Raw genomic sequence first — 72,089 nt, 5'->3', positions numbered from 1 at the left:
GGAAGTGGCCAGAGAAAACGGGCCATCTCCACAGAGGTTTAACTCTACCCCTCCCCCAACACGGGATGAGGCGCAGAGAGACTATAGCCAAAGCGGGGGACATACTCAGGTGAATAATTACGCCCAAAGAGAATACCCACAGAATAATGGGTACCCCCGCAAAGGTAGATACAATAGACGGCGAAGGTATTCTCAGGATAACCAGACACCCCAAGTAAATAATGCTCCCCAAAATAATAATGCAGAACAAATTGAACCCCAGGGGCAACCACGCCAGGATAGAAATAGCAGCTCTAATTCTGAGGGGAACCAATAGTCCAAGAATCATTATTATGGGGCATCAAGAGATAGGCCCAGGATTAGGGGTAACTTGTACAATCAAGTAGATCAGCTTAGTACCCAGCTAATTCGGTTGAGCGAACAAGTCGCTAATATGAGTCAAAAACTTACTGCTCCGCAACCAAACAATACTTTTTTAGGGGTAAAGCCAGTGGTCAGCAGTGGACCACAGGCACAGTCATAAACACTGCGGTATCACCTAAGAGAGAGGGGAGAGATATACAAAATGTAATAATAAATATCAATGATACTAATCATGTTCTCTCTCCACAGACAGGAAACGGACGATTTAGCCGTGATGACAAGCAACCTCATCCGGGAAAAATTAACAAATCTCTTCCTTTGCAGCACTCTCTTAACCTTATTTCCACAGATGCAGTACACAAGAATCCAGCCGACCCTGTCATGGAGGAGGTCGGTAGGTATGAAACTTCTTCTGCATCGGAAAACATGGCGAATTCAGGTAACACGTGGCGAAGCCCACAGATGTATGATAATGCCAACTTTATGTGTGAAATGGTAGAAAATGCAGGAAGGTATTATGTATTAGTTGAGCTGCAAGATTCAGTCTCCAACCCTATCATGGGATTAATTGACACTGGGTCTCAGGCAACTATCTTATCCCACAGGTACTACACACAGCTAAATGAGCTAACACCCCACAAACCTAAAATAAAAGAATTTGATGGTTCCCTAATAGGAGTTGGGTGTGAGTCTCTAAATGTTTACGGTACTGCCTGGCTAAAATTTAAACTGGGGAACAGGGTCATAAGACACCCTGTCATTATAGTGGATCTGCCAACTGATCGTTTAATTATTGGTAGTGATCTCCTGAAGCGATTAAGCACCATAATTGATTGCATAAATAATGTAATTTGGTCACAAGTTAAAAGGCCTATCAATTATGAGATATCTGGTATATCCCGCCCCCGACATAGCTGTCACGTGGTGATAGAGAAACCAGATGCTGTGGAGATTCATTTCAGGAATATTTCTGTACCTGAAATCACTATTCTACAAATAGATGATCAGACTCCTTTAAGTGGCTCTGATGGTAATACTTTTAAAATATCACCTGGAAAGATAGCGAATATTTCCCTAGAGGGCGATGTATTAACCATATCACTCCACAAGGGGGATCATAAAATCCCTAAGGGGGGAGGCCACGCTCAATACCTCACAGGAATTGAGAGAGTTAAAGAGGATCTTTTTATCCCTATACAAGTACATGACCTTGGTAAAACCAAGTATGCTAAATTAAACTTAAAACAGGAAGCTAGCTATATAAGCGAAGGTTTATTAGCGCAGATAGCTGAACCTAAAGTGATTAAATATCTTTCTCCCCAAGACCACAGTGTCAACGGCCTGGATGACAGGTTTGAAAGCTATAACACCACAGCTAAATGCTTATTATCTGTATCTATAGGTAATAAATCAGTGAAGCACCTGTTTTTAGTTTTAAATACTCCCCATAATCAAATATACATTGGCAATGATATCTTACATAGATATCCCATACAAATAGATTTGATTAACTCTTGCCTCTGGAGCAGGTTAAAGGGGGACCCTGAAGTATTTCAGGATGAAAATGCAGCCCTGAAATTAAACCAGCAATTGCCATATGCTGTGAATATGCAGGTGTCTAGCGATGTTATAATTCATGCTGGGGCTGACAAATTTCTTTTACCCTTACAGGTAAAGAGAGGTCAGAAATTAAAAACTTCTGAAACACTGATTTGCCTCTCCCATAGAATAAAAAATCTGGGTGTCACAGTGACCTACACTCCTATGGTGAATATTGGAACTGTTCCAATACATATTGTTGTGCATAACATTACCCCACAGGATATAACATTATCCAAGGGAACTACCATAGGATATGCACTGGAATCAAGTTATTACACTTTTGGATTCTAGAATAATGTAATTGGGCTGATCCCTGAAGGATACTTAACTGAAGAACAATTAATAAAACAATCCTTTGCATCTATGCCAGAGGGTCTATTTAATATTCAGTCTATTTATCCCTTCAGCTCAGAGGAAGAAATCTGTAAAATTGAAGAAGCCTCTCTAGTATTTGATCAGCCGATCAAACAACAAGATTACCCCAATACCCAGAGTCATGGGGTCAATATAAACTATAATCAAGGGGATCTCACCTCTAGATTGGAAGAAGCCTATGAGATAGGACAGCCTGAAATCTTCCCAGGATTTCAGCAAAGAGTCGAAGAGCAAATATCCTTAGCTAATGGCTGTTCCAGCGATGATGAACGCCAACTGCTGCGAGAACTCCTGATGGAGTACAAGGATATTTTTGCTAAGGATTCTTATGACTGTGGTACTACAGACTTGCACATTGCAAGAATACAAACAGATCCCGATGCACCACCTGTCTTTGTTAAACAATACAGACTTCCTTTAGCCTCATATGATTCTCTTGCAGAAATCATAAGGAACTTGGAAGAAAGGGGTATCATACGACAGGTGCACAGCTCTTATAATAATCCTATTTTAGGTGTTCTTAAGCCCAATGGACAATGGCATTTGTGTGCTGATTTAAGACAGCTAAACAAACGAGTGTACATGTCTGGCTGGCCTGTGCCATATATTGACCAATGCCTAGCACAAATGCAGGGATCCAAAATATTCACTGCCATTGATTGTGCACAGGGATATTGGACCATAAAGGTACATGAGGAGGACCAGTATAAGCTGGCATTCTCCTTCCAAAAGGTCCAATATGCATTTCAGAGACTTCCTTTTGGATACATAAATTCTGGACATGAATTTGCTGTATTCATGCATAAGGCTATGCCTGATGCACTGGAAAGGGGGACCTTATCTTATGTTGATGATGTTTTAATCAAAAGCACAGACTTTGAAAAACACATCGCAGAGCTTAAACACGTCCTCAGCCAACTTAAAAGGACAGGTGTCAAATTATCCCTACAGAAAGCTCAATGGTGCCACACTCGTGTAAACTTCTTGGGACATGAAGTTACTTCTGAAGGGCTAAATCCTCAGAAAAAGGTGGAAGCTATAGTAAATTCTAAAAACCCAACTAACTTAAAGGAATTGAGATCATTCCTGGGTATGACAAATTATTCTCACAAATTTATTGATAATTATGCAGAGTTAGCTAAACCACTACTACTTCTTCTAAAGAAGGATGTGAAATGGCACTGGAGTGAGTCTCAAGAGACAGCCATCAAAGAGCTGAAGAGAAAACTCACACAAGCACCTTGTTTAGCATACCCTGAAGGTGGTAAACCTTTCTACTTAGAGACAGGTTACACGGATGTAAGCATGAGTGCTGTTTTATACCAAAAGCAGGATAATTTAAACAAAGCCATTGCTTATGCGAGCAAAAATCTATCCCCAGTAGAAATAAAGTTTAGAGATTGCGAAAAAGCCCTCTTATCTACCGTATGGGCTCTACAAAATTTCCGCAGCTATATACAGGGCGAGAAAATTATTGTAGAAACGGCCCACCAGCCTTTGCTATATTTGAAAAGTGAGAGAATAAGAGATGGGAATTTGTCAAATAGCCGCATAACAGCGTGGACTCTTTCCTTACAAGGCTGGCCATTAGACATTCGCTACAAGCAGAATAAAAAGAATCCAGTTGCACAGGGGCTTGCTGAGCTCCATGACTGTACTGCTAGAGATCCTGGGGAAGAATTATCAGAAGATGATTTTCTGGAGGAACAATTGCTTTCCCCATATAAAATGTACAATGAGGACCATTGTCAAACATTACCTTGGGTATATGTTGAAGGTTGTTCTTACCATGCCACTATTGATAATGAGCACAGATTAGTCGCTGGCATTGGTATAACTTGGGCAAATGGCTCACCAAATATATCTGTAGGTTTCAACATTGGACCAAGATCCAGTCAAGTTGCAGAACTAACTGCTGTTTTCAAAACCATTGAAATGGCTATTGAACGTGGTATTCATGAATTTGTGATCATAACTGACTCAAATTATGTGCGTGACAGTTTTGTTGAATACCTGCCAACTTGGAAAAGAAATGGCACGCAGAAAAGCAATAACAAACCAGTCAAGCATGGCAAGTTGTTCTGCGAGATTGATAATCTGGTGGTATCCAATTATTTAACCATACACTGGAAAAAGGCCAAGGGTCATTCAAGGGTTCTAGGCCCAGATAAGGAAGGCAATGATCTTGCGGATTCATTAGCCAAACAAGGAGTCATAACTGGAGAACTCCTTAATATTGACCACTTAATGGGTGCAATTCAGGTAGAAGCCATTACCAGGAACCAGGCAAAACAGTGAACCTAACGTGGTACAATGGAGTCAGGATTCTCCTAGTGAGGACCTGATCGCTAGTCAAAAAGAAGACCCCATTGTAGGCACCTTCTATAAACACATAGAAGATCCTGAAAACAACCCCATCTCAAAAGATGATTGTATTGGCAAAGAAGATCTTAGAATCTTAATAAAATCTAGATCACAATTCAAGTTACAGGATGATTTGTTAATTAGAACCTCCAAAACTGGCATTCAGCAATGGGTAGTACCCACCAAGTTCAGAGGTCTAATGCTTCAACATGCCCATGATGCTCCCACATCTGGTCATCGTGGTGCCAAACTCACGTATGAAATATTGCATGATTACGCTTTTTGGCCACACATGTTGAAACATGTTCAAACCTACTGTCAAGGGTGTTTAATCTGCCCACAGTTCCAACCCACTGCACCAACGCATAGGGCGTCATTGCAGAAAAGGGGGATGGTAATGCCATGGTCAGATATACAAATTGATTTTATTGGTCCAGTAACTAGGTCATCAAGAGGTAACAAATAGTGATGTCCCGAACTGTTCGCCCGCGAACGGTTCACGGCGAACATAGCTTGTTCGCGTTCGCGGCTGTGGGCGAACACATGCGATGTTCGATCCGTCCCCTATGTGTCATCATTGAGGAAACTTTGACCCTGTATGTCACAGCCTTCTGACACATTAGAGCCAATCAGCATCAGACACTCCCACACAGACCCTCCCCTCTTGTTGGCAGCAGCCATTTTAGACTCATAACGACCTTGCTTTCTTAGTGAGAGGACATTTTGTGTTGCTGCTGCTGACATTATAGGGAAATAGATAGCTAGGCTAGTGTATTTAGTGTCCACTACAGTCCAGAAGGACTCATCTCATCTCTGCTGCAAGGACAGCACCCCAAAAAGCCCTTTTTAGGGCTATAATTCGAGCCGTTTTTTTTTTTTTTTTTTTTTTTTCGTATTTTTATTAGCATTTGCCTGGCTTTCAGCCTGTGTTTAAGGCTCACAGCATATGCTGTGATTACTGCCACCACTGATATCTGCCTAACAACATTAGTTTAAATTTAACCAACAAAAATTATTTTGCTAGTGTAATTTATTTTCATTTTCTATCAGGCCTGTGTCACACAGCATATACTCTGGTTCATTGCTCTGTGCCAGCCACCAGTGTTAATAACATTATTTTAAATGTAAAAAAAAACTTTTAAATCATTTTGCTAGTGTAATCTAAATTACATTTTCTAATATACTTCAGTTTTTTTCAGTCTTTTGGTTAATTGCTCTGTGCCAGGCAGCCACCACTCATATCTGCTTCACCTTATTTTAAATTAAAAAAAAAAAAACGATTAAATTTTTTTGTTAGTGTAATCTAATATAATTTTCTATCAGGCCTGTGTGTTTTGCTGACTTACAGAGCATACTGTGTTTACTTGCTGCCCTCCCTAGTCTATGAGCCACGACTCATATGTGTTTAACCTTTTTTTAATTCCCCCCCCCAAAAAAAATTTAAATCATTTTTCTAGTGTAATCTAATAGTATTTTCTATCAGGCGTGTGTGTATCTGACTTACAGAGCCTACTGTTTTTAATAGCTGCCCTTCCAAGGCTATCAGCCACGACTCATATGTGCTTAACCTTTTTCTTTAAATTCCCTAAAAAAAACTTTAAATCATTATGCTAGTGTAATCTAATTTTATTTTCTATCAGGCCTGTGTCTAACTGTCTATCTGACTTACACAGCATATTGTTGTTAATTGCTGCCCTACGTAGCAGCCAGCCAGTGCGACCACTCATATGTGCAGTGCACTTCTTAACATTATTTTAATATTAAAATATAAAATTTTAAAATATTTTGCTAGTGTAATCTAACTTAATTTTCTATCAGGCCTGTGTTTTTCTCAGCATACAAAGAATTAAATGTAGTAGACCGAGCGCTAGTAATAGGATGCCTTAAGCTCACTGGCAGGAGCCCCCTAGTGGGCTTGGGAAAAAGACTAACTAAAATGAGTGAGTGAGCGCTTACAGCTTAAAATGCTAAGGCCTAAATTTGGAGTTCGGCGGTAGCCGTCAAAACCAGCGTTAGAGGCTCCTAACGCTGGTTTTAGGCTACCGCCGGTATTTGGAGTCAGTGATTAAAGGGTCTAACGCTCACTTTTCAGCCGCGACTTTTCCATACCGCAGATCCCCCTACGCCATTTGCGTATCCTATCTTTTCAATGGGATCTTTCTAACGCTGGTATTTAGTCGTTTCTGAAGTGAGCGTTAGAGCTCTAACGACAAAATTCCAGCCGCCTGAAAATAGCAGGAGTTAAGAGCTTTCTGGCTAACGCCGGTTCATAAAGCTCTTAACTACTGTACCCTAAAGTACACTAACACCCATAAACTACCTATGTACCCCTAAACCGAGCTCCCCCCACATCGCCGCCACTCGATTTAAATTTTTAACCCCTAATCTGCCGCCCGCCACCTACGTTATACTTATGTACCCCTAATCTGCTGCCCCTAACCCCGCCGACCCCTGTATTACATTTATTAACCCCTAACCTGCCCCCCACAACGTCGCCGCCAGCTACTTAAAATAATTAACCCCTAATCTTCCGACCGCAAAGCGCCGCCACCTACGTTATCCTTATGTACCCCTAATCTGCTACCCCTAACACCGCCGACCCCTATATTATATTTATTAACCCCTAATCTGCCCCCCTCAACGTCGCCGACACCTGCCTACACTTATTAACCCCTAATCTGCCGAGCGGACCTGAGCGCTACTATAATAAAGTTATTAACCCCTAACCCGCCTCACTAACCCTATCATAAATAGTATTAACCCCTAATCTGCCCTCCCTAACATCGCCGACACCTAACTTCAATTATTAACCCCTAATCTGACGACCGGAGCTCACCGCTATTCTAATAAATTGATTAACCCCTAAAGCTAAGTCTAACCCTAACACTAACACCCCCCTAACTTAAATATAATTTACATCTAACGAAATAAATTAACTCTTATTAAATAAATGATTCCTATTTAAAGCTAAATACTTACCTGTAAAATAAATCCTAATATAGCTACAATATAAATTATAATTATATTATAGCTATTTTAGGATTAATATTTATTTTACAGGCAACTTGGTATTTATTTTAACTAGGTACAATAGCTATTAAATAGTTAAGAACTATTTAATAGTTACCTAGTTAAAATAATAACAAATTTACCTGTAAAATAAATCCTAACCTAAGATATAATTAAACCTAACACTACCCTATCAATAAATTAATTAAATAAACTACCTACAATTACCTACAATTAACCTAACACTACACTATCAATAAATTAATTAAACACAATTGCTACAAATAAATACAATTAAATAAACTAGCTAAAGTACAAAAAATAAAAAAGAACTAAGTTACAAAAAATAATAAAATATTTACAAACATAAGAAAAATATTACAACAATTTTAAACTAATTACACCTACTCTAAGCCCCCTAATAATATAACAAAGCCCCCCAAAATAAAAAATTCCCTACCCTATTCTAAATTAAAAAAGTTACAAGCGCTTTTACCTTACCAGCCCTGAACAGGGCCCTTTGCGGGGCATGCCCCAAGGATTTCAGCTCTTTTGCCTGTAAAAAAAAACATACCATACCCCCCCCCAACATTACAACCCACCACCCACATACCCCTAATCTAACCCAAACCCCCCTTAAATAAACCTAACACTAAGCCCCTGAAGATCTTCCTACCTTGTCTTCACCATACCAGGTTCACCGATCCGTCCTGGCTCCAACATCTTCATCCAACCCAAGCGGGGGTTGGCGATCCATCATCCGGTGCTGAAGAGGTCCAGAAGAGGCTCCAAAGTCTTCCTCCTATCCGGCAAGAAGAGGACATCCGGACCGGCAAACATCTTCTCCAAGCGGCATCTTCAATCTTCTTCCATCCGGTGCGGAGCGGGTCCATCTTGAAGCAGGCGACGCGGATCCATCCTCTTCTTCCGCTGTCTCCCGACGAATGACGGTTCCTTTAAGGGACGTCATCCAAGATGGCGTCCCTCGAATTCCGATTGGCTGATAGGATTCTATCAGCCAATCGGAATTAAGGTAGGAATTTTCTGATTGGCTGATGGAATCAGCCAATCAGAATCAAGTTCAATCCGATTGGCTGATCCAATCAGCCAATCAGATTGAGCTCGCATTCTATTGGCTGATCGGAACAGCCAATAGAATGCGAGCTCAATCTGATTGACTAACTATTTAATAGCTATTGTACCTAGTTAAAATAAATACCAAGTTGCCTGTAAAATAAATATTAATCCTAAAATAGCTATAATATAATTATAATTTATATTGTAGCTATATTAGGATTTATTTTACAGGTAAGTATTTAGCTTTAAATAGGAATAAGTTATTTAATAAGAGTTAATTTATTTCGTTAGATTAAAATTATATTTAATTTAGGGGGGGTGTTAGTGTTAGGGTTAGACTTAGCTTTTGGGGTTAATACATTTATTATAGTAGCGGTGAGGTCCGCTCGGCAGATTAGGGGTTAATAATTGAAGGTAGGTGTCGGCGATGTTAGGGAGGGCAGATTAGGGGTTAATACTATTTATGATAGGGTTAGTGAGGCGGGTTAGGGGTTTATAACTTTATTATAGTAGCGGTGCGGTCCGCTCGGCAGATTAGGGGTTAATAAGTGTAGGCAGGTGTCGGCGACGTTGAGGGGGGCAGATTAGGGGTTAATAAATATAATATAGGGGTCGGCGATGTTAGGGCAGCAGATTAGGGGTACATAGGGATAACGTAGGTTGCGGCGGTTTACGGAGCGGCAGATTAGGGGTTAAAAAAAATATGCAGGTGTCAGCGATAGCGGGGGCGGCAGATTAGGGGTTAATAAGTGTAAGGTTAGGGGTGTTTAGACTCGGGGTACATGTTAGGGTGTTAGGTGCAGACTTAGGAAGTGTTTCCCCATAGGAAACAATGGGGCTGCGTTAGGAGCTGAACGCTGCTTTTTTGCAGGTGTTAGGTTTTTTTTCAGCTTAAACAGCCCCATTGTTTCCTATGGGAGAATCGTGCACGAGCACGTTTTTGAGGCCGGCCGCGTCCGTAAGCAACTCTGGTATCGAGAGTTGCATTTGCGGTAAAAATGCTCTACGCTCCTTTTTTGGAGCCTAATGCAGCATTTGTTTAAACTCTCGATACCAGAGTTAAATTTATGGTGCGGCCAGAAAAAAGCCCGCGGAGCGTTAACAGCCCTTTTACCGCCGAACTCCAAATCTAGGCCTAAGTCATCTGTGGGGTGAGATGAGTAAAAAGCAGTTTAATACAAGCAATAAAACAATTTAGATAGTACAATGATTCAGTTAAAACAATTTTAAAAATAATTTTAAAATTGTTTTAACTGAATCATTGTACTATCTAAATTGTTTTATTGCTTGTATTAAACTGCTTTTTACTCATCTCACCCCACAGATGACTTAGCCTTTTAAGCTGTAAGCGCTCACTCACTCATTTTAGTTAGTCTTTTTCCCAGCGCTCACTCACTCATTTTAGTTTTTCTCAGCATACTGTGTTAAATTGCTGCCCTACCTACCAGCCACGACTCATATCTGCCAGCCTGTGTGCCAGGCCCAACTAGCCAATTAGTGCCACCAATCATAGTTGTTGTAACAGTATTGAAAACATTGTGAATCATCATTTTTTTGACTGTGAATCTGCAGTCTAGTAGTGCCATTGAATATCAGTTCCCTCCTGCCTGCCAGCCTGTGTGCCAGGCCCAACTAGCCAATTAGTGCCACCAATCATAGTTGTTGTAACAGTATTGTTAATCTTGAAAATTAAAAATTGTTCGCTTGTGATTCATCAGTTTGCTCGTGCCATTGAATTGCACTTTCCTCCTGCCTGCCAGCCTGTGTGCCAGGCCCAACTAGCCAATTAGTGCCACCAATCATATTTCTTGTAACAGTATATAAAACATTTTAAATCATAATTTTTTTGACTGCAAATCTTCAGTCTCCTAGTGCCATTGAATTGCAGTTTCCTCCTGCCTGGCAGCCTGTGTGCCAGTCCCAACTAGCCAATTAGTGCCACCAATTATAGTTGTTTAAACACTATTTTAAAAATTGTAAATCATCACTTTTTTGACTGTGAATCTGTAGTCTAGTAGTGCCATTGAATTGCAGTTCCCTCCTGCCTGCCAGCCTGTGTGCCAGGCCGACTTGCCAACTAATTACACCAATCATATATGTTGTCACAGTATTGTTTTTATTTAAAATAAAAAATTGTTATATTGTTATTCTGAATCCTCATTTTTCTTGTGCCATTGAATTGCACTTTCCTCCTGCCTGCCAGCCTGTGTGCCAGGCCCAACTAGCCAAGTAGTGCTAGCAATCATATTTCTTTTAACAGTCTTTTCAAAAATTGTAAATCATCACTGTTTTGACTGTGAATCTGCAGTCTCCTAGTGCCCTTAAATTGCATTTTCCTCCTGCCTGGCAGCCTGTGTGCCAGTCCCAACTAGCCAATTAGTGCCACCAATTATAGTTGTTTAAACACTATTTTAAAAATTGTAAATCATCACTTTTTTGACTGTGAATCTGCAGTCTAGTAGTGCCATTGAATATCAGTTCCCTCCTGCCTGCCAGCCTGTGTGCCAGGCCCAACTAGCCAATTAGTGCCACCAATCATAGTTGTTGTAACAGTATTGTTAATCTTGAAAATTAAAAATTGTTCGCTTGTGATTCATCAGTTTGCTCGTGCCATTGAATTGCACTTTCCTCCTGCCTGCCAGCCTGTGTGCCAGGCCCAACTAGCCAATTAGTGCCACCAATCATATTTCTTGTAACAGTATATAAAACATTTTAAATCATAATTTTTTTGACTGCAAATCTTCAGTCTCCTAGTGCCATTGAATTGCAGTTTCCTCCTGCCTGGCAGCCTGTGTGCCAGTCCCAACTAGCCAATTAGTGCCACCAATTATAGTTGTTTAAACACTATTTTAAAAATTGTAAATCATCACTTTTTTGACTGTGAATCTGTAGTCTAGTAGTGCCATTGAATTGCAGTTCCCTCCTGCCTGCCAGCCTGTGTGCCAGGCCGACTTGCCAACTAATTACACCAATCATATATGTTGTCACAGTATTGTTTTTATTTAAAATAAAAAATTGTTATATTGTTATTCTGAATCCTCATTTTTCTTGTGCCATTGAATTGCACTTTCCTCCTGCCTGCCAGCCTGTGTGCCAGGCCCAACTAGCCAAGTAGTGCTAGCAATCATATTTCTTTTAACAGTCTTTTCAAAAATTGTAAATCATCACTGTTTTGACTGTGAATCTGCAGTCTCCTAGTGCCCTTAAATTGCATTTTCCTCCTGCCTGCCAGCCTGTGTGCCAGGTCGATTTGCCAACTAGTTACACCAATCATATTTGTTGTCACAGTATTGTTAATAATTTAAATTAAAAAATTTTTGATTGTTATTCTGAATCATCAGTTTGCTCGTGCCATTGAATTGCACTTTCCTCCTGCCTGCCAGCCAGTGTGCCAGGCCGACTTGCCAACTATTTACACCAATCATAATTGTTGTCACAGTATTGTTAATTATTAAAATTAAAAAAAAATTGATCGTTGTTCTGAATCCTCAGTTTTCTCGTGCCATTGAATTGCACTTTCCTCCTGCCTGCCAGCCTGTGTGCCATGCCCAACTAGCCAATTAGTGCCAGCAATCATATTTCTTTTAACAGTATTGCAAAAATTGTCAATCATCACTGTTTTGACTGTCAATCTGCAGTGTACTAGTGTCCTTGAATTGCTTTTTCCTCCTGCCTGCCAGCCTTTGTGCCAGGCCGACTTGCCAACTAGTTACACCAATCATATTTGTTGTCACAGTATTGTTATTCATTAAAATTAAAAAATTCTTGATTGTTATTCTGAATCCTCAGTTTGCTCGTGCCATTGAATTGCACTTTCCTCCTGCTTGCCAGCCTGTGTGCCAGGCCGACTTGCCAACTCTTTACACCAATCATATTTGTTGTCACAGTATTGTTAATAATTAAAATTAAAAAAATTTTGATTGTTGTTGTGAATCCTCAGTTTGATTGTGCCATTGAATTGCACTTTCCTCCTGCCTGCCAGCCTGTGTGCCAGGCCGACTTGCCAACTATTTACACCAATCATATTTGTTGTCACAGTATTGTTAATAATTAAAATTATAAATTTTTTGATTGTTAATCTGAATCCTCAGTTTGCTCGTGCCATTGAATTGCACTTTCCTCCTGCCTGCCAGCCTGTGTGCCAGGCCGACTTGGCAACTATTTACACCAATCATATTTGTTGTCACAGTATTGTTATTAATCAAAATTAAAACATTTTTGATTGTTATTCTGAATCCTCAGTTTGCTCGTGCCATTGAATTGCACTTTCCTCCTGCCTGCCAGCCTGTGTGCCAGGCCGACTTGCCAACTATTTAGACCAATCATATTTGTTGTCACAGTATTGTTATTAATCAAAATAAAAAAAATTTTGATTGTTGTTGTGAATCCTCAGTTTGCTTGTGCCATTGAATTGCACTTTCCTCCTGCCTGCCAGCCTGTGTGCCAGTCCCAACTAGCCAATTAGTGCCAGCAATCATATTTCTTTTAACAGTATTGCAAAAAGTGTCAATCATCACTGTTTTGACTGTCAATCTGCAGTCTACTAGTGTCCTTGAATTGCATTTTCCTCCTGCCTGCCAGCCTTTGTGCCAGGCCGACTTGCCAACTAGTTACACCAATCATATTTGTTGTCACAGTATTGTTATTAATCAAAATTAAAAAAATTTGGATTGTTGTTGTGAATCCTCAGTTTGCTCGTGCCATTGAATTGCACTTTCCTCCTGCCTGCCAGCCTCTGTGCCAGTCCGATTTGACAACTATTTACACCAATCATATTTGTTGTCACAGTATTGTTAATAATTAAAATTAAAAAAAATGTTATTGTTGTTCTGAATCCTCAGTTTGCTCGTGCCATTGAATTGCACTTTCCTCCTGCCTGCCAGCCTGTGTGCCAGGCCGACTTGCCAACTATTTACACCAATCATATTTGTTGACACAGTATTGTTATTAATCAAAAGTAAAAAAAATTTGATTGTTATTCTGAATCCTCAGTTTGCTCGTGCCATTGAATTGCACTTTCCTCCTGCCTGCCAGTCTGTGTGCCAGGCCGACTTGACAACTATTTACACCAATCATATTTGTTGTCACAGTATTGTTATTAATCAAAATTAAAAAAATTTGGATTGTTGTTGTGAATCCTCAGTTTGCTCGTGCCATTGAATTGCACTTTCCTCCTGCCTGCCAGCCTGTGTGCCAGGCCGACTTGCCAACTATTTACACCAATCATATTTGTTGACACAGTATTGTTATTAATCAAAAGTAAAAAAATTGTGATTGTTGTTGTGAATCCTCAGTTTGCTCGTGCCATTGAATTGCACTTTCCTCCTGCCTGCCAGCCTGTGTGCCAGGCCGACTTGACAACTATTTACACCAATCATATTTGTTGTCACAGTATTGTTATTAATCAAAATTAAAAAAATTTGGATTGTTGTTGTGAATCCTCAGTTTGCTCGTGCCATTAAATTGCACTTTCCTCCTGCCTGCCAGCCTGTGTGCCAGTCCGACTTGACAACTATTTACACCAGTCATATTTGTTGTCACAGTATTGTTAATAATTAAAATTAAACATTTTTTGATTGTTGTTCTGAATCCTCAGTTTGCTCGTGCCATTGAATTGCACTTTCCTCCTGCCTGCCAGCCTGTGTGCTAGGCCCAACTAGCCAATTAGTGCCAGCAATCATATTTCATTTAACAGTATTGCAAAAATTGTCAATCATCACTGTTTTGACTGTCAATCTGCAGTCTACTAGTGTCCTTGAATTGCATTTTCCTCCTGCCTGCCAGCCTTTGTGCCAGGCCGACTTGCCAACTAGTTACACCAATTATATTTTTTGTCACAGTATTGTTATTAATCAAAATTAAAAAAATTTGGATTGTTGTTGTGAATCCTCAGTTTGCTCGTGCCATTGAATTGCACTTTCCTCCTGCCTGCCAGCCTGTGTGCCAGTCCGACTTGACAACTATTTACACCAGTCATATTTGTTGTCACAGTATTGTTAATAATTAAAATTAAAAAAATTTTGATTGTTGTTGTGAATCCTCAGTTTGCTCGTGCCATTGAATTGCACTTTCCTCCTGCCTGCCAGCCTGTGTGCCAGGCCGACTTGCCAACTATTTACACCAATCATATTTGTTGACACAGTATTGTTATTAATCAAAAGTAAAAAAAATTTGATTGTTATTCTGAATCCTCAGTTTGCTCGTGCCATTGAATTGCACTTTCCTCCTGCCTGCCAGTCTGTGTGCCAGGCCGACTTGACAACTATTTACACCAATCATATTTGTTGTCACAGTATTGTTATTAATCAAAATTAAAAAAATTTGGATTGTTGTTGTGAATCCTCAGTTTGCTCGTGCCATTGAATTGCACTTTCCTCCTGCCTGCCAGCCTGTGTGCCAGGCCGACTTGCCAACTATTTACACCAATCATATTTGTTGACACAGTATTGTTATTAATCAAAATTAAAAAAATTGTGATTGTTGTTGTGAATCCTCAGTTTGCTCGTGCCATTGAATTGCACTTTCCTCCTGCCTGCCAGCCTGTGTGCCAGGCCGACTTGACAACTATTTACACCAATCATATTTGTTGTCACAGTATTGTTATTAATCAAAATTAAAAAAATTTGGATTGTTGTTGTGAATCCTCAGTTTGCTCGTGCCATTAAATTGCACTTTCCTCCTGCCTGCCAGCCTGTGTGCCAGTCCGACTTGACAACTATTTACACCAGTCATATTTGTTGTCACAGTATTGTTAATAATTAAAATTAAACATTTTTTGATTGTTGTTCTGAATCCTCAGTTTGCTCGTGCCATTGAATTGCACTTTCCTCCTGCCTGCCAGCCTGTGTGCCAGGCCCAACTAGCCAATTAGTGCCAGCAATCATATTTCATTTAACAGTATTGCAAAAATTGTCAATCATCACTGTTTTGACTGTCAATCTGCAGTCTACTAGTGTCCTTGAATTGCATTTTCCTCCTGCCTGCCAGCCTTTGTGCCAGGCCGACTTGCCAACTAGTTACACCAATTATATTTTTTGTCACAGTATTGTTATTAATCAAAATTAAAAAAATTTGGATTGTTGTTGTGAATCCTCAGTTTGCTCGTGCCATTGAATTGCACTTTCCTCCTGCCTGCCAGCCTGTGTGCCAGTCCGACTTGACAACTATTTACACCAGTCATATTTGTTGTCACAGTATTGTTAATAATTAAAATTAAAACATTTTTGATTGTTGTTGTGAATCCTCAGTTTGCTCGTGCCATTGAATTGCACTTTCCTCCTGCCTGCCAGCCTGTGTGCCAGGCCGACTTGCCAACTATTTACACCAATCATATTTGTTGACACAGTATTGTTATTAATCAAAAGTAAAAAAATTGTGATTGTTATTCTGAATCCTCAGTTTGCTCGTGCCATTGAATTGCACTTTCCTCCTGCCTGCCAGCCTGTGTGCCAGGCCGACTTGACAACTATTTACACCAATCATATTTGTTGTCACAGTATTGTTATTAATCAAAATTAAAAAAAATTGGATTGTTGTGAATCCTCAGTTTGCTCGTGCCATTAAATTGCACTTTCCTCCTGCCTGCCAGCCTGTGTGCCAGTCCGACTTGACAACTATTTACACCAATAATATTTGTTGTCACAGTATTGTTAATAATTAAAATTAAAAAAATTTTGATTGTTGTTCTGAATCCTCAGTTTGCTCGTGCCATTGAATTGCACTTTCCTCCTGCCTGCCAGCCTGTGTGCCAGGCCCAACTAGCCAATTAGTGCCAGCAATCATATTTCATTTAACAGTATTGCAAAAATTGTCAATCATCACTGTTTTTACTGTCAATCTGCATTCTACTAGTGTCCTTGAATTGCATTTTCCTCCTGCCTGCCAGCCTGTGTGCCAGGCCAACTTGCCAACTAGTTACACCAATCTTATTTGTTGTCACAGTATTGTTAATAATTAAAAATAATAATTTTTTGATTGTTATTCTGAATCCTCAGTTTGCTCCTGCTAGTGCCATTGAATTGCACTTTCCTCCTGCCTGCCAGCCTGTGTGCCAGGCCGACTTGCCAACTATTTACACCAATCATATTTGTTGTCACAGTATTGTTAATAATTAAAATGAAAACATTTTTGATTGTTGTTCTGAATCCTCAGTTTGCTCGTGCCATTGAATTGCACTTTCCTCCTGCCTGCCAGCCTGTGTGCCAGGCCCAACTAGCCAATTAGTGCCAGCAATCATATTTCATTTAACAGTATTGCAAAAAGTGTCAATCATCACTGTTTTGACTGTCAATCTGCAGTCTACTAGTGTCCTTGAATTGCATTTTCCTCCTGCCTGCCAGCCTGTGTGCCAGGCCGACTTGCCAACTAGTTACACCAATCTTATTTGTTGTCACAGTATTGTTAATAATTAAAAAAAAAAATTTTTTGATTGTTATTCTGAATCCTCAGTTTGCTCGTGCCATTGAATTGCACTTTCCTCCTGCCTGCCAGCCTGTGTGCCAGGCCGACTTGACAACTATTTACACCAATCATATTTGTTATCACAGTATTGTTATTAATCAAAATTAAAATTTTTGGGATTGTTGTTCTGAATCCTCAGTTTGCTCGTGCCATTGAATTGCACTTCCCTCCTGCCTGCCAGCCTGTGTGCCAGGCCGACTTGACAACTATTTACACTTCGCCCACTGGTGGAGAGGGGGGCTTTGAAAAGGGGAGTGTGTGATACACCTTTAAGGTGCATCCCGCACTGTATAGGGAACCTCCCTTTAAAAGGGGTTGGGTGCTGATCATCAGTGCCTGAAAATTTTGTACCTTTACTAGAAAGCTCATTCTAAGCTTTCGTCGTTGGTTACTGAAACTTTTGCTGTAGCAGTTATCTCTGCCTTATTCCCTTTGAACTGTTGCCTTGAACCTATAACATCGTTTGGCAGAATTTTGTTAAGGATTTCCAGCTCATCGTTCTTACCGGATTGATTCTGTTTCCCTGGCAGTGGACGCCGGAACTTCTTTCAACCCCGTGACCGGAAGTCTCACTCGCACCGCAGCCTTGCAGCGTTCAGGTACGCTTCTCTGTTGTTCAGCACGGCACCAGAGTATAACTTATCTTGCCTCATAAGTGACCTGTTACTTACCGCTGCTGTTAAAACTTGGTGCTAGTCTGTCATTATCTTGATTAATATCATTCCGTGTGTTATCTGGCTGTTATTACTTGGATGAATGGAATTGTACATATTTTAGGCTGTTTGTGTGTGAGTGCGTGAAGACAAAGGGATACTTATTTCTTGAATCTGCAACAATTGTCTCAATAAGATGCCACAGTAAACTTCTCAAAGTTTCTACATCCTACTCATATTAACTCTGTGTATACCTAAGTCGGTTACACAGAAATACACATAGATGTTTATCTGAAAGCAAACTGACTCACTACTGAAGTAAGCAGGTTATTACAAGTATTAGTCTCTTGCTTATCTTTCTAAAGAGTTACAATTCCATTATTTAACACAATTTCATACCAAAGCATCACAGCACACACGGATCTTCCGTTTGGTAAGATGTATTCCAGACTGAGGCAGACAGCTCTTTGTGCCGTTGACCTCTTGGCTACTTTGCTTGTGCGGACCATCCCGACCCTTTACATGCCTCACCTCCAGCCCTACCACATGGGAGAGACCGACCTGCAGACACTGTTGAGGGCATTTGTCTTACTGCATTTAAACCGTTACATTGGGTCCTGGATCAGCTTGCCGACAGAACTCTACTACAGGTATACTAGCAGAGTCGGAATCGGCTAATTACAGAACTTGCTCTTCATAGCACATTGGCGTCTAGGGAAGTCATAGCCCAGTGACACTTCATGTGTAGTTACCTGTGCGAATAATAGAGGGCATTACAACTCTTGTCAGTAGTTTATAATAAGCCTTCATTTATATGTTATTTTCTGTTTAAAATACCCAATTTTGATACACCTACAATGAAAAGGAACTTGGACTGTGGGTTTACTTGGGATGTTAGAATGCTCTATATGCCCATCATAAAATTGGAGGTGGAGTTATTATAACCTTAACTGCTTTGGCCTCATGCTCTCACTACTGGTGAAATTGACAGAGTCCTGAATGAAGACACGACAGTCTGAAGAATAGGACACTGTACTCTCCCACATATTCAGAACTCAACAAATAGTTGACCATACTTAGTACTTTTAATCCTCATCTACCTGCATAACTCTTGCTCCCAATAAAGAGTCCCCTCTTTAGACATGATCTCTTATGACATCCCAGGCTAACTGAGTGTTATCCACTAAGAGTATATTATTTTAGTTAGGAGATCACTCTTCAGGTGTACAGGGGTCTGGTATTCCTTAGAGAACCCCATACTTTGTCCTTTTTACTCTCCAAAATGTTTACACAATTCACAAGATATATTGTAAATTAGGTAACATGTGCTTTCGCTTGCATTGCAGATAGGATCCATCCTGATAGTACCTATGCTCTATATGTTGGTTCTAGTTACAATTGATTCCCTAGCCTCATACCAATCTTATTTATGGACAATTTTGCATTGGAATATTGTTATTTGGGTCTTTTGTTATATTTTTTTTTCTTTTTTTTCCCTCCTCTTTTCATGTTATCAGCCATAAAATGTTTCAGGTTATATGTTCAAAACCATAAGTTAGATAGAATATATACTGCAGCTCTATGATAATAGCAGGTTGAGCTCTTACACATTCTACTGCATACTTTATTACATTTTCCATGTAAATTCATATGTAATGATAGGTGCTTGTACATGTATCTATGCGTGTCTTTGTATATATTTGTCCATAGAGAATTAAGTATTTAAGAGACCTGTTATTTCATCTCCTGTTGGCTCTGGAGAGAACCTAGGAAAAACCCCTTTTGACTTTGGACATGTGGTATACAGGTTTTTCATATAAGCTCTCCTTTAATCTATTCGATAATACCCGACATCATATTCTCCTTAAGGCACATTATACATTGACATTATTGTATTACTTTATGGGTGATATAATTTAACATACTTTCTTATTTGACCACCATTCTGATTATACCTGGAAGCCCATACTGAGGTTATGCCTTTTATATCAATGTCACACATTATTCTAATTAGCTTATACTCTAAAATATGAGGCTCTTCTTTGTTCACATTAGGGCACATTCTAACTATGTATAGGGGGTGTTTACTCATTTATTCTCTAATACTCCACATAGCAACATGGTTCTTGGTTCACTTAGTAAGATTCTGTCATAACCAGAGCTGACATATTTGAGACATTTAATATGGCATTAAACCTCTACATATAATAGATCTCTTAGAGTTGGCTAACTCACGATAGATTATTATAACCTCTCTTATATGTCTTTGCGAAAATTTACAGCAGTAGCACATAGTTCTTTTTCTCCTACTGTTTTTCCTAGAGGCCTGCTGTCAATAGTTTTCTAAATTCTCTGTTAGATGCCTCTCTAAGTGGATAGCTTCCCCCTCATGCTGTTTAACTTTTAGATACTGGACAATATGTGTTTGACATAGCCCGCACCTCCTAAAGTTGATAAGAGACCTGAGTATAATGTTGTTATCTTACCCAGAGGAGCTCCGCCCCTCCCTCCCCCCTTTTTCCCTTTTATTTAGAGCGGCTCTTGCCCGCTGCACTTTACCCTCTCCCCTTTATACACTTCGGCCCATTACTGGCCAAAATAAATGCTAATACTCCACTTACTAATTTTATTAGAATTGTTAGAGTACAGATAGTTGAAGTGGGGAACATTCGCTATGTAATAATATAAAATGAAGTTCCATCTTATTTGTTCCAGGCACTTTTATTACAATCTATCTTGACATTACTGGTCTTATTTTTACATGTCTTCCCCACATTATAGAGTTCGTCACCCTCATGCCAAAGACAAAACTAGAGACAGCTGTATTTCTCATTATTACTTATCTATGTTTTTGTTCATGTAACCAGGGGAATGATAGTTGAAGATGCAATTTTTAATTGCTTTGATGCTCTTTATATGATAACTATGTATCTCTTGCCCTGTTGCAATTTATGTGTCTGGACAAACTTTATATGTATTTCTTTATTTCGCACAACTTCAATAAAAACGTTTAAAAAAAAAAAAAAAAATAGACAAACAGTGCCTTCAAAAAGACCTTTGCAATATGGATTCACCAGAGCAAGGTCATTGCAAGGACTTCCCACGATAACAAAATCAAAATGCCACAACTCCTCAATCTTCCCCTTCAGATTATTATTGTCCCACTCCCTTGTACTCCTATGCCCTGCTCCCTGCTGTTGTTTTTGTTAAGGGTACGGGACCCTCTTATAAAAAGGCTGAAGTAGAAAGAAGTGTACTGGGTGACCACTGACCAATCATTTTTTTGGTTCAATTTCACGGTTGCAACAAATTATATCCGGGTTTCTAAAATCAATGCCTTACCTGTAATCTATTGTTCAAAAGGATGCCATATGTCCTCTTTCATGCTGTTGTTTCGGTTGAGGGTCCTGGAGCCTCTTCTAAAAAAGCCTAAGGATAAAGCAGTGTACTGGGTGTCCTGTCCAATCAATTTTTTTTTTCTATTTCACGGTTGCAACAAATTATCTCTGGGTTTATAAAATCAATGCCTTACCTGTAATCTATTGTTCAAAAGGATGCCAATGCCATATGTCCTCTTTCCTGCTGTTGTTTTGTTTGAGGGTCCTGGACCCTCTTTTAAAAAGGCCGAAGGAGAAAGAAGTGTACTGGGTGTCCAATCAATGTTTTTTTCTATTTCCCTGTTCATACAAATTATCTCAGGGATTCTAAAATCAATGCCTTACCTGTAATCAATTGTTCAAAAGGATGCCATATGTCCTCTTTCCTGCTGGTGTTTCGGTTGAGGGTCCTGGACCCTCTTATAAAAACGTAAAAAGGCAAAAGGATAAAGAAGTGTACTGGGTGTCCAATCAATGTTTTTTTTTCTATTTCCCTGTTCATAAAAATTATCTCTGGGATTCTAAAATCAATGCCTTACCTGTAATCTATTGTTCAAAAGGATGCCATATGTCCTCTTTCCTGCTGTTGTTTTGTTTGAGGGTCCTGGACCCTCTTTTAAAAAGGCAGAAGGAGAAAGAAGTGTACTGGGTGTCCAATCAATGTTTTTTTCTATTTCCCTGTTCATACAAATTATCTCAGGGATTCTAAAATCAATGCCTTACCTGTAATCAATTGTTCAAAAGGATGCCATATGTCCTCTTTCCTGCTGGTGTTTCGGTTGAGGGTCCTGGACCCTCTTATAAAAACTTAAAAAGGAAAAAGGATAAAGAAGTGTACTGGGTGTCCAATCAATGTTTTTTTCTATTTCCCTGTTCATACAAATTATCTCAGAGATTCTAAAATCAATGCGTTACCTGTAATCAATTGTTCCAAAGGATGCCATATGTCCTCTTTCCTGCTGCTGTTTCTGTTGAGGGTCCTGGACCCTCTTATAAAAAGGCCGAAGGATAAAGAAGTGTACTGGGTGTCCAATCAATGTTTTTTTCTATTTCCCTGTTCATAAAAATTATCTCAGGGATTCGATAATCAATGCCTTACCTGTAATCTGTTGTTCAAAAGGATGCCATATGTCCTCTTTCCTGCTGTTGTTTTGTTTGAGGGTCCTGGAGCCTCTTATAAAAAGGCCTAAGGATAAAGAAGTGTACTGGGTGTCCAATCAATGTTTTTTTCTATTTCCCTGTTCATAAAAATTATCTCAGGGATTCGATAATCAATGCCTTACCTGTAATCTATTATTCAAAAGGATGCCATATGTCCTCTTTCCTGCTGTTGTTTTGTTTGAGGGTCCTGGACCCTCTTATAAAAAGGCCTAAGGATAAAGAAGTGTACTGGGTGTCCAATCAATGTTTTTTTCTATTTCCCTGTTCATAAAAATTATCTCCGGGATTCTAAAATCAATGCCTTCCCTGTAATCAATTGTTCAAAAGGATGACATATGTCCTCTTTCCTGCTGGTGTTTCGGTTGAGGGTCCTGGACCCTCTTATAAAAACTGAAAAAGGCAAAAGGATAAAGAAGTGTACTGGGTGTCCAATCAATGTTTTTTTCGATTTCCCAGTTGCAACAAATTATCTCTGGGTTTCTAAAAACAATGCCTTAACTGTAATCTATTGTTCAAAAGGATGCCATATGTCCGCTTTCCTGCTGTTGTTTTGTTTGAGGGTCATGGACACTCTTTTAAAAAGGGCTAAGGAGGAAGAAGTGTACTGGGTGTCCAATCAATGTTTTTTTCTATTTCCCTGTTCATAAAAATTATCTCAGGGATTCTAAAATCAATGCCTTCCCTGTAATCTATTGTTCAAAAGGATGCCATATGTCCTCTTTCCTGCTGTTGTTTTTGTTGAGGGTCCGGGACCCTCTTCAAAAAGGCCGAAGGAGAACGACCTGTACTGTACTGGGTGTCCAATCATGTTTTTTTTTTCAATTTCACGGTTCCTAATAAATATCTCCGTGTAACTAAAATCAATGTCATACCTGTACTCTATTGTTCAAAAGGATGGCATATGTGGTGTTTCATTCTGTTGTGGCTGTTGAGGGTCGTGGCCGTGGGCCAGTGTATAAAACGGCTGAAGGAGAACGACCTTTACTGCCTTGCTGCTCCTTTTAGGCAGGCCAGCTCTTTGCATACATGCCCACAGACTCTGTAACGCATGCCTCTTTTAGGGAGAGATGCAGCCATAATGCAGGGTCAGAACCTCTGCCTGCAACTGTTATACTCGATTTTGCGAAAGGAAGTAACCTTACCATGGTTCCCTGCACGCACGTCTTGTTGTTATATTTTGGTGAGGGTAATCATGATGGCCATGTAGACCACCCCCGAGAGGCATGGAAGTAAGGGATGAGATGAAAGTGCTAAGAATAGTACAACTTGAAACAACCGAGTTAGCCATGGGTGTTAGTCCAAAACCGCTTGGCTTTTTTTAGGCTTTGGGTGCGGCTAATCATGCAGGCCATATAGAGCTGCCACCATTCGGTGTTGTTTCAGGTATTAAACTAATAAGAACAGTACTACCAAAATACAGCCAATGAAGGGCCTATGAAGACTGAGCCAAGGTTGGATTGTAGTATTTTGTTAGGCTAATCATGATGGCCATGTAGACCACCACCGAGAGGCCTGGAAGTAACAGGGATGAGATGAAAGTGCTAAGAATAGTACAACTTGAAACAACCGAGTTAGCCATGGGTGTTAGTCCAAGACCGCTTGGCTTTTTTTTGGCTTTGGGTGCGGCTAATCATGCAGGTCATATAGAGCTGCCAACATTCGGTGTTGTATCAGGTATTAAAGTAATAAGAACAGTACTACCAAAATACAGCCGATGAAGGGCCTATGAAGACTGAGCCAAGGTTGGATTGTAGTATTTGGTTAGGCTAATCATGATGGCCATGTAGACCACCACCGAGAGTCCTGGAAGTAACAGGGATGAGATGAAAGTGCTAAGAATAGTACAACTTGAAACAACCGAGTTAGCCATGGGTGTTAGTCCAAGACCGCTTGGCTTTTTTTTGGCTTTGGGTGCGGCTAATCATGCAGGCCATATAGAGCTGCCACCATTCGGTGTTGTATCAGGTATTAAACTAATAAGAACAGTACTACCAAAATACAGCCAATGAAGTGCCTATGAAGACTGAGCCAAGGTTGGATTGTAGTATTTGGTTAGGCTAATCATGATGGCCATGTAGACCACCACCGAGAGGCCTGGAAGTAACAGGGGTGAGATGAAAGTGCTAAGAATAGTACTACTTGAAACAACCGAGTTAGCCATGGGTGTTAATCCAAGACCGCTTGTCTTTTTTTTGGCTTTGGGTGCGGCTAATCATGCAGGCCATATAGAGCTGCCAGCATTCGGTGTTGTATCAGGTATTAAAATGATAAGAACAGTACTACCAAAATACAGCCAATGAAGGGCCTATGAAGACTGAGCCAAGGTTGGATTGTAGTATTTTGTTAGGCTAATCATGATGGCCATGTAGACCACCCCCGAGAGGCCTGGAAGTAACAGGGATGAAAGTGCTAAGAATAGTACTAATTGAAACAACCAAGTTAGCCATGGGTGTTAGTCCAAGACCGCTTGGCTTTTTTTTGGTTTTGGGTGCGGCTAATCATGAAGGCCAGATAGACCTGCCACCATTCGGTGTTGTAACAGGTATTAAACTGCTAAGAACAGTACTACTTAACACAACCTAGTTACCATGGGTCCCAGAGCATATGTTTTGTTATTATATTTTGTAAGGGTAATCATGCAGGCCATATAGACCTCCCCCAATAGGATGAGTAGCAGGTATTGAAATGGTAAGAACAGTACTACTTAACACAAAGTTACCATGGGTCCCAGAGCATATGTCTTATTATTATATTTTGTTCGTTTAATCATGCAGGCCATATAGACATCCCCCAATAGGGTGAGTAACAGGTATTAAAATGCTAAGAAGAGTACTACTTAACACAACCTAGTTACCATGGGTCCCAGACTGCATGTCTTGTTATTATATTTTGTAAGGGTAATCATGCAGGCCATATAGACCTCCCCCGATAGGGTGAGTAACAGGTATTAAAATGCTAAGAACAGTACTAATTAACACAAGCTAGTTACCATGGGTCCCACACCGCATGTCTTGTTGTTATACTTTGTCAGGGTAATCATGCAGGCCATATAGACCTCCCCCGACAGGGTGTAACAGGTATTAAAATGCTAAGAACAGTACTACTTAACACAACCTAGTTACCATGGGTCCCAGACCCAGAGCAGATGTCTTATTATTATATTTTGTATGGGTAATCATGCAGGCCGTATAGACCTCCCACGATAGGGTGAGTAACAGGTATTAAAATGCTAAGAAGAGTAATACTTAACACAACCTAGTTACCATGGGTCCCAGACCGCATGTTTTGTTATTATATTTTGTAAGGGTAATCATGCAGGCCATATAGACCACCCCCGATAGGGGGGTAACAGGGATTAAAGTGCTAAGAAAAGTAATAATTAACACAACATAGTTACCATGGGTCCAAGACCCAGAGCAGATGTCTTATTATTATATTTTGTATGGGTAATCATCCAGGCCGTATAGACCTCCCCAAATAGGGGGAGTTACAGAGATTAAAGTGCTAAGAATGGTACTACTTAATATAATACTTATATTTTTTCAGGGTAATCAGGCAGGCCATATAGACCACCCCCGATAGGGGGGGTAACAGGGATTAAAGTGCTAAGAAAAGTAATAATTAACACAAGCTAGTTACCATGGGTCCAACACCGTGTGTCTTGTTGTTATACTTTGTCAGGGTAATCATGCAGGCCATATAGACCTCCCTTGATAGGGGGAGTAACAGGGATTACAGTTCTAAGAATAGTACTACTTAACACAACCTAGTTACCATGGGTCCCAGACCAGATGTTTTCTTGTTATACTTTGTCAGGCTAATCATGCAGGCCATATAGAACTCCAACAAAAGGGGGGTAAGAGGGATTAAAGTGATAAGAAAAGTTTTACTTAACACAATAAAATTACCATGGGTCCCAGACCGCGTGTCTTGTTGTTATACTTTGTCAGGGTATTCATAACCGCCATATAGACCTCCACCAATAGGGGGAGTTACAGGGCTGAAAGTGCTAAGAATAGTACTACTTAACACAACCTAGTTACCATGGGTCCAAGACCGCATGTTTAATTATTATACTTTATCAGGGTAATTGTATATCTAACAAATCTATCTATTTCTCTTCTATCGATTCTATCTAACTATCAATCTATGTATATCTATCTATCCTATCTATCGATCTATCTTCTGTCCGGACTGTTTTGAGACAGCCACTTGTGTTTTTGACAACTTTGAAGTAGGAGGACAGAACAATCATCTTCTTCCATCTCCCGGTTCCAAAAATGAAGGCCATATAGACCTCCCCCGATAGGGGGAGTAACAGGTTGTAGTAAACTGCTAAGAATAGTACTACTTAACACACCACGGGTCACAGACCGCATGTCTTATTGTTATACTCTATCAGGGAAATTATATATATTTCAAATCGATTTATTTATCTATCAAATCGATCGAACTATCAAACGTATCTATCAAATGTAGATTGCATCTATTGATCGATGTAATTCGTATCTATAAAATGTATATTACATATTTTGGTTAATGTCACTCGTATCTATAAAATGTATATTGCATCTTTGATTCGATAACATTCGTATCTATCAAATGTATATTGCATCTATTGATCGATGTAATGCGTATCTATCAAATGTATATTGCATCTATTGATCTATGTACAGTGTATCGATCATATGTATATTGCATCGATTGAGCTATGTAATCTATGTATCTATCAAATCTATCTATCTCGTGGTTGTGCAAGTGGACTGTTTGCGGTTGATTGCGGTGCGTTACACTTGGAGTTTGCTCTGTCACTGTGAAGCGGCCGTAACCCTTACACTACCTGATAGATACGACATCATAACTGATGTTTTAAAGCTTGTTATTGCAAACAATTTGGGAATGTTAGGTGATTTAGGCCCTTTATGGGTTAAAAGCAGACTCTGCATCAACCATGTAATTTTCCTTGGGAGTTTTGCCAGGGATCCCCCTCCAGCATGCCACAGGTGTTAGTCCCCTTGAAACAACTTTTCCATCACTATTGTGGCCAGAAAGAGTCCTTGTAGGTTTTAAAGTTCGACTGCCTATTGAATTCAATGGCGGTTCGCGCGGTTCGCGAATAATACCGGAAGTTCGAGTCCGCCGTTCGCGAACCGAAATTTTTAAGTTTGCGACATCACTAGTAACAAATACATGTTAACCGTGACATGCCTGTTCACTAAATGGGTAGAGTGCATCAGTGCACCTAACAATAGTGCTGAAACATGTGCAGCGTTGCTCATCAACCATGTATTTTCCAGATTTGGTTTGCCCCAAAGAATCGAGTCAGATCGGGGGACCCACTTCACTAGCGAAGGGATGACCAAAATGTGGAAAATACTAGGGGTAAAAAGAAAGCTCCATATTGCTTATAGAGCTGCCACAAGTGGTGGTGTAGAGCGTTACAACCAGTCCATTGTGAAAATCCTCAAAAAGTTCGTGAGTGAAACGGGTAAAGACTGGGATATAAAACTACCTCTTGTCTTAATGGCGTTGAGAGCAACTCCAAGTAGTGCTACCAAGATGTCACTTTTGAACTGATGACTGGTAGAAGAATGGTTCTACCTCAGCATCTGCTGTACCGTACATCAGACCAAAACTTGATAAACGCTGCCAATACAATATGCCTTTGCATTTGCTCAAAGGAATTTAGAAAGAGCTGCAACTACCACTAAAACCTATTATGATCTCAAAACGTCCAAAAAGGAATATGAAATAAATGATAAAGTTTATCTTTATAACTTTGGAAGAGATCAGGTTAGGGAGAAGAAATTTCTTCCCTCATGGAAAGATCCTTTTGTCATTACTGACAAACTATCTCCAGTGGCCTATAAAATACGGATCCCCAAAATTGAAAGTTTCATAGATAAATGGGTCCATATAAATCAATTGCGGGCATGTCATCCCAGGTCCCAACTACAAGTCATAGAGGGAGAATGAAGTGTCATATCCCCAAATGCACTAAAGACATACTGTAGTTTAAAGATGCCTAACTGATAAACATGAAGGCTCAAAAATGACAGACTCTCTGCATGAGAGACTGTCTATAATGCCTACAATCAACATCCTCACCAAATACCATTGACTTTGAGCCAATTTAAATACATGTGTCCTACATCTATTTAAAATTGGAAGGGGGATTTATGTCAAGGTATATGTAAGGTAAATAAATATATATATTTTAATCATATATTTCAAGGTAAATAAATATATATATTTAATCAGATATTTGGCTGGTCAGTAGAAAATGATTCATTTCATTCAGAAGGGCTGACTTCAATCATGTTTAGTTCTCCCCCACTCAGGATGCAAAAGTTAAAAGGGCATACAAATGAGAACAATAGAGCATTTGGTTTAATTAAAATTTAACAACAATTTCAGGAAACCATATGTGTGATTGCCTGGGAATGTGAGATAAAATCTATTACCCCTCACAATGTGCCTAAGAGTCTGACTCAGGCGACATATCTTGTGAGAAAGTAACTCTGTGCATTTCAAATGCAAATAAACCATGCTATGTGGGTGGGGCAGTGAAGACCTTAGCCAACAAAGACAAATGCTATGGTGTAAACTTAAAATTACTGAGAGCAGTGTGGGTTGAAGAATTAACATTTACAACCCCTGTGTAGCACAGATAAAAATAAATACATTTTTGCAAAGGGAACAATACTAGTTTCAAGTATGTTTGAAATAATTCAAATAACCCATATATGTATATATATGTTGAACTGAAACACATTATATTAAATAATTAATTGTTGTATTGAATACTAACTACATTAATAATGTTACAAATAGACATATAAATGCTTAAATAATTTCTAACAATTGTTTCCATTTCTTTTGCAGGCATCAATTCATATATGCAGAAATTGTAAAATGGGAAACATGTGTAAATGCATGTATAACAGATATTAAATGCCACTAGTTTCAAAATAATTAGCAGTATTAAATTGCTTTAATATAATAATGTTAAGGGCATACTGTGTTTCATATCAAATTGATCAGAATAAAAAAAATGTGATATAATACAATACATATAAACATATAACTTAATAATGTAAGGAAATTATGACAGTTATTACCCATTTTAAAGAAATATTTTCTGTTAGAAATGTTCAAATGAATCTGTATGTATTATCACGCTGCCCCCCGGTGTTGCAATGCAAGAACTACAGCCAGAAGGCTTTTTGGCTGTTTTAAAAATGAAATCTCAAAGGGCCAATCCGAGACAAGGTTTCCGTGTGGGCGTAACCAAACCAGATCTCTAATGATTATAAAACAGGAAGGTTAAATGTAAGAGAGGACAGTTTTTTGGTGATTGCTTACCCTGGTGACTGATTAACTGGCGAGCATACTTGGGACACAGTCATTCAAGCAAGGAGCTGAAATACTAACCCTGATCTATGCAAAATAATGTTTCCTTCAAATGAGGAGATCTAAGATATTTGGAAAATATTGAATTACAATTTGGTTCAGACTGGTGATGTATGATTTCTAACTTTAATATTTTAAACAAAGGTTATTGATAATATCATAGTCAAATTGTAGTTAAGCAGATTTAAAGAAGCAGTTTGTATTTCAAGTTAGTATTTCATAAGCCTGTGTAGTGTTAAAAGTTTATTTTTGTATGCTAAGGAATTTATTTAAAGCATTTGTCCACTGTAAGAATACATGTACTTTAGTACCCTAATTAGAATTGTATTGCTGGAGATTAGTAGCTGTGATATTTTAGTCTCATTGTGTTAATTTTGAATGAAAGGATATTGTAAATCAGGCTAGCTTTAAAGGTAAACTTTTATGAGCTTGGTAAAAAAGTATAGACTGTCCTATTGTTTAAATTAGCGCTGTTAGAATTGTATTGCTTGGGTATTTAGCTGTTAAAGATCTTAAAATCTCATTGTACTAACAGGGTGAACTTTTACTGTGAATAAGATAGATTTTTATGAATGTTGCATAGCCTATTTGAACGGTTTTAAACGCATATAGCGTCGTCTCATATTCTAATTCTCACAAATATTTATGTATCAACATGTTCATAGTTATTTACTAATGATAAAGAATTCAGATATTTATATTAATTTTGTTGTCTTAGTAGAAGTATATTGATTGTAGGTTCAGTCTAAAGAAAGATTGTTAAATATATTCCCTGCCATATACTTAGTCACACATTGTTTGGAGAATACTGCTAAGATTTTTATAAATATACTGACACCGAACCCCTGACTGCCTCAGACTCACCAGCCAGTCACACAGTGTAGCTTGAGATGCCTTCACAGCTTACAAGTCCCGATGCTTACAGAATTGTTCCCATTCGTCCCACGAGCTCATATACGATCGCCAAGTGGATGGGGCTAGTGATGCCCGTACTAAAGGGAGCAGGGATATCCATGACTTAGAAGCTGCCAAAGAAAACCAGGACAGGGTAAACCTTCTGGAGCAGCATTAGGTGCAAGACGTCTAAAAGTCACCCAATCGAATCTCGATAGAGCATCAGCAAGGACATTATTGACACCAGGGACATGTTGAGCTTGAAATTGAACATTAAGCTCCAAACAGTGCAACACCAAGCGTCTCAGCAAACAAACCACCCCAGCCGAAGTTGCTGATAGGTTGTTTACTGCATGAACAACACTGAGGTTGTCCGTCCAACAGACTACCATCTTATTTGCAAAGCATGTTCCCCATAACTCAACTGCTAGCACTATCGGGAACAGTTCTAATAATGTAAGGTTTCGCGTGAGCCCTCTCTCTTTCCAGTCTGAAGGCCAAGGGCCTGCAGACCATTGACCTTGAAAATAAGCCCCATATCCCTTAGACCCCGCTGCGTCTGTAAACAAATGCAATGATTGGCTAGAAGTAGGGGGAGAGCGCCAAAGACAAATGCCATTAAAATTTGTTAAAAAGTCTTCCCACACCCGCAAATCGGCTCTCATGCCATCAGTGACTCTAATTCTTTTTGACGGTATAGGGGAAAACCCTCCCCATAGGGATTACTTTACCCACAAAATTAAGAAGGCCCAGCAAGGATTGGAGTTGGCGAAGTGAAACATCACGACTGGCTGCAGTCAACTGTACTGTTAGTAACATGGCTTGAACCTTGTCAGGAGGTAACCTACACAGCTGCTTCTCCGTGTCAATTTGGATACCTAAAAAAGTGAAGCAAGTACATGGACCCTCAGACTTGTCCTCAGCCAGGGGAACCCCAAATTGTGACATGAGATCTCTCATGGTCTGCATAAGTAGCTGGCAATCCCGCAAATCCTTTCTTCCAACCAGGAGAAAGCCATCAAGGTAATGCGCTATGAAATCCCCACCCATCCGCTGGCTGACTGCCCAATGGAGGAACATACTAAATGTCTCAAAAAGGGCACATGAGAGGTCCACATAGTAGCCGCCCTCGAACTTAATTCCCATGAGATGAAAAGCTGCTGGATTCAACGGCAACAAACGAAAGGCAGCTTTTATATCTAATTTTGCGAGTAAGGCCCCTCTACCCGCCGACTGCACCAACTCCAGGGCACTGTCAAACAATTGATATTTCACTGAGCTCAGATATGGGTCAATGGCATCGTTAACTGAAGTGCCTTTGGGGTGAGAAAGATGTTGAATTAAATTAATTTTACCAGCCTCCTTCATTGGCACAACCCCTAATGGAGAAATCACCAAATCCTGGAGGGGGATGGAAGGAAAAGGGCCGACAATCCTACCCAATTTAATTTCTTTGGTCAATTTTGACCTAACAACCTGTGGAAACTGATAAGCAGACTTCAAATTTCTAGTGCAAGAGACCCCTTTTGCACTCCGAATTAAAGGTATATGAAACCCATTCGAAAAACCGTCAAGCAACAATATTGCGGCGTGACGGTCTGGGTAATGACGTAGCCAGGGCTCAAGGGCCTGAACCCTCACTGGGGTTGGGGCCCTTTGTAACAGTCGCAAATCTGTTGGTGCCTCTAGTTGTTTGAAGTTCTTTTCTCTTGGAGCATTCCATGCTGGGGTGAGAACCCCCGCAGAACTTACATGAGTGACAAAAGGTGCAGGAGCTACCTTTATCACATTTGCCATCTTGGTACACCCAACAGGCACCACCTTTACGTTTACCTTTTGGTGAACGAAAGGACTGTCCCGTAACCCCCGTGGATGTGGAGGAGGGAGGATGAGAGCCTAGACGCTGCAAGAGGTGGGTATCTGTGGTGTCAAACGTGAGCACCGGATTCCCTGCCATCTTTTGCCTAAACTCCGAGTTGTAATCTCTCCACCATCCATCTCCATACCTCCTCTGTATCCAGTGTATGTTATCAGTATATTTCAAAATAGCATGACACTGGCTGGGGTACTTTTCTAAATAGCATGAAGAGTACACTCTGAAACAAATGAGCCATTCGTCAAAAGTTTCCGGGCGCTTGAACCGTTTAGGACCAGTGCCATCAAGACTCTTCTCTTTCTGTCTATAAGCTTCTGCCGAAAGCTCAAAGACATTAACGTATTTACCTTGCTGAATTTTCTTAACCGTTTTAGGTTTCAAGTGTCCATGCAAGGAAGGGGTGTAAGAGGGCAAAGAATCACCATGTAAGGCGACCTTTCGCTCTGAACTAAGGCTAGGTAAAGGGCGCTCAATTATCTGGCCTGATGTGTCATGGGGATGCTCCATTAAAGCTAATTGCTGCTGCTGACCTGCTCTTTTAAAATTACCCCCTTGAAATTCCTGCCACATCTTTTTCACCATTGAGAACATGCGTTTCTGGCCCTTAGTGTCTAGCCCCAATGAAGTGTCACTGTCAGATTCTGACTCAGTTAGTGATAAGTCATCTATGTCAGGTCGGTCATGTATAAATGCTCCGGCCTTACCCTCTGCAGAGGATGCTGCTGCTTGAGCTGTGACAACCGGAGGGGCATCTCTCCTTGTTTCAGGAACCGCTGACTGCTGGGCAGGTGCCGCTAGCACTAGATCCTGTTGCGCTCCAGCTGAGTTAGCTGCCTGAGGAGTGATGTTAACTGGACCAGATACTGTTGACAGAACAGGACCCGCTTGAGCCGTACCCTGCAAGATAGATAAAATTTGGCGATCACAACAAACACCAGCATTGGAAGGATTAGCAGTTTCTATCCCTACAGTCTCACTCCCCATTGTACTGCACCCTGCCACACCTCGCAAGTTAGTATTAGGCCTAACTGTATTCGCATTGGGAAATGAAAGAGGGTCCCTAACAGGAAAAAGAGCATTCTGGACACTCATACCCGCACGAAAGTTAGCACCAAGCACGCTGCTCAATGCATTCACATTATCCTGATCATTCACACTGGTGGTTAAGGTGTTAAAAGGAACAGAACCTCTCTCATTTGCAACCTGCACTTTTAATCCTGTCTGTAATGCCCTATCATTTGCATGCATATCACTCACACCTATTAGATTAACAGGGTTAATAATGCCTCCCGCAGTATTACTGCGTTCATTTAACCCTTCAAGCGCAGCAACACTGCTGTGAATGTCACCCCTATTATGGGCATAATCTTGCTTCTTACCCTTATATATCTGGGTATGTGTGCCGCGGCTACCTCTAGCAAACACTCGTTTTTGTGCATTAGCACGGCTGCCCCTCTCATTCCCCATGATATGTTCCTTCCGGCACCTCTCTTATGCCCAACATTTCCAATTGTGGCCCCGCCCCCACGTGTCGCAGCACCAAAGTTACCCCTTCTTTGAACCCTTTTTTCTCCTCTATTGGCCCCCACGGAGACTGGCAATCATTCCCCTACCGGTGTCCTCTCATGGTACTCACCTGCGGCGTGTACGAGAGGACCCGGTCGAATGCCTCCATCTCCGTCTGTGTCCAAGCGTGTGTCCTCCATCTCCGTCTGTGTCCAAGCGTGTGTGAGCGGAAATGACGCCACCAGAATGGGCGGAGCTTCTCGCGTCCACTTCTGGATTCGCCGATGGAGACGCTGCGTGGAGGGGATCGACGGGAGGAGCCATGGCTGCCGCAAGCGACGCAAGAAAGGATGACACCTCCGACGCAGCCGACGAGGGAATCGCTGCAAAAAGGGAAGATACAGATGCCTCAGGTAAGTTACCCGGCAACATGTGACTAGGCCCCAAACCCACCGCCGCCATATTGGAGCCCACTGCTAGGCCCTGATGCAAGGGTGAATGAATATTTAGAACACCCGCAGTGCTTTCAGTAGTTTGGGGGTTATTTATTCGCACAGTAGTGGCGGTCGGATTTGTGATGAGAGCAGGATGTGATGTCACTAGTTTGGGGGCGGGGCTTAGGTCCGGTAGTCTGTGTCGCAGTTAGTTAGTACAATGAACCTGAATAGATGTATGTTGCTGTGCTCTGTAATAAAATAGAGTTGTACCATCATTGCTGTGTTCTGCAGGTGTCCTGCATCTCATGACATGGTGTCAGAAGTTCTGGCCTGCGCTTCTGTTCCTGATCGATGACAATGTCAAAGTTTACCCCACCTGAGCCTTTTGACTTCTCTCAGAAGCGGTTTCAGCGTCAGCGGTTTCAGCGCTTCAGGATTGCTTCCAAACTGAACAAGGAGAGTGGTGAAGTACAAGTTAATTCTCTTTTATACTCTATGGGGAAAGATGTGGAGCCAGTGTTCAATGCTTTTACTTTCCAAGAAGGGGAAGAATTTAACTTTGATATAGTTATGCATAAACTCAGTGCCCACTTTGTGCCCAAAAGAAATGTGATTCATGAGAGAGCTTGTTTTCACAAACGTAGTCAGCGTGTGGGAGAATCTGTGGAGTCATTTGTGCGCAGCCTGTATAAACTAGCTGAATTCTGTGAGTTTGGTGTTGCTAAAGAAGAGCAAATCAGAGACAGAATAGTTATTGGAATTGCAGATGCTGAAGTCTCCCTGAAGCTGCAGTTAGAGCCTGATTTAACTTTAGATGGGGCTATTAGGATGGCCCGCCAGAGTGAACTGGTGAAAAAGCAAAGTGGTGATCTGAGGTCTGAGAGTATTGTGGATGAAGTGCAACAGTCCAGGAAAACTGCTAGTGAAAGGCACAGCGTGAGCGGTAGATCTAAAATAATGGACAGGCCTAGAAGTGGATGGGCGCAGCATGCCCGATGCACACGGTGCTACCGTGCCCATGATCAGAGTGTTATATGCCCGGCCAGAGATAAAAGATGCAGAAAATGTAACAGAATGGGCCATTTTGAAGTGGTGTATAAAACTGAATACATTAAGGAGATGCAGGTGGACGGTGACCAGGAGGGTCAGGAAGTGTCTTTTGTGGGGTCTGTTGTGGAACGGCCAAACTTAGAAGAAGATTGGAAAGTTACTTTTACTGTAATGGGAGCCAAAGTTGATTTTAAGATTGACACAGGAGCAGATATCACTGTAATGTCTTTTGCTGCATTTATGAAATTGCCTCGACAGCCCCAGCTGGCGAAGGTTACTACAAATGTCCATAGTCCCGGTGGCCGCATTGATTGTGCGGGGAAATTTCTTGCCAGCTGTGTGTACAAGCAAAGAAAATTCACCATGTGGGTGCATGTGATTCGAGGCCAGTGTGTTAGCAATTTATTGAGCAGAAAAGCAGCCTGTCATTTGGGCCGCGTGGCCAGAGTAAATGAGATCTCCGAAGATATGTTTGGCGAATTGGGCCTACTGAATTGCAAGCCAGTTCGTATAGCACTCAAAAGTGACGCAGTCCCATACAGTATTTCTGCTCCTTGTAGAATTCCGTTCCCGCTCATGCCTCAAGTGGAGAAAGAGCTTATGCGCATGAAGTCTATGGGGGTTATTGAAGAGGTTGTTGAAGCAACTGACTGGTGTGCCCCCATTGTTCCGGTTGCAAAGAAAAATGGAAAGGTGCGCATCTGTGTGGACCTGAAAAGGTTGAATGAGGCAGTGAAGAGAGAGAGATTTGTGCTGCCGACATTAGAAGACATAGCTCCAAAGTTGGCTGGGGCGAAGTTCTTTTCTACATTAGACGCTTCTAGCGGCTTTTGACAGATCCCCCTGGATCCAAAGTGCCGCAAACTGACTAGCTTTATCACACCGGTAGGTCGGTTTTACTTCTGCAGACTCCCCTTCGGGATATCCTCTGCTCCAGAAATTTTTCAAAGGGAAATTAGTTCTCTCCTAAGTGACCACGTGGGCACGGCAGTCGTCATGGACGACATTCTGGTGTATGAGTCTACAGCGGAGGAGCATGATCAGCGTTTAAGTTGTGTGCTGCAGGCTATCAAAGAGTCTGGGCTGAAGATAAATAAAGAGAAATGCCATTTTAGGAAAACTGAATTATGTTACTTTGGGCACATCATCAATGGGGATGGCATCAAGCCAGACCCCGAGAAAATTCGTACTATTGAACAGATAAAAAGTTCTTCTGATGTACATGAGCTGAGACAGATATTGGGACTTGTAAATTATGTGGGCAAGTTTCTTCCAGATTTATCAACAGTTCTACACCCTATCACAGAGTTGCTAAAGAAAGACGTTGCCTTGGTCTGGGGACCTTCACAAGAAAAAGCTTTTATGCAGGCCAAGTCCCTGCTGGGGTCTGCCCCAGTGCTGGGGTTCTACGACCCTTCCAAAAAGACTGTGGTTAGTGCTGATGCAAGCAGTTATGGGTTAGGGGCTGTTCTCCTGCAGTTAAATGAAAATAAACTACAGCCCATCGCCTATTGTTCCAGCACACTGACGGCTGCAGAGTCAAAATACGCTCAAATTGAGAAAGAGTGCCTGGCTGCAGTTTGGGCCTGTGAGCTCTTTCAGTGTTATCTAGTGGGTTTGGAGAAATTTAGTCTGGAGACTGACCACAAACCGCTAGTCCCTCTAATCAACTCTTATGATATTGACAAAACACCCTTAAGATGCCAGAGACTTTTAATGAGACTGCTCAGGTTCAATGTTCAGGCAGTGCATGTGCCGGGGAAACAACTGGTTGTGGCGGATACACTATCCAGGCTCCTGCTGGCTGCTGCTGAAGAATCCTCCACTGAATCTGATGTGAAAGTGTATGTTGATTCAGTTCTGGCCTCTAAGTCCATTTCTTCAAGGAAACTGGAGGAGATAAAGAAAGAGACATATTTGGACACAGATCTGCAAGAGGTTATAAAGTACATAAAAGAAGGCTGGCCCGAGAGCCGGGCAGCCTGGATGTCTTTAAGTTCTTACCAGCCAGAGAGGTCGCAGCTCACGGAGCTGGAGGGGTTGGTGCTGTTCCAAGACCGCATTGTTATTCCTGTCAGCATGAGGAAGGAGATGTTAAACAGGATTCACGATGGCCACTTAGGCATTACAAAGTGCAGAGAAAGGGCAGCTACAGCTGTGTGGTGGCCTGGGATCAGCTCCGACATTGCAAATCACGTGTCTAAATGTGCCTTTTGCCGGGAACGCCGGACTACTCAGAGAAGGGAGCCCTTGATTTCTACTCCGCTGCCTGCGGGGCCGTGGCAGAAAATAGCTGCTGATTTGTGTGAACTGCACGGGAAAAAGTTCCTTGTTATGATCGACTACTATTCCAGGTATTTGGAAATTGCACCTCTGAATGATATCACAAGTCAAGCTGTTATCATTCGTCTGAAGAGCTTGTTTGCCCGGTGGGACATTCCAATGGAGCTGGTGAGTGATAATGGTATGCAGTTCGCTTCTACAGAGTTCAGTGCTTTCAGCAGGGAATATGAATTTGTACATTCCACGTCAAGTCCACATTATCCGCAGGCCAACGGAATGGCTGAAAGGGCAGTTCAAACAACAAAATTCATTCTAAAGCAATCTGAGTCGTACCTAGCCCTCTTGTCATACAGGGCGACGCCCATTCAAGCCACCGGGTTTAGCCCGGCACAGCTGATGCTAGGACGCCAGGTTCGCACCACTTTACCCTCAGTGGGTGTCTTCAAGCCGTCTGGCCCTGTTCCTCAGGACGAAGTCCTTAGGAGGGATGAAGAGGCCAAAAAGGGTTATCGTTTCTTCTACGCAGGAGACATTCTGTCAGGCCCTTACAGGAACTGAATGTGGGGCAAAGTGTCAGAATTAAACTGGATGATGAGAAGAAATGGAAGACGCCTGCTATGGTAATTGGACACTCTCCAGAACCAAGGTCTTATACAGTCCTTACTGATGGAGGGACGGTTACACGCCGTAACCGAAGACATCTTCAGCCTCTACCTGAGAGTCTGGAACCGGATGCCTCAGTACCACCGCCGGTGGGATCCCCTGTTCTAAGAGAGGTGCCTTCCCCTCAGCAAGATCACAGCAGGGATATATCTTTGCCTCCAGCGGACTCTTATTCACCATCTTCTGTATCAGAGGACAGTTAATGCAAAGTTACATCAAGCAGAAGAGTGGTGAAACTTCCGGCCCAATATAGGGACTGACTTTAGCTAGAACAGTGACCGGAAGTTTGGGCAGAATAATCCCATGGTCACTGTGGACTAGGGTAGTCTACCCCGATGTCCAAGTCAGGATGTAATTTATGTGTTTATATTTTCTGAAGCTATTTGTTTATATATTGTTCGAAAAAATGATGTTGTTGTATACTCTGTTCGTATACCTTGTTATTTGTTATATTCAAATGTATGCTTCGCCTTTGAAAAAGGGGAAGATGTGATGAGAGCAGGATGTGATGTCACTAGTTTGGGGGTGGGGCTTAGGTCCGGTAGTCTGTGTCGCAGTTAGTTAGTACAATGAACCTGAATAGATGTATGTTGCTGTGCTCTGTAATAAAATAGAGTTGTACCATCATTGCTGTGTCCTGCATATGTCCTGCATCTCATGACAGGATTATTGACTGTATAGGGGGAAGGGGGGTGAACCCGAGCAGACCCTCTAGTAATGGTATTAGGCCTTTTCTTAGACACTGGGGTTATCATGTCAGGCCTGTCTCTAAACAGCACAGGCGATTCCTCTATTTGTCCCACCACTTGTATTCCCTGATCTACCCCTGCAACACTAGTTTGGCTCCCTTGTGCACTTGAGGCCTCAATGCTAGGAGGCCTGACCAGTGCCTCAGTGGCATAGGCCGATCCAGTGCAGCTAACTTCATGAACCTCAGCAACTGTTGTAAATGATCTATATATATTACTGTGTGCTGCATCAGCTAAGCTAGAATATTGTGTGTCTGGGACAAAATCATCTAACTCCTCCAAATTATCCATGTCACTTATCTGCTTTTCCTTTCCAGGAGCATGGAATCGTTGTGGAGGAAGTCTGGTTCTTCTGGGACGCTACATGAAGAAGTTTTGAATCACAGCAAACACTGCAAAAACGTCTCTGCTAAGGATCCAGGAAGAAGAGGGCCAGGAAGCTGTGTTGCAAGCTTTTAAGGTAAGAGGCGGAGCTCCTCCCTACACTAGCAACATTGTTGCAACTAACCCCACACTGCCTCTTCTCCTATCTCACTCCTTCCAGCATTAACACTTAGCTTGCTTCAGTCCCATGCTGGTCCCTCCACTGTCTATCTCTAAGCTGCCATCTCTCTAAGTGACATCTTTAAGTGGCAGTGCTAAGAATTAGTCAAGAATTGAACAAGATTAGAAGATGATTTGAGACAAATTAAATATTTTCTATTTAAAACAAAAATGTTGCACTTTCCACCTCACAGAAATGCCCCCACTGCTATAAATCTCATTCTCACCTACTCTTACTTTCCATCTTGCTGCTATTAGCATCAGGCGACATCTGTCCAAATCCTGGGCCCACACTCATTCCCACAATTACCCAATCACGCACTCCTTATAGTAACTTTAATAAAAGCAACACACATAACCTCATTTCCATCAAATGCATCCCATACGCACACACTCCTTTCACTTGTGCACTATGGAACTCTCGCTCTGTCTGCAATAAACTTACAACTGTTCATGACCTGTTTATTTCAAATTCTTTCACCCTTTTAGCAATTACCGAAACCTGGCTTTCTCCTTCCGACACAGTTTCCACTGCTGCTCTCACACATGGTGGTCTTCACTTTAGCCATACCCCTAGGCCAGGTGAGAAACGTGGTGGTGGTGTTGGGATCCTGCTCTCCCCCTCCTGCACTTATCAATACCTACCTCCAATCCCATCTCTCTCCTTCTCTTCCTTTGAAGTCCACTGTATTCGCCTGTTCTCCCCCCTCTCCCTCAAAGTGGCAGTCATCTATCGCCCTCCCGGACCTACCTCCCATTTCCTTGACAACTTTGCCGCCTGGCTTCCTCACTTTCTCTCTTCAAATATACCAACCCTAATTCTTGGGGACTTCAACATTCCCATTGACAACCCATCTGCCCCTGCTGCCTCTAAACTTATTTCACTTACATCCTTCTTCAGTCTCTCACAATCCACCCTATTCCCTACCCACCGTGATGGACACTCCATCAACCTGGTATTTTCCTACCTCTGTTCTATATCTGACCTCATCTGGTGCCCCCTTTCCCATTTCAGACCATCACCTGGTCACCTATAATATTAATGCAACAGCTAAACCAACTCCTCCATCCCGCCCCCGCAGCTGTAGAAATCTGCATGCTGTGGATCCGCTCCAATTTTCAAAAACTATTCAAGATCTCCTCCCTCACACTTCCACTATAACCTGCCCTGATCTCACAACATCCCACTATAACACACTTGCCCCTCCCCAGCTGTGCAAAACATCACGCCGTCAGTTGCAGCCCTGGCACTCTCATCAAACACGCTATTTGCAAAAATGCTCTCATACTGCTGAGCGTGTCTGGAGGAAAACTCATTTTGAACCTGACTTCATACTGTCAGGGTTTTTCCCTGTTGTGTTTGCCATGTGCTGCTGCAGCCATTTTACTCACCTCTCTTCCTGATTATGGTGCATTGTGGGGAATGCTGCTCAATTCCTGCACTTCCTTTTATGGCCAGACTGGTGTGCATCATCCATGTGTGACAGGATGCAGTCTCAGAATTGTGATGTCATCACTTATTATTTAAAGGGCCTCTATTCAGTATGCTTTGCCTTTGCGTTGTCTCAGACCTGTTTGTGAAAGTTCCTGTGTATTACCTGGCTGCCTGACGTCCTTCCTGGTTCCTGATCCCTGGCTTGTTCCTGACTCTGCTGTTTTCCTTGTTCCTGATTCCGGCTCGTCTGACTATTCGCTTTGGCTCCTGACTCGGCTCGCCTGACTACCAGCTCTGGTTTTGATTCCTGGTTTGACTTGTGGACTTTTTATTATTTTTTGCTATTAATAAAGGTGTGATTATTTTTGCAGTTCTCGTCTCAGACTGATTCCTGGCACCCTTACACATACACTATAAGTTTATGCTTCATTCATACACTTGTGACCTTCGCTTAGCCAAGCAAACCTATTTCTCCTCCCTATCTACTCTTTCCTCAAACCCTAAACGACTCTTCTCCACCTTTAACTCTCTCCTCCACCCTCCTGCTCCACCCCCCTCATCGGTCTTTAGTGCTGAAGACTTGGCAGACTACTTTTTAAACAAAACACATTCTATCCGGAGCAACATCCCAACACCAACCTGCAATACCCCATCAACAGGCCCTGCTACTCCCTCTGCCACCCTCTGTATCCTGCATCCAGCCACTGAGAATGAAGTTTCCTCATTGCTATCTTCCTCACGCCTCACTACCTGCCCACTCAACCCTATACCTTCCCATCTAATACCCTCTCTATCTTCTACCCTCACTCCTGCTCTTACACACATCTTCAACCTATCTCTTTCTACCGGCTCATTCCCATCTTCTTTCAAACATGCAACAGTCACTCCCATACTCAAAAAACCCTCCCTTGACCCTAATTCTCCTGAAAGCTACCGCCCCATATCACTGCTCTCACTAACATCAAAACTCCTTGAAAAACTAATTTACAATCGCCTAACCCACTTCCTGTCAATCTGGATTCCGCCCCAAACACTCAACTGAGACTGCCCTTACCAAGGTTATGAATGATCTTCTCTCTGCTAAAAATATTGGCCACTACTCCATACTCATCCTACTTGACCTCTCAGCTGCCTTCGACACAGTTGACCACCCCCTCCTCCTACAAACCCTTAGCTCTTTTGGCCTCTGTGGCACTGCTCTTTCCTGGTTTCACTCTTATCTTTCTCACAGGTCTTTTTCTGTGTAATTTGCCAATGCCTCCTCCTGTCTAATGCCTCTGTCTGTTGGAGTACCTCAAGGATCTGTTCTGGGTCCTCTACTCTTCTCCATTTATACTTCTTCTCTGGTAAACTTATCAACAGTTATGGCTTCAAATACCACCTCTATGCTGATGACACCCAGATCTACCTCTCCACCCCTGCTCTCTCTCCCTCTGTCCTTTCTCATGTCAGTGACTGCTTATCTGGTATTTCTTCCTGGATGGCCTCTCACCACCTAAAGATTAACATGTCCAACAGGCCCATTTATCAAAGGGCTTGCGGACCTGATCCGACACTGCGGATCAGGTCCGCAAGACCTCGCTAAATGCGGAGAGCAATACGCTCTCCGCATTTAACATTGCACCAGCAGCTCACAAGAGCTGCTGGTGCAACGCCGCCCCCTGCTGACTCGCGGCCAATCGGCCGCCAGCAGGGAGCTGTCAATCAACCCGATCGTATTCGATCGGGTTGATGTCCGGCGATTCCTGTCCGCCTGTTCAGAGCAGGCGGACAGGGTTATGGAGCAGCGGTCTTTAGACCGCTGCTTCATAACTTGTGTTTCTGGCGAGTCTGAAGACTCGCCAGAAACACGGCCCTTCAAGCTCCGTACGGAGCTTGATAAATGGGCCTGGATGACTGAGCTCTTTCTTATCCCCCCTCAAGCTCTACGCCGACCTGTGACTTCTCTATCCCTGTTGACGGCATCACCATTTCCCCATCACCCCAAGTCCGCTGCCTCGGAGTTACACTTGACTCAAATCTATCCTTCACCCCCCATATCCAATTGCTTTCTACATCCTGCCGCAACCATCTACGCAACATTTCCAAGATTTGACCTTTTCTGTGCGCTAACAGCACAAAGCAAATAATCCACTCCCTTGTTATTTCCCGACTTGATTACTGCAATAACCTACTTACTGGCCTTCCTCTTTCCCGCCTCTCCCCTCTTCAATCCATCCTAAATGCCTCTGCCAGGCTGATCCACCTTTCCCGTCGCTCTGTATCTGCTGCACCTCTCTGCGAGTCCCTTCATTGGCTCCCCATACACAGCAAAATTATAATCAAAATTCTCACCCTTGCATACAAAGCGCTCACCAAACCCGCTCCCCTCTACCTATCCTCTCTAATCAACAAGTATACTCCAGCCCTCCCACTAAGATCCAACAATGACCTGCTCCTTGCTTCTGCGACTATCACCTCCTCTCATGCTAGACTGCAGGACTTCTGTCGTGCAGCATCTACCCTCTGGAACACTCTCCCTCGTGCTGTCAGGCTTTGCCCTAATCTTTCTTCCTTTAAATGCTATCTGAAGACTTTTCTGTTCAGGGAAGCCTACCACCCAACTCAATAATATTCCTTTTACCTAACAACATTTCCCTCCTCTAACTCTGCATTAACATCTTTCTCAATCTTGCAGTCCTCATCTCCTGTTTCTCAACCTCCTACCCTTCTAGATTGTAAGTTCCCATGGGAATAGGGCCCTCAATCCCTCCTGTATGTGTTTGTAAATTTTGTCCTGTATCTTACAAGTCTTGTATTGTTTTATTTAAATGAATTGTATCCATGGACAGCGCTGCAGAATATGATGGCGCTTCATAAATAAAGTATAATAATAATAATAATAATAAAAGGGCTTTTATTTCCATTGCAATAACAAAGGGCTTTCCGAGCCAAGACTTCGGAATTGACTGCGGCATCTTCATGCTGATGGTTTTCTGTCATTCAAATGTTTTCAGAAATTTAAACTAAATTTACATTAGCTTATGAAGTTTTATTTATTTTCTTTAAATCAGCAGTCTTCTTTCTACGTGGCATTGGATGCCCCTTTTGATTACACCATAGTAAGTTGCTTTTTAATATTTAGAAAGCAATGTAATATTAAATCATTAAATGTGCCAAAGTTCATATTGATTTTTTACAGTTAGACATGCCGTCCTTGCGGAAATGGTGGTGTCTGTTGTTGATGGAAATCTTTGATGTCAGAAGGTATTTATCTGTATGCTTTCAGACAATGCCGTCTCAAGACACATTAATAATATCCACATTTTTACATTAAGTTACGGCAAGCTTTTTGCACACTGGACAGACGAGTCAAAAGCTGTCCTTCAGGGTCAACACGTGCCATTATTCCAACTGGGAAAACGCAAGTTCGTGGAAGTTAGTCAGGTCGCAATCTTGTAATTAAACAGTTAAATGACCCCTCAATGCTGTAGAATTGCCTAATAAAAAACAATGATTTAACACCTAGAGGCCAATTTATCAAATGTCTAAATGTCGAACAGACATCGCTGATTGCGGAGAGCAATACGCTCTCTGTATTCAGCATTGCACCAGCAGCTCTTGTGAGCTGCTGGTGCAACGCTGCCCCCTGCAGACTCGCGGCCACCAGCAGGGGGTGTCAATCAACCTGATCGTACTCGAACGGGTTGAATTGTGGCGATGTCTGTCTGCCTCATCAGAGCAGGCGGACAGGGTTGTGGAGCCGCTGTCTTTAGACCGCTGCTTCATAACTGCTGTTTCTGGCGAGTCTGTTTCCATTCGGAGCCTCCTACTCTGAATTTCAAATAAGCAGTAGATTTTTTTCTGACAAATTTAATTTTTAATCTCATTTACTGGCCCCCTGTATTATGTGACAGACATCTGCCAATCATACACTAGTATGCATATACCTTGTGAGCTTGTGCACATGCTCAGTATGATCTTGTTCCTTAGAAAGTGTGCATATAAAAAGACTGGGCTTAATTTAATAATGGAAGTAAATTGTAAAGTGTCTTAAAACTGCTGCTCTTTCTGATTCATAAAAGTAAATTTTTGACTTGAGTGTCCCTTTAATGATTTTTGTTTTGATTGGGACTATGACTAAGTTTCCTCCCATGCGCTCATTACAGATCTACACCTGTTCTGTGGGCGCAGATGAATGAAGAGGACCGCCAGAAGGCCGTAGATAACAAGAACCAGAAGCAGGGGAGCCCTTCCTCTTTGTATTCCAGCCCATGGAGTTGTTTTTGCCAACAGGGCCTCCAAGTTAATGCCATGTTCAACAAATGACTGATGGACAAGGGGTGGTGCTGGGTTTGAATTATTGATAATAAAAAATAACTAATAGAAATAACACTATTTCTGCGTCAGTGCTCCACTAACACCAAACCACAAGTATGAAGGTAGAAGAAAATGACAGATAACAGTATATATATATATATAGCAGTAGCCTATTGTTACTTCTGCTTTCATAGTATAAGGTTAGGGCTATAAGTTTCAATGGTTTCTGACCTTGAGTTTAAATATTGTGAATTTAAACAGTAGATAAAACATGAAAACTCAAGATGATGGTAAAATTAATCCTATGGTCAGGGCCGCCACTAGAAATTTTGGGGCCCCTGACTTAACCATTGATCAGCCCCCCCTTTGACATGTGCAATTTTTCACCAAGTGACTAAAACGTATATTCACTTTATTCTTAAGTGTAGTCAAACTTGGAAATGTTGTAAAGGTAGTAACACAGAAACACATAGACACACTTATATACTGAAACACACACTCACACATAAGGATTCACATATAGACACTCTAGCAGACACGCAAAGAAACACACAAACACACTCATACACTGAAGCACACACTCACACATAAGGATTCACATAGACACTCTAGCAGACACGCAAAGAAACACACAAACACACTCATACACTGAAACACACACTCACACATAAGGATTCACATAGACACTCTAGCAGACACGCAAAGAAACACACAAACACAATCATACACTGAAGTACACACTCATACATAAGGATTCACATAAAGACACTCTAGTAGACACGTAAAGAAACACACTCATACACTGAAACACACACTCACACATAAGGATTCACATAGACACTCTAGCAGACTGTCATGTATTCACCGTTCATCGCCGTGTCACCGCGGCTCCCGGATCTCTTCTGGTTCCTACGTCACGTTGCTAGGCAACGTGACGCATTCTCTGACAGCCCCTGTGACGTACGGCCTCTTTCTACCTTTAAATCTCGGCGGGAGATTTACTCGGGGCCCGTTTGTTCGCTTCTGCCGGACCCTACCTATGTGAGGTATACTTTTAGAGTCTGAACCTATCCCACATGACCTTGTTTTGCCTACTAATCTTTAGCTAACATTTGTTTGTGAACACCTGCTTAAAGGGACTTAATCTGTTTGCTTGCTAATCCTGCTAATAAGGACATAATCATTTGTTTGCTGAGAATCCTGCTTAAAGGGACATTAACATTTGTTTGTGAACACCTGCTTAAAGGGACTTTATCTTTGCTTGCTTTAATCCTGCTAATAAGGACATAATCATTTGTTTGCTGAGAATCCTGCTGAAAGGGACATTAACATTTGTTTGCGGACACCTGCTTAAAGGGACGTTATCTTTGCTTGCTTTAATCCTGCTAATAAGGACATAATCATTTGTTTGCTTACAATCCTGCATCAAGGAACTTTAACTTTTGTTTTCTAACAACCTGCTTAAAGGAACATTATTTGTTTGTTACAAATCCTCAAGAAAGAAACATTATTATTTGTTCTCTGATAACCTGCTTAAAGGGACATTATTTTGGTTTGTGTCAATTTCCCTGAGAAAGGAACGCTATCTCCTGTAAATCAATTCTGTCCTCAAGAAGATATATTGAATTACTATTCTTTTGGAAAGTTCTTATATCCTGCTTATTTTGTTTCCTGAGTGGGTCACGTCCTGGATATTTCTCAGTGTGCCAGCGTGTGTTTTAATATCCACGCTAGCACTTGGGTTAAATCCTGAACTGACTTAATACGGCTGACATTACAAACGGGCCATAAATGGACCCCACTGAATTATCCATGGCCGTGACTCACCAGGGACAATTATTGGGATCTCATGCTACCCACTTGCAATCCTTGGATACTAAGCTGGATCAAATCACTACATTATTACAGAGCTTGGTTGCTCCTATCCCTCCCAATCCTAATATTGAGGCATCTCCCCCTCCTATTCCCATCGACCAATCACAAGGACATTTGAGTCCTAGGATTCCTCTTCCAGATAAATATGATGGGAATCCTGAAGACTGTAGGGGATTTCTGAATCAATGTCGACTTCACTTTCGTAACAGTCCTACCCTTTTTGCTACTCCCTCATCTCGGATTACATTCCTTATTTCCTTAATGAAAGGAAGAGCTTTGGCCTGGGTATCACCTCTGTTAGAAAAAGATGATCTTATACTTCAGGATGTGGATGCTTTTCTTTCTGTTTTTTCCAATGTGTTTGACAAACCTGGAAGGACTTCCGCTGCTGAAGCTTCTCTATTAGACCTACGTCAGGGTGCTCAACCAGTGTCTCAATATGCCATTGAGTTCCGCACTCTTGCATCTGAAACTACTTGGAATCAGGGAGCTCTTAGAGCAGCTTTTCGCAAAGGACTTTCAGAGCGTCTCAAAGATGAATTGGTGTATCGGGAACTTCCAGACTCCCTAGAAGCCTTAATAAATCTTTGCATCAGTCTTGATTCTAGATATCGTGAACGCCAACAAGAAAGAGAAAGAAATCAGAGGTCCTCAACTCGAACTCCTTTTCGTCTGGCGCCTCGTTTTTCTAACCCGGTAACAACTGCCTCTCCTTCCCCTGATCAAGCTGAACCTATGGAAGTGGGAACCATAAAATTAACCGAAACTGAGCGTTTGAGAAGACGTTCTCTTGGCCTGTGTCTATACTGTGGCCTTAAAGGGCATTTATTAAGGGATTGTCCTACCAGGCCAGTAAAAGCCAGGGCTTAACTTCTGTCCAGGGAACTAAGTTAAGCCAAAAACAAGTTCATTCCCTCTATAATAAACTCTTTGTTCCTGTAACCCTTCAGTTGGGCGATAACAAGATTCATACCCAAGCTCTTATTGATTCTGGTGCTGGAGGAGTGTTCATTGACTCCACTTTTGTATCTACTCATACTATTCCCTTAATAAGAAAGAAGTTTTCAGTTTCCGTCTCTACTGTTAGTGGAGATCCTTTGGGTTCCGGACTCATCCAGTTTACTACTATACCCATACTTTTTTCTGTCGGAGTACTTCATTGTGAGAGGATATGTTTTGATGTGATTACTACTCCTCAATTTCCCATAATCCTGGGTCTTCCTTGGCTTCAGTTGCATAATCCTACCTTTTCTTGGACCCATGGTGAACTCACCTCCTGGGGATTATCTTGCCATACTAACTGTCTTCAACCACTTACTAAGATACCACTCACTATTGCTCTTACTACCGACTCTTCTGGTCCTCTACCTACGCAGTATCAAGATTTTGTCGATGTCTTTTCTAAAAAAGAAGCAGAACGCCTTCCTCCTCATCGTTCATTTGATTGCCCTATTGACCTTCTTCCTGGAACTCCTTATCCTCGAGGCAAAACTTATCCACTTTCTAGGCCTGAAAATTTAGCCTTGGAAGAATATATCAAAGATAATTTGGCCAGAGGATTCATTCGACCCTCCTCTTCTCCTGTAGGGGCTGGGTTCTTCTTTGTGGGAAAGAAGGATGGCGGACTGCGACCTTGTATCGATTACAGAGGGTTAAATCAAATTACCATCAAGAACAGTTATCCTTTACCCCTAATACCTGAATTATTCACATATCTTCAAGGTTCCACCATTTTTACCAAGCTCGATCTCCGTGGAGCATACAATCTTATCCGTATGCGCAAGGGTGATGAGTGGAAGACAGCCTTTAACACTCGATTTGGGCATTATGAGTATCTTGTCATGCCGTTTGGGCTGTGTAATGCCCCTGCTGTTTTTCAACACTTCGTGAATGAGATTTTTCGGGATTTCTTGAATATTTTTGTTATCATTTACCTTGACGATATATTAATTTTTTCTCAAAACTACCAAGATCATATACATCACGTCAGGAAAGTACTTCAACGTTTAAGAGATAACCATCTATTTGCCAAACTGGAGAAATGTTCTTTTCATCAAAGGTCCATTCCTTTTTTGGGATATGTAATCTCTGAATCAGGATTTGAAATGGATCCAACTAAACTTTCTGCCATTTTGGAGTGGCCTAAACCTGATTCTCTTAAAGCTCTGCAACGTTTCCTGGGATTTGCCAGTTATTACAGGAAATTCATCAAAGGTTTTGCTACTATAACGTCACCTCTTTCCTCTCTCACCAGGAAAGGACAAAACTGTAAAGATTGGCCTCCTGAAGCTGTTGAAGCTTTTGATTCTCTCAAAAAAGCTTTCTCTTCTGCACCTATCCTGCGTCACCCAAATCCGGATTTTCAATTTATTCTTGAAGTGGATGCTTCTTCAGTTGCTGCTGGGGCTGTTCTTTCCCAACGTATACCTGACACAGGAAAGATCCACCCTGTGGGATTCTTCTCCAAGAAATTTTCTCCTTCTGAATTAAATTATGATGTAGGTAATAAGGAGTTACTTGCTATTAAAATGGCACTGGATGAATGGAGGCATTGGTTGGAAGGCACTTCTTTGCCGTTTACTATACTCACAGATCATAAAAACCTTCTCTATCTTCAAACGGCCAAACGACTGAACTCCAGACAAGCACGTTGGTCTTTGTTCTTCTCACGTTTTCATTACAATCTGTCTTATATTCCCGGTTCTAAGAACATCAAGGCTGACGCCCTTTCCAGACAATTTCAAGATACTTCAACTCCTGAATCTGGTACCATACTTCAACCTCATAAAGTCTTAGCCCAGTTATCAACCTCGTGGTTACATGATTTACAATCTGCTCAAAAGGATCTTCCTTTGTCTTGCAAACCTCCTGATGGCCTACTCTTTGTTCCTAAACGTCTTCGTTCCAAGATTCTATATTGGGCTCACGACAGTCCTCTCTCTGGACATCCTGGCATCAGTAACACCGCTCGAAGGCTCAAGCAGCATGTCTGGTGGCCTACTCTGTCTCAAGATGTTACAGATTATGTCTCAGTATGTATACAGTGTGCCAGCAATAAGACTCCTCGTCAACTTCCCTCCGGTTTGCTTCAACCGTTACCCATTCCTCATCAGCCTTGGACCCATTTATCCATGGATTTTATTACCGATCTTCCTCTTTCAGCTGGAAACAACACTATCTGGGTGGTTGTTGACAGGTTCACTAAGACAGCTCACTTCATTCCTTTACCTGGTTTACCATCTGCCAAAAGACTTTCCGAAATTTTTCTCTTACACATTGTGAGATTACATGGCTTCCCTCTGAACATTGTTTCGGATAGAGGAGTACAATTTGTTTCTCGGTTTTGGAGATCACTCTGCAAACACTTTGGAACAACTATCTCTTTGTCTACTTCACATCATCCGGAGTCTAATGGCCAAACCGAAAGGGTTAACCAGTGCCTTGAAACTTATTTGAGGCATTATGTGGATCATCATCATTCTAATTGGACTGGTTACCTTCCACTAGCAGAATTGGCTCATAACACACGTTACAACTCCTCTCTTCGGACCTCTCCTTTTCATGCAGCCTATGGATTTCAACCCAGAACGTTTCCTCTACACACCTCTTCCACTGACAATCCTGCTTCTGATCTATCCGCCAGGAGGTTAACTCGTCATTGGAAGAAGATACGCCTTCTTCTTTCCAAGGCTTCTGAACGTTATAAGTTCTATTCTGATCTTCGGCGACGGAGGGCTCCCAAATATCGGCCTGGCGATAAGGTTTGGGTTTCTTCACGTCATCTTCGCCTCAAACAGCCTTCCATCAAATTGGGACCACGATATGTGGGTCCTTTCCGAATACTGGGTCAAGTATGTCCTACTGCTTACCGAATTGCTCTGCCCAAGACCCTCAAAGCCCATCCGGTATTTCACGTATCTCTTTTGAAACCTGTATTATCTAATAGGTATTCTAAACCTTTGCTCAAACCTCCACCTCTTTTGATTCATGGCCAACCTGAATTTGAGGTCAGTCACATCCTGGATTCCAAACTTCGTGGTAAGAAACTGTATTATCTCATTCATTGGAAAGGTTATCCTGTTACGGAACGATCCTGGGAACCTGCCCGGCAGGTGCGTGCCCCTGCCTTAATTAAGGCCTTTCACAAGTTCCACCCTACTAGGCCTGGTCCTGTCCCCCGGAGGGGTCCTTGAGGGGGGGGTGATGTCATGTATTCACCGTTCATCGCCGTGTCACCGCGGCTCCCGGATCTCTTCTGGTTCCTACGTCACGTTGCTAGGCAACGTGACGCATTCTCTGACAGCCCCTGTGACGTACGGCCTCTTTCTACCTTTAAATCTCGGCGGGAGATTTACTCGGGGCCCGTTTGTTCGCTTCTGCCGGACCCTACCTATGTGAGGTATACTTTTAGAGTCTGAACCTATCCCACATGACCTTGTTTTGCCTACTAATCTTTAGCTAACATTTGTTTGTGAACACCTGCTTAAAGGGACTTAATCTGTTTGCTTGCTAATCCTGCTAATAAGGACATAATCATTTGTTTGCTGAGAATCCTGCTTAAAGGGACATTAACATTTGTTTGTGAACACCTGCTTAAAGGGACTTTATCTTTGCTTGCTTTAATCCTGCTAATAAGGACATAATCATTTGTTTGCTGAGAATCCTGCTGAAAGGGACATTAACATTTGTTTGCGGACACCTGCTTAAAGGGACGTTATCTTTGCTTGCTTTAATCCTGCTAATAAGGACATAATCATTTGTTTGCTTACAATCCTGCATCAAGGAACTTTAACTTTTGTTTTCTAACAACCTGCTTAAAGGAACATTATTTGTTTGTTACAAATCCTCAAGAAAGAAACATTATTATTTGTTCTCTGATAACCTGCTTAAAGGGACATTATTTTGGTTTGTGTCAATTTCCCTGAGAAAGGAACGCTATCTCCTGTAAATCAATTCTGTCCTCAAGAAGATATATTGAATTACTATTCTTTTGGAAAGTTCTTATATCCTGCTTATTTTGTTTCCTGAGTGGGTCACGTCCTGGATATTTCTCAGTGTGCCAGCGTGTGTTTTAATATCCACGCTAGCACTTGGGTTAAATCCTGAACTGACTTAATACGGCTGACACAGACACGCAAAGAAACACACTCATACACTGAAGCACACACTCACACATAAGAATTCACATAAAGACACTCTAGTAGACATGCAAAGAAACACACAGACACACTCATACACTGAAACACACACTCACACATAAGGATTCACATATAGACACTCTAGTAGACACGTAAAGAAACACACAGACACACTCATACACTGAAACACACACTCACACATAAGGATTCACATAAAGACACTCTAGTAGACACGTAAAGAAACACACAGACACACTCATACACTGAAACACACACTCACACATAAGGATTCACATATAGACACTCTAGTAGACACGTAAAGAAACACACAGACACACTCATACACTGAAACACACACTCACACATAAGGATTCACATAAAGACACTCTAGTAGACACGTAAAGAAACACACAGACACACTCATACACTGAACACACAGACACACTCATACACTGAAGCACACACTCACACATAAGGATTCATATATAGACACTCTAGTAGACACGTTAAGAAACACACAGACACACTCATACACTGAAACACACAGACACACTCATACACTGAAGCACACACTCACACATAAGGGATCACATATAGACACTCTAGCAGACACGCAAAGGAACACACAAATACACTGAAGTACACACTCACACATAAGGATTCACATATAGACACTCTAGCAGACAACACGCAAAGAAACACAGGAACACACTCAGACATTGAAACACACACTCACACATAAGGATTCACATATAGACACTCTAGCAGACACGCTAAGAAACACACAGACACACTCATACACTGAAACACACACTCACACATAAGGATTCACATATAGACACTCTAGCAGACACGCAAAGAAACACACAAACACACTCATACACTGAAGCACACACTCGCACATAAGGATTCACATAAAGACACTCTAGTAGACACGTACAGAAATACACAGACACACTCATACACTGAAGCACACACTCACACATAAGGATTCACATATAGACACTCTAGTAGACACGTTAAGAAACACACAGACACACTCATACACTGAAGCACACACTCGCACATAAGGATTCACATAGACACTCTAGCAGACACGCAAAGAAACACACAGACACACTCATACACTGAAGCACACACTCGCACATAAGGATTCACATATAGACACTCTAGCAGACACGCAAAGAGACACACTCATACACTGAAGCACACACTCACACATAAGGATTCACATATAGACACTCTAGCAGACACGCAAAGAAACACACAAACATAGTCATACACTGAAGCACACACTCACACATAAGGATTCACATAGACACTCTAGCAGACACGTACAGAAATACACAGACACACTCATACACTGAAACACACACTCACACATAAGGATTCACATATAGACACTCTAGTAGACACGTTAAGAAACACACAGACACACTCATACACTGAAACACACACTCACACATAAGGATTCACATATAGACACTCTAGCAGACACGCAAAGAAACACACAAACACACTGATACACTGAAGTACAAACTCACACATAAGGATTCACATTAGCAGGCCCATTTATCAAGCTCCGTATGGAGCTTGAAGGGCCGTGTTTCTGGCGAGTCTTCAGACTCGCCAGAAACACAACTTATGAAGCAGCGGTCTAAAGACCGCTGCTCCATAACCCTGTCCGCCTGCTCTGAACAGGCGGACAGGAATCGCCAGACATCAACCCGATCGAATACGATCGGGTTGATTGACAGCTCCCTGCTGGCGGCCGATTGGCCGCGAGTCAGCAGGGGGCGGCGTTGCACCAGCAGCTCTTGTGAGCTGCTGGTGCAATGTTAAATGCGGAGAGCGTATTGCTCTCCTCATTTAGCGAGGTCTTGCGGACCTGATCCGCAGTGTCGGATCAGGTCCGCAAGCCCTTTGATAAATAGGCCTGATAGACACTCTAGCAGACAACACGCAAAGAAACACACAAACACACTCAGACACAGACACCCACACAGACAATCAGCACTTATTCATATTGACCTGACAAGTAATGAGGTAGACTACAGTTTTGTCAAAAAAGGAGATTTACAAAACAAAATATGGAGTTCTGATTATCTTTTTGTCAAGGAAGATGCCAACAAAATTATGACAACAGCATGCAGTGGCTGAAAGGAAGGGCCTGAACTGCCTAAACAATAATTTAAAAGTTAAATGGTGGATTACGAAAAAAAGGGGAGCGGGGCGTGAGGGCGCTAGTGAAAGCTTAAGAAATCTAATTTGTGAATATTTAACACAATATGTGTATGTATAGTTGAAATTTGCTTGATTGATTATTCTGAATTTATAAAACCAAAATTTCTATCAGTGTTTATTTATATGAGTATTGTGTTACAGTTTGTGTTATATAACGTTTAAGATACAGTATGACCATTTATCATGATTTATAAAAATGTGAATAAAGTGCACTGTGTGATAGATCTTGTGCACCCAAAATTCCTTGATTATTAATATTCAATACTATATAGAATCAATGCTATTGCTGAAAATTTCATACGTTTTAGGTTTTGTATTTCAAAATGTGTTAACTTACAAATTCTAAATATAACGATGTTTCAAAGTATCTAAATGCAAATACTATATAGGTATATCTATTTCATACAAATATATTCCAGAAAACCACCGAAGAGGAGAATAAATCTTAATAAAAGTTATTTATTATAACAATATAAAATCAGATTTGATAAAGGGACGTCTCCCCAATAAAATGTGTAAAAAATAAGATCTAATGACAATGGAATCTAAATCCCTAATAATTCCCTGCAACTCTGTATAACAAGGGAGTCTCTGCAATCAGATTTCTAAGAATTTCCAATTGCCGTATTTTCTTGACAGAAATATTTCCTGTTATGGCAATTAAGGTTTTTACAAAGTCAGTAAGGTTGTATAATATGCAGTCCCAAACTTGGCGGTTCAAAGTAAGACCAGATGAGTGTTATGATACTTAGCGTATGAGTTACCTTCTCCCTTATAGCCGGTTCAGTCACTGCTTCTTTCCTCGATGCGACTGCAAACTCAGACCCGCCGCGTGTAGTCGGCGTCTGACGTCACTGCCTGGTCTTTGATCTTCTGAATCCGTTACAAAGTAACAATTCGGCTCTTTAACTTTTCAGAACCTCTGTGTTCCAACAAGATCCTGCACTTAGTGTTGTACACGCAGGAAAGGAATACTTGAAAGATGTTATGTGGTAGTTGTTAGTAGTGGAAATAACCCGGGTTATACTGTCATAACAGTTTTCCAATTGCTTGAAATAAAAGCTTTTGAAGAGTCACTTAGTACCACTGAGGGTCACAGGAATCACTGGAAGCCACCAAGGGTCACAAGAGTCGACGCGTTTCGCTCTTATACAGAGCTTTATCAAGATACTTGTGAGTCCTAAGTGTAGATATTTATAGCTGATGCCAGACTTTGATTGGTTAGTTTTTCAATGGATTAAAGGTGGAATTTTTAACTCACATTCTGTTAAGGTAGAATTTTTGGAAAACTCATACTTGTATCATAATAAATAATTAATCTCCCTTGTTATTTGTGCTTTATGTGTCCTATTATAGTACTATTCTTGCTAGTAATGCATGAATTATAAAATAAATATAAAATAAACATATATATAAGATATAAATGAAAATTAAACCTCTAATACATCGATATTTCCTCAATTAGAAAATTAAAAGATCAACCAACTTATCCTGTTAGTATAATTCTAAAACCTAGATAAACTATTGCACATTCCATATTTAAAAACATTGCTGAGCCTAACGATTGAATAATAATTTAACTGAATAATGTAAAATCCATAATTCATTATAAGAATAAGATAGTGGATATATTAGATATTTTATATGGTGTCTACTAGTTAATGTAAATTGATTAAAGCATTGTTGGGGGTGATTTATGGTATTATTCAAATAGAAAGGGGGAAAGATCTAGTTCAGAATTCAGGCCTCTAGGATATAGTGTGTCATATTTATATATTAATTCTGCTTCCTTGATCAATAATTTCTTTTCAAGATTTCCTCCTCTCCAATGTTTGTGTACTTTTTTTATACCCCAGTATGACAGGTCTTTATTATTCCCTTTATGGACTGTTTTAAAATGTCTGTAAAGATGTGTATCATCGATCCCATTTTTTATGTTATTTAAGTGCTCTCTGATTCTATCCTTTACCATTCTTTTTGTTTCACCTAGATAGAAGAGGTTGCAAGAACATTTCAGGATGTATATTACATTTTTTGTTGTGCACCTTATTATATCTTTAATTATGAAAGGTTTCTCTATTTTATTAATTTCAATACTGTTTAGCTTTTTGCTGTGTTTGCAAGCTTTACATGAATAACATGGAAAAAAGCCTGCAATTGCTTTTCCATTCAGATCTTTTTGTTTAGAATATGTCTTTTTAGGTGGTTTAAACTCACTGGGAGCTAGTATATTCTTCAGATTGGTTGCTTTTCTAAATATAAAATTTGGTGTTTCAGAGATCTTATCTCCCAAGATGTCATCTTCCTTAATAAGGTGCCAGTGTTTTTTTACTATTCTTTTTATTATATTATGATCATCATGATAATCAGTAATAAATGGTATTTTAATTTTATCTTTAGGATCATTTTGTTTTTCTTTGTACATTAATAGATTATCCCTTTCTGTATTCCTAGCTCTCTCCTCGGCTATGTTAGTAGTTTCTCTATTATACCCTCTAGATAGAAATCTATCTGTTAATGATTTATATTGATTCTCAAAATCTACGGTTCTAGAACAATTTTTCTTTATTCTTAAGTATTGGCCTGTTGGAATACTTTTTTTCCAAGTTTCTAGATGACAACTTTAATCTTAAAATAAAATCAAAATTTAACCCCATTCATGAAAAAGGTAATTATTTGGAAACCTTTGAAAGACTAGTTTGTAAAGACATTCAAAAATGTAATTTACCAAAAATAAAAAAATATAATATGAGTATAAAAGAGAAAAAAGTAATGGAGAATCTACAAAATAATACAGAGATTACAATAAAATCCGTGGATAAGGGTGGTGGGATTGTCCTGATGGATACAACACAATATTTAAAAGAAGCACATAGGCTCCTTAACGAGAACAAAACCTATAAAAAATTAGAACTAGACCCAACAGAAAAATTTAACAAAAACCTTAATAAATTGTTATCAGAAGGTAAAAAATCAGGTATACTTAACAACAAAGAACTAGAATTTTTAACTCCAAAATTCCCTAGGATCCCAATATTTTATTTTCTGCCGAAAATTCACAAATGTTTAGTTAACCCCCCGGCAGACCAATTATCTCCGGTATCGATTCCCCATCAGCAAATTTATCAAAATATGTAGACACCTTTCTGCAAAAACACGTAAAAGAGCTAAAGTCTTATCTCAAAGACTCAACTCAGGTCCTTAATTTATTAAAAACTATTAAATGGAAAAATAATATGATTTTAGCCACTTTCGATGTTACTTCGTTGTATACGGTTATTAATCACTCCAAAGGCATACAAGCAGTTGATTCCTTCTTAAAATCAGATTCCAATATGACAGACCAACAAAGAACCTTTATTCTAAAAAGCATTAGATATATTTTAGAAAATAATTATTTTTCCTTTAACCAAAATTTTTTTTTACAAACAGAAGGTACGGCTATGGGCACAAGGTTTGCGCCTAGCTATGCCAACCTCTTCATGGGTTCTTGGGAAAATGACTTCTTCAGAGATGGTAGCTATGGCGCAAACCTTGTGCTCTACAAGAGATATATAGATGACCTGCTTATAATTTGGGAAGGAACAGAACAGGATTTAACTAAAATGTTTAACAATATGAATACCAATAATTTAGGCCTAAAATTCACGTCTAACTGGAGTAAAAGTTCGATAACATTTTTAGATTTGGAAATTATGGTTATAGATGAACTAATAGAAACTAGAACACATTTTAAAAAAAACGATTCAAATAACTACATACACTCCAAAAGTTGTCATCTAGAAACTTGGAAAAAAAGTATTCCAACAGGCCAATACTTAAGAATAAAGAAAAATTGTTCTAGAACCGTAGATTTTGAGAATCAATCTAAATTATTAACAGATAGATTTCTATCTAGAGGGTATAATAGAGAAACTACTAACATAGCCGAGGAGAGAGCTAGGAATACAGAAAGGGATAATCTATTAATGTACAAAGAAAAACAAAATGATCCTAAAGATAAAATTAAAACACCATTTATTACTGATTATCATGATGATCATAATATAATAAAAAGAATAGTAAAAAAACACTGGCACCTTATTAAGGAAGATGACATCTTGGGAGATAAGATCTCTGAAACACCAAATTTTATATTTAGAAAAGCAACCAATCTGAAGAATATACTAGCTCCCAGTGAGTTTAAACCACCTAAAAAGACATATTCTAAACAAAAAGATCTGAATGGAAAAGCAATTGCAGGCTTTTTTCCATGTTATTCATGTAAAGCTTGCAAACACAGCAAAAAGCTAAACAGTATTAAAATTAATAAAATAGAGAAACCTTTCATAATTAAAGATATAATAAGGTGCACAACGAAAAATGTAATATACATCCTGAAATGTTCTTGCAACCTCTTCTATCTAGGTGAAACAAAAAGAATGGTAAAGGATAGAATCAGAGAGCACTTAAATAACATAAAAAATGGGATCGATGATACACATCTTTACAGACATTTTAAAACAGTCCATAAAGGGAATAATAAAGACCTGTCATACTGGGGTATAAAAAAGTACACAAACATTGGAGAGGAGGAAATCTTGAAAAGAAATTATTGATCAAGGAAGCAGAATTAATATATAAATATGACACACTATATCCTAGAGGCCTGAATTCTGAACTAGATCTTTCCCCCTTTCTATTTGAATAATACCATAAATCACCCCCAACAATGCTTTAATCAATTTACATTAACTAGTAGACACCATATAAAATATCTAATATATCCACTATCTTATTCTTATAATGAATTATGGATTTTACATTATTCAGTTAAATTATTATTCAATCGTTAGGCTCAGCAATCTTTTTAAATATGGAATGTGCAATAGTTTACCTAGGTTTTAGAATTATACTAACAGGATAAGTTGGTTGATCTTTTAATTTTCTAATTGAGGAAATATCGATGTATTAGAGGTTTAATTTTCATTTTTATCTTATATATATGTTTATTTTATATTTATTTTATAATTCATGCATTACTAGCAAGAATAGTACTATAATAGGACACATAAAGCACAAATAACAAGGGAGATTAATTATTTATTATGATACAAGTATGAGTTTTCCAAAAATTCTACCTTAACAGAATGTGAGTTAAAAATTCCACCTTTAATCCATTGAAAAACTAACCAATCAAAGTCTGGCATCAGCTATAAATATCTACACTTAGGACTCACAAGTATCTTGATAAAGCTCTGTATAAGAGCGAAACGCGTCGACTCTTGTGACCCTTGGTGGCTTCCAGTGATTCCTGTGACCCTCAGTGGTACTAAGTGACTCTTCAAAAGCTTTTATTTCAAGCAATTGGAAAACTGTTATGACAGTATAACCCGGGTTATTTCCACTACTAACAACTACCACATAACATCTTTCAAGTATTCCTTTCCTGCGTGTACAACACTAAGTGCAGGATCTTGTTGGAACACAGAGGTTCTGAAAAGTTAAAGAGCCGAATTGTTACTTTGTAACGGATTCAGAAGATCAAAGACCAGGCAGTGACGTCAGACGCCGACTACACGCGGCGGGTCTGAGTTTGCAGTCGCATCGAGGAAAGAAGCAGTGACTGAACCGGCTATAAGGGAGAAGGTAACTCATACGCTAAGTATCATAACACTCATCTGGTCTTACTTTGAACCGCCAAGTTTGGGACTGCATATTATACAACCTTACTGACTTTGTAAAAACCTTAATTGCCATAACAGGAAATATTTCTGTCAAGAAAATACGGCAATTGGAAATTCTTAGAAATCTGATTGCAGAGACTCCCTTGTTATACAGAGTTGCAGGGAATTATTAGGGATTTAGATTCCATTGTCATTAGATCTTATTTTTTACACATTTTATTGGGGAGACGTCCCTTTATCAAATCTGATTTTATATTGTTATAATAAATAACTTTTATTAAGATTTATTCTCCTCTTCGGTGGTTTTCTGGAATATATTTGTATGAAATAGATATACCTATATAGTATTTGCATTTAGATACTTTGAAACATCGTTATATTTAGAATTTGTAAGTTAACACATTTTGAAATACAAAACCTAAAACGTATGAAATTTTCAGCAATAGCATTGATTCTATATAGTATTGAATATTAATAATCAAGGAATTTTGGGTGCACAAGATCTATCACACAGTGCACTTTATTCACATTTTTATAAATCATGATAAATGGTCATACTGTATCTTAAACGTTATATAACACAAACTGTAACACAATACTCATATAAATAAACACTGATAGAAATTTTGGTTTTATAAATTCAGAATAATCAATCAAGCAAATTTCAACTATACATACACATATTGTGTTAAATATTCACAAATTAGATTTCTTAAGCTTTCACTAGCGCCCTCACGCCCCGCTCCCCTTTTTTTCGTATAACACAAAATTAGTCTGAAGGACTTATTTACTGTGAGGTGTTTGGAATCACTGTTTCCAGCGCTCTACTTACTCCACTCACACCTTAAATGGTGGATTGTTGGGGGCGGAGCCAGCAGAGCACACGAATGGCCGCATATTTTTCAGAGCTCTAGCTCTTATCGATTTAAAATCATTTTAAGGCACACATAATCCGCAAACTGAACCTTTCTTTAATATGGGGTTACTCTCCTAACTCCTAATCAACATCTGGCGCTTATTGATCTCCTCTGCCGACACGCTGATTATAAGCTGAAGACTGAAGATCTCATATGCAGCGTTTGTGACGGCAGCCATCTTACCGCCCTTGTGGACTTTTGCTCAATATGGATACTAATAGCCAGCTGTTGCCAAACTACTAACTTCCTACCAACTCCAGGTTCCATGCAGATCTAGATGAAGCCCTCGGCTCTGTGGAGGACCGCAGGTTTGCGGCAGAGGCTTCCTTATGCCCAGCAGCAGAGATTACCATCAGGGGAGAGGATTTGAGGCCTCAACGATCACCACTTACCTCTATTGGAGCGCTTTCTGAGGAGGTGTTATTCCGCGATGCCGCAGTGACTGGGGACAGACCTGAGCTACCGAGTGCTATTTTTGAGAGCTCCGACATGGAAACAGTGCAACAGAGGACCCACTATGCCTGCCACATGGCCCTAGTGACAAAATCAATTACACCGGCATCTAACCCTCCCGGACGAAAGCTGCACTATCTGACCCACTCACCATTGCGGTACAGAAGCCTGACAAATCTGTTTGAACAGGGTTTCTTTGGCACTTACTCACAATCTCCCGGGCCCATCCAGACCTCACGGCAGGACTCGCAAGAAGTTAAATGTCTACATGGACACTTACCAGCCTTAACGCAGGCCAGCCTTAGAATAGGTATTGGCTAAACTCTCCACAGCTTTCTCTCTCACCTAGTCTATAAAATTTGTTTAGAGAGCCCACGCGGGATAACGGACACTTCACACTAATGGATTGCAGCCAGTTTCAGAGCAAGTGACATTTGAAGTTATGTGCCTACTTGACTATTATCATACTAGATGAATCCTAAGGTTCTATCATAGCCATGGTTTCAAGAATTTTTCTATGTCCATTACTCCCATGCTATGACTCTATCTAATGCATCTGCTGCCCTGACTTTATCCACGCCCTATTGCAGCCTGTTCATAAGGTTTATCTACAATTATGTTGTGCAATGTTGTTTTTCTATATATTTCTAGCTCTTTATAATGACTGTAATGCCAGGTCCTTACTGTTGAGTGAAAAAACATAAGCTTGGTGAGGAGCTGCTTAGCTTTGATCCCACATATAGATAGGTAATAGCTTATAGTTGATATTATTTTACCCTAGTTACTTATTTTACAATGCTTCTAACAAATGGGTGGTCACAAATATGGGCAGGTAAACTATACACAACATTCTATTGACTTAGGTTCCAGCCCTGTCATAAATGATACATACCTGTTATACTAAGTTTTCCTATTTGAACTTTAACTGTTTATGGGGTATCTGACAAAACTTATCATTTTTGCTATTACCTTATAATCTCTCATACCGCATATTGCTTGATACCGCTACAGTGGAACTAACCACAGACTATATAGTCTCATATATTCTGTTCTAATTTTTATATAATTTGGATAAGGAATACTCATATAGTCAGCTACTTCAAGGTTAATAACCCATACAACCTTGTTTTATTATTGCAGTTAAGATTTCTTGGTTATGGAGATAACAATATGTATAATAACATTTTGCATTGCCTTTTTCTGATGTTTAGCTTATAGCACTTGACTATTACACGGTGCTTGTTTATTTGTTTGTGCCTTTTCATAATAGCGCCCATACAGCTCTCTATTTATAGCTCTTTCTTACCATTTTTTGCTGTGGTTATGTTCGTCTATATATATGCTTAACAATATTCATATGAGATACTCACACCTAGCATGACCTGTATGGGGATACAAATCTAGTTGCAGCCCTATGAACACTTCTCCATGATATTTGTTCCTCTAGTGGGACATTTCCCCCCTTTTTTTATGGTAACCCAAGAAGGTTACCCTTAGCATCTTGACTGCTGTGGTTTATTTACCTACAGTAGGGGTGTTACCAGCGGCCGAGGTGACCCCCTAGCACCTATTGTGTCCAGCAGTATATCTACTTTATGGTTTTACCTTGTTTTATGCCCTTCCCCTCGATGCTGTTGCTCCGTCATTACCACTTTCCCCATACGGACTGTGTGTTCATAGTCACCTAGTTTATCACTTTTAATGCCAGGCTTGTTTCTTGGCGCTAGCACCCCTCTCTAAGCATTAATAAAGCATAGATACACCTCTTTTCTTTGCAGAGACTAGCGATTCCTATCTCCACTTAGTAGTAAGTGCAAAGTCTGTAACCTGATACTTTGGGCATAGCTATCCTGTGAGGCATAATTTTAACTCAAGACCTATGATACGCATCCGACGCAGGCTGGCCCTGCATTAACATTGCCATTATTTCAGGTCTACTCACTTGCAATATCCCTAATGCAACATTACTCTAGTTTGGAGTTCATCCATCTTTGCTTTCCCCATAGCTATTCATATGTTTCTAAAGCCTTACGCAGAGACATAATGAGCCCTCATCTACCACGTTCAAGTAATCTACTACAGTAGCTGACCCAATTGCAATCTCTTACAGATGCAATTGATTGACATACCTAGAAATTACTCAGATGTTTTATCGGCTTCTCATGTATATCTTACCACCTCCTACCCCCCACCCCATATAATCAACCTCCTTTTACAGGAGGGTTAAATACGCGGTTTTTCTTGCACATACCGCACCCTATTTTCCTTCTTTACTAGCAAACTCTTGCAGTTTATCAAGATATTTAGAAATGTTCCGAAACATAACAACGTTTGAAGATGTAGCTTGAATATTCCTCAATGTTTCAGAAGCTGAAAATTTTATTCTAATTTGCCATAGGTTCAAGAGAGACCATTTTTATCACTCTATTTCCTCTAGACATCATTTTAGATGACAGGAGTCCAAAAGTGGCTTCTTTTATTAGGAGAGGAAAATGCTATAAAGCAGAAAATGAGGTTTCAGTTTTGCCTGTTACATATAAATTTGGAGCTGTTGCTTTGGGTTTTCTCATGAACAATCTCTACCTGCATGCGACTATAGCATAGTTTTGAACTCCTAAGTAATGTCATAGTTTAGAAGAATGTTTCTGCATACCTATGTAACATGTTTATTTGATGATGTTTTGTCAATAACCTCAATAAAAAACTTACTTACAAAAAAATAAAAATAAATGGTGGATTGTTGACTTCCGGAAACGTCTCATTAGTCTCAAAGTCTGTAGAAATATGTGAATAATCAGTAGTAAGATCAAAATGTCCTAAAAAGGAACAGACAATGGACACACACACAAACTCAAACACAAACTTGCACATACACCCAAGGAAACACTGACAGAGACAGCCTCAGAAAACACACAAATACATACACACACATGCAGAGGCACCCACAGAAAACACACAAAGGCATACACACACAGAGAGACAACCACATAAAACACACAAAGACATATATACACACACACCCTCACTGAGACATCCACAGAAAACAAACAAAGACATACACACACTCTCACAGAGACACCCACATAAAATGCACAGCTATACACACAGCCTCACAGAGACACCCACAGAAAACACACAGACATATGCACACACCCTCGCAGAGACATCCACAGAAAACACAGACATACATACATACATACATACACACACACACCCTCACATAGACATCCACAAAAAACACACAAAGACATATACACCCACCCTCAAAGAGGCATCCAGAGAAAATATACAAAGACACCCATAAAAAAAGCACAAAGACATACGCACACACCCTCACAGACATCCACAGAAAATGCACAAAGACATATACACCCACTCTCACAGAGAGACCCACAGGAAAAAAAAATACATACACACTCATAGAGACACAAACTAAAGCACAAAGACATAAACACAGACACCCACAGAAACACTCACAGGAGGTCAAATTTCTGCACATTGCATCCCCTAAATCAACAGTGTGTGACATGCATGATAAAAAAAATTGCAGAAATTAAGAGATCACTTTTTAAAGAATCAGATTTGTAAATGTGCAAACAAAAATTAGATTTTGTAAAATTCAAAATTGTACATTAATGATCTGGGTAGATGGCTAGATGAAGAAAAGTTCTTTTGAAAGGTTGACATATGTTTGTTTTTTTTCCCCCAATCAAGATCAACACTTCAAATATGGTGTACAAATGTTCCCATCTGTCAGCTGTACTTATGGATTTTCAAAAATGCTGTACTCTGTATGGTCTTGGTGGAACCATAAGCTGTGGTACTCAGTCTCATTCCATTAGATTTGGTTAAATGCAGGATTTAGGCTTGTTTGTATGTATCTCAAAATTAAGTCAGCTGTAGTGTAAACTGAACAGTGTTAAGTTAACCTGTCTCATTTCAAACACTGAGAAATCTTAGTCTGAGAGTATAACATTTTATGCAGATGAAAATTTTTAGATACAATGCCTCCTTGCATCTGGAAAGTCCTTGCATAAAGGGGCAGTAAACTGGAATGTAATTAAATTATATATATTAATAAAAAAAACTCATATCTGCCGAAAGGGCACCTACCATTTGTGTATTGAGGAGGAAACCTTTCTGCATGGCTTTAAATATAGAATTTCTACAGCATTGTCAAATAATCATAAATACACTGCTGCATATTGCTAAAAAAAAAGTGTTTTTATGGACCAACCATACAACTACTACCACCTGAAGTTACAATCAGAAATTGCACAAATAAATAAAAAACATTTACTAAGTAAGTCCTACCTCCTCTGCAAATGAAAGTGCTCTGCCGTCTGACTCAGACACGCACTATACAAACTTAAAGGGCTACTGAACCCAAATTTTTTCTTTCATGATTCAGATAGAGCATGCAGTTTTAAGCAGCTTTCTAATTTATTCCTATTATAATTTTGCATTCGTTCTCTTGCTATCTTTATTTGAAAAGGCAGGAATGAAAGCTTTGGAGCAGGCCTATGTTTTGTTCAGTACCCTGGATAGGGCTTGGTAATTGGTGCCTGCATTTAGCCATCCAATCAGCAAGTGCAACCCAGGTTCTCAACCTAAAATGGGCCGGCTCCAAAGCTTTTATTTCTGCTTTTTCAAATAAAGATAGTAAGAGAATGAAGAAAAATTGATAATTGAAGTAAATTAGAAAGCTGCTTAAAATTGCATGCTCTATCTGAATCAAGAAAAAAATTGGGTTTAGTATCCTTTTAATTGCCAAGTCTGTCTCACACTACGCATAGTGGTTTAATGCACACTCAAAAATCCTCTCAAATGCTAATACTTTACTCCTTAATTAAATTTCCTACGCTCAGTAGCACTCTGCTGTAGTACCCTCTGGTGGCTGCCAATTTTTTTTAAAGAAAATAATAGTTGTTCTTGCCTCATGGGGCCCCCTGGCCCATTTGGCACCTGACAGAAATCACCCCCTGATGGCAGCCAGGTGTGATTTACGGAGATGATGCATTTATAACTTACAATAATCATTACTTTTGCTTATACTTTTGCCCTAACAGAACATATGTTAATGTAATGAATGTGCTTATTTAACCTTATTAATAACAATCAACATAAACCACTGTGAATGAACATTAAGAACAGGAAAGCAAAATATTTAGTTTTCTGAATTATTGTGTCTATTAGTTGTTACGTTAAAGTCCATTTAAAAAATTTTTTAGAGTGGAGGTCTGTCAAGGTATCTGTGAAGATTATTAAATGAAAATTATATATATATATATATATATATATATATATATATAAAATTTTCATATATATGGTTGTTAAGACCACAGGATTAATTATATATGAGACTATTTGCATCAGTTCTATTTACTGTAGATTGCAGTCCTCTCTGCCAAATGGTCTTGGCTGGGTGAGATACCCCCTTCTTCCTGATTAACATAGCATTTAAGAGTTCAAAAGACAAACATTTATCTCATTACCTAGATCACAGGAACCCCTTGGTTAATGGAGTCAATAGTCTGTGTTTTGGTGGAAAATATGCTCAGGCGCCCTTTGAAATTTCTCAATATACTTTCTGATCTGAGAGAAACATATGCCAACAGACGTGATAATTTAACACCATGGCTCACTGGATTTTGTTTGAAGCTTAAATGGGCTCAGGAAAAACAGTTTCTGGCTGAGGAGATGGCTCATATCACTTGGGTGTGAATTTGTCCCCTGCGGAGTTTCCAATATGCAACCCCAGGCAAATTAGCATTGCAAGTCTCTGTATGACATAAAAAAAAGAATGAATCTTACAAAAGGAATTGTGCCTAATCGTCATGTAAGTGTAAGATACTCAAATGAATATATATAAAATAGCAACAAACACCAACAAAATGCTAAAGCTAACCAAAAGAAGGTCACATACTCAGATAGTGAATTTGAGTCAGGAGAGGACATTGGGGCTTCAGGAGGTGAGGAACCCCATAAGGGCATCCTAAAAACACCAGCCACATATATTCAACCACAAATTAGTAACTTACAGGGTACATCCAAGTGCAAGTGGTTAGACCCAAAGATTCTCATCCTGGTTCTATTACTGTGAATTCAAAATACATTTATGTAACAGACACAGTGGGTGCACAGACACAGGGCCCTTATGCTTCTAATGAAGACAAATTGAATTTGGCTCAGGTTTTTTGTCTCCCTCCTCAGAAAAAAGGGATAGGACTAGAGACACAGTCAAGACCGTTATCAGCTGAGAGGCAACAGAGGGAACAGGGGTCAACAGAAGTACAAGTAACTGGCAATGTTGTGAATTTGTCAAGATATATACTTACTCCAATTCAGCTATCTGTACTCAGTTTTGGTTTAAACTTTTCTCCTACCAGCAATTTTGATATTTTTAAAACACTTTTGGATGTTAATAAATTGATAAGAAACATCACTTTAAAGAAATTTTATCAAGAAGAATCTGATTTGTCTCCAACACCGAACCACCAAGAATAGTAGTATCACCTATACTGAGTGATGCAAGACATAAACAAACATTTAGTGAGGTCTGTGACACTCTCACATTAGAGCATTTATTGAAAGAGGGAAGTTTGGACACTAAGCTCAACAATATTAACTCTTGTGGTAGTTTCAAGAATCCCTCTGATTTCTACCCTATACATACTAGAGGCCAAGTACTGGAAACCTTTTTTAAGAGGGTTGAACGCGATCTATCAGCGTTGAAAACAGCTGAAAATAAGATTGGTTCTAATCTAACCAGACAACAGAAATTGGCCCTTGATGAACTGAGAACTAGGGAAGACATTGTTGTGCGTTCAGCAGACAAAGGTGGTTCTATTGTGGTTCTTAATAGAACTGATTATGTTCAAGAAGCTGTTTGCCAACTACAGAACACAGAAAATTATACCCCTTTGCCTGCTGATCCCACCCATGTGCACAAACGTGAACTTTTGGGCATCTTGGATGATGGTTTGGAGGGTGGGCATTTCGACTCTGATACCTTTGAGTTTTTATGTGTTGATCACCCAATAGTGCCCATCTTCCACCATCTTCCTAAGATACACAAATCACTCACAGAAGTGAAGGGACGTCCCATTGTTAGTGGGATTGGTTCTTTGACCGAACATGTGTCACAATGGATGGATGGAATCCTTCAACCATTTGTATTGTCGCTACATAGTTATCTCAGTGATACCAAACATGTTATTGAGTTACTTGAATTTAAGAAATGGAATTTTGGCTCATACCCATGGGCCACCATTGATGTGGTTGCGCTATATTCTTCGATTCCACATAAAGAAGGTTTGGAAGCTGTGTCATTCTTCCTTAAAAACTATTCTGATTTCAGTGTGGACTTTCAAAAATATATTCTGAGGGTACTGAGGTTCCTGCTTACCCATAACTATTTTAAATTTGAGGGGGAGTTCTATCTCCAGAGATGTGGGACAGCTATGGGGGCTAAGTTTGCCCCCTCCTATGCCAACCTTTTTATGGGTTGGTGGGAGCTGTCCCACATCTATGGAGATAGCAACTCCCACAGGCATATGATCCACTATTATGGACGCTATATTGATGACCTTCTCCTCATTTGGATGGGCGGGGACTCAGACTTCTCAGAGTTTGTTGCCTTTTTAAACAGTAATGATGTTGGTATCAAATTTACCTTTGAGTTACGTAACAACACCATTGATTTCCTATATATTTCCTTAGAAGGAACAGAACAAGGAAAGATCATCAGTAAGTTCTATCGAAAACCCACAGCTGGCAATGCACTGTTGCATGCCAACAGTTGCCACCCTCTGCATGTTCCCTTCGCAGTTGCGAAGGGACAATTCGTTATGGTTAAAAGAAATTGTACTTCAGATCATACTTGCCGTGAACAATCGTTAGACCTTAGCAATAGACTGAAAAAACGAGGCTATTCCAATCAAATTGTTCTCAAAGCAGAACAACAGGTTCAGAACATTGACAGAAATACTCTGATTCAGGAACATTCAAAAGCAAAATCTAGCTATGACACACACTTCCAAGGTGTAACTTTTGTGACTGATTTCAGTTCACAATATACCCAAATATGCAAAATTGTTAAAAAAAAACATTTTATTTTTCTCTCAGCAGATGATAAATTGGAAGGTTGTTTCACTGCTGGTCTACGATGCTCATACAGGAGAGCTAAGACCTTAGCTAATGTACTGTCACCCTCATTGTTGCCTGAATTGAACAAACCCACCAGCTCTTGGTTGGTTCACAAAGGCTTGTTTAAATGCAGACAAAAGTGTCGGGTATGTGAGTATATTATGGTATCAAACATTTTTAGATCAGAAGTTACTGGTGACACTTTTCCCATTAACAGTTGTTTGAAGTGTACCTCAACTTACGTTGTTTACTTACTTACCTGTACACTTTGCCATATACAATATGTAGGTTTAACCACAAATGAAGTAAAAGTTCGTATTCGTAACCATTTGTCCACCATTCAAGCAGGAGAGTCCAGCACACCATTGGTCAGACACTTTTCACGTTGTCCCAATAAAGACATTAGCAGCTTAAGATGGCAAGCTATAGAAAGAGTGTATTGCCCTCCCAGAAGAGGTGACCGTGATCAATTGCTGCGAAAGAGGGTGATGTACTGGATCTTTAAACTTCAGACCCGAGTACCCCTGGGTCTGAATTCCGAATATGATGTAATAAACTTTTGGAAATAATTCCTTGTGGTCCGTGCATCTCCCTCTTTCGTAGTAAGAATAATGCATGAGCATCATTGCATCTCCCTTTCATACAAGATTTGATATTCGTACTGGGGCAGCCTGCAAGGTCCAAAATTCTCCCACTCCATATATCTCCTACATTACTTTTCCCTAGCCCCCCACCCCACATTGTTATGTGTTATGTAATCAGAGATGTTATTGAGATTCCATTGAGAACCTAAGCTCTAGACATTAACTTAAGTATGTTGCCCAATTGTGTATATATATATTTCTATTTTCTCCCTCCTTCTTTTTACTTTTACTTTTCAACTTACACATTTACATTCCTATATAAGTTCTTTTTATATATAGATATTTGTGTCTTTACACAGATTTCTTAAGCATGTTTTTGTGCACTGTTCTTTAAGTGTGTGCACGTGCATTAATGCAAGCTGTTTGACCCCTATATATACTTATATACTCATGTCTCATAAAATGATAACCACATATTGGTTCCATGTATTATGTAGTTAACAATCCTCATGTTACCTTTGTCTAGACATTAATAATTGTGTTCTAAAGCAAATGTATGTATACAGAGTTGCAAACATATTAATTATTCTTACATTTATGTGGATAAGAACTTACAAGTTGCAAAATAGAGCGCTTTTTGTTTAAAGTGAATATAGGGTTAAACACCCATTCCAGCATAACTAGTCAATTCCATTTTAACCAATTGAGTTTTCCCAGCTGCCTTAAATAGGCAAGCTGGGATTTTACCTGTAACTATAATTACGCCTTGACAGGCGACACATGTCAGCAACAGTTCTTTTCAAGTCAATGCAAGTTTTGTGAGATTTGTCTTTTGATCAAGGATTTTTATTGGAGAAGTCGTCTGCATCTTGTTCTTTCTATTGCTCTATATATTTATATACACATATATTCAGACAACATATTAAATATAAACACATGAATCTGGGAGATTGTCTAAGCCTAAGAAGGGTAATATTGGAGGCTAGGGGCCTCAGAGTTAAGATTCCAGCATGTCTTAACCTATGTACTTTTGGAAGCATATAATGTTTTAACGATTTAAAATGAACATTTTTAACATTATTTCTTTCATTTCAGGCACCTAGTAAGTACACATATAATTGGTATTTTAAATAATATCCTATCGCCTAGATTACGAGTTTTTGTCGGTAAGGCTTGCGGCTCTAACGCTCCTTTTTTTTCCACCGTTCTCTTAAGACAACGCTGGTATTACAGGTTTTTTTAAACCTGGCGTTAGCTGCAAAAAGGTGAGCATTGAGCAGAATTTAGCTCCACATCTCACCTCAATACCAGTGTTGCTTACGGTAGCGGTAAGCTGGCTAAACGTGCTCGTGCATGATTTCCCCATAGGAAACAATAGGGCTGAGCTGGCTGGAAAAAACCCTGCAAAAAAGCAGCGTCCAGCTTCTAACACAGCCCCATTGTTTCCTATGGGGAAAGAAAAAATATGTCTGCAC

At 40.3% G+C, this 72,089-nt stretch overlaps 1 protein-coding gene across 3 annotated transcripts; it reads left to right on the top strand.

Moving 5' to 3' along the window:
- Positions 1-36,602: 36,602 nt before the first annotated feature.
- Positions 36,603-45,662, top strand: LOC128661229 (uncharacterized protein K02A2.6-like). 3 transcript variants are annotated; one of them, XM_053715508.1, is made up of 3 exons: positions 36,603-39,772; positions 40,345-40,437; positions 45,439-45,662. In XM_053715508.1, the coding sequence occupies exon 1, from the start codon at positions 36,614-36,616 to the stop codon at positions 38,456-38,458; it is 1,845 nt and encodes a 614-aa protein (XP_053571483.1). In that variant the 5' UTR covers positions 36,603-36,613; the 3' UTR covers positions 38,459-39,772; positions 40,345-40,437; positions 45,439-45,662. The 3 variants fall into 3 exon arrangements, with proteins under 3 accessions (XP_053571483.1, XP_053571482.1, XP_053571481.1); XM_053715507.1 differs by lacking the exon at positions 45,439-45,662 and adding an exon at positions 41,425-41,629; XM_053715506.1 differs by lacking the exon at positions 40,345-40,437.
- The last annotated feature ends 26,427 nt before the right edge of the window (positions 45,663-72,089 follow it).

This window comes from Bombina bombina, chromosome 5 (assembly GCF_027579735.1).
Source record: "Bombina bombina isolate aBomBom1 chromosome 5, aBomBom1.pri, whole genome shotgun sequence".
NCBI lineage: Eukaryota > Metazoa > Chordata > Amphibia > Anura > Bombinatoridae > Bombina > Bombina bombina.
This window is presented reverse-complemented; position numbering and strand designations above follow the sequence as displayed.

Coding starts and splice junctions, on each gene's coding strand:
- LOC128661229 (XM_053715506.1), top strand. CDS start 36,614: ATGGACGACATTCTGGTGTATGAGTCTACAGCGGAGGAGCATGATCAG.